General features: G+C 41.3%; 3 protein-coding genes across 3 annotated transcripts; 2 read left to right on the top strand and 1 right to left on the bottom strand.

Annotated features, from left to right (window-relative positions):
* Positions 1 to 24,203: 24,203 nt before the first annotated feature.
* lzts1 (leucine zipper, putative tumor suppressor 1) lies at positions 24,204 to 29,839 on the top strand (the record flags this gene model as incomplete). Its single annotated transcript, XM_079160853.1, has 8 exons — positions 24,204 to 24,434; positions 24,538 to 24,663; positions 26,074 to 26,233; positions 26,338 to 26,729; positions 26,854 to 27,027; positions 27,776 to 27,907; positions 28,811 to 29,005; positions 29,291 to 29,839. 8 exons carry the CDS (start codon positions 24,204 to 24,206, stop codon positions 29,837 to 29,839), a joined length of 1,959 nt encoding a protein of 652 aa, XP_079016979.1.
* A 4,410-nt stretch (positions 29,840 to 34,249) lies between these two features.
* hspb11 (heat shock protein, alpha-crystallin-related, b11) lies at positions 34,250 to 36,101 on the bottom strand. Its single transcript, XM_079160577.1, has 5 exons — positions 35,956 to 36,101; positions 35,719 to 35,825; positions 34,613 to 34,681; positions 34,479 to 34,522; positions 34,250 to 34,386 (listed from the first exon to the last, which is right to left on the bottom strand). Exons 1-5 carry the CDS (start codon positions 36,045 to 36,047, stop codon positions 34,285 to 34,287), a joined length of 414 nt encoding a protein of 137 aa, XP_079016703.1. The 5' UTR covers positions 36,048 to 36,101; the 3' UTR covers positions 34,250 to 34,284.
* Positions 36,102 to 36,172: 71 nt separating this feature from the next.
* On the top strand, positions 36,173 to 39,678 carry smn1 (survival of motor neuron 1, telomeric). The gene is made up of 8 exons (XM_079160896.1): positions 36,173 to 36,298; positions 36,787 to 36,858; positions 36,947 to 37,066; positions 37,266 to 37,457; positions 38,025 to 38,204; positions 38,778 to 38,852; positions 39,063 to 39,170; positions 39,419 to 39,678. The coding sequence occupies exons 1-8, from the start codon at positions 36,251 to 36,253 to the stop codon at positions 39,473 to 39,475; spliced, it is 852 nt and encodes a 283-aa protein (XP_079017022.1). The 5' UTR covers positions 36,173 to 36,250; the 3' UTR covers positions 39,476 to 39,678.
* The last annotated feature ends 13,234 nt before the right edge of the window (positions 39,679 to 52,912 follow it).

Raw genomic sequence — 52,912 nt, 5'->3', positions numbered from 1 at the left:
GAGCAAATCCAACAATACTGGGCAACATGAGAAGCTCTTGTTAGATTTACTTTTCCACTCTAGCTGATACAACATGTTTTTATTAGTGCTGGGCAACGATTACAATTTTTAATCGCGATTAATCGTTTGATCCTGTGACGAGATGTGTCACCCGGGGGGGGGGGGGGGGGCGCGGCAGCAGCAGGAAGAGAAGGAAGAGACGCCAGACACACACACACACACACACACACACACACACACACACACACACACAGCTGTTCACCGCTCACTGCCGGGTTCTTGTGTTAAAAATGTCCGCTTAATAATAAAAAAAAGATTGTGTTAATGCTCAATAAAATAATTGTCGGCACTAATTAATGAATGCGTTAATGCGATAATAACGTATTAACTTGCCCAGCCCTAGATTTTATATTACAAAATCTTGCTTATAAGAACATTTATTTGGAATTTCACCATGCGTGTTTTTTCAAACACTCATTAAATAAAACAAAGGCAGGCCCAAAGCAGTACCAAAGTGGTGGCGGTTCCAGATGGCGGCGAGAGGTAATTGAAAAATGTGAACTTCAATCCCTTTCATTCCCTCAACCGTGTGGGCTGTGCACACATATTTCTACCTCTCCAGTGCAATTCCTGTATGACGAGACAAATTTGAGCATTATAAATGACACATCTGCGGTAGACAACTTAACAAACAAGCGTGAAAGGCGTTTTTTTATGTGAAATATTTTCACTTAACCTACACTTCACATCTTATTCCTGAGAGACATTTTGATCACAGTCTAATAAATAGTGTCTAGTTTGAGGTCATTCATGATATAATGACAATAGCGTAAGAAAAGTACTTTGAGGTTCAAATCACTGGCAAACTCATATTAAATGCTTGAAAGGCCTATGAATTCCTCGAAGCAAAATGTGTTTTACGACAGACTGCTTTGAAAGGAAAGCTGGAATCCTTCAGATATTCTGGTCTGAAAAAGCAAACGTCTGATGCATCTGAAAAAGTTAAATTGTCTGAAAAGTTGTAAGAGTCCTTGAGACTTTTGTATAACTCTGTATTATTCTGACTGTTGAAACACAAACTTTCAAGAAGGATGACGCCGCTTGTCCTTTCTGTCTATTCAGTGTCCAATGAAGTTGGTTGACCTTGCTAAGACTTTTGTAGGCATGAGCTCAAGTATCTCTGATGGACTGAAGTGTTAGTTTAACAGTTCTTTTCAGTGAGCTTCAGCAAAATGCTATTACGAAAACAACTCAGTTGTTTGTCAGCTTAGCAAACTGTGAATGTGTAGGAGATGCTAGTTTTAGAAGTGACGCATGGCAACATCTTGTTTGTATGTTATTGGAAAAGAGCCAACAAGGGCTGCACCTCCTTTTATGTTGACGTGCAGTAAATGAGCAGCATTAATTTTTTTTATAGAACAAAAAGGTTATATTTTTCCATTAAATTGTGTTCTTTTAATGAATTGTTAACCTGTCTCTGTGGTTGCCACGTAAGAAATGCTGTGTTGGACTTGTGATATGCTGTCGTGAAAATGTTTCAGTGAGGAGGAGAGACACACAGAGACAGAGTAACAGACTGTAATTGGAAACCAAAACAAGGGCCATATATATATTTTGTTTTAAGCAAACATCGTCGTTGTCTGCAGAGGAGAGTGGACAGCAGTATTGAACCAGACTACTTGAGATGTAATTCCTTGCTCCAATGAAGAAAGACTGGACATTTCTATTGTCAAGACAAAAACAAAGTGAAGGTGAAAGAAAGCAAGGGGGGACCGAGAGAGAAAGAAAGAGAGGCATCAGCAAGAACAAAGACACATCGGAGAGAAGGCAGGGAAGGAGGGAGAAGAAGACTCAAGCTAGTGGAGCAGTGAAAAAATCCGATATAGATTCTGCCATGGCTGTGCGACTTTGACTGCGTCATGCTCACCCCTCTGCCTCTCACATGTGGGATGGTTATTGATGGAGCCGTCATATCCAGCCTGAACATCTGTAATGAAATTCTACTCTTCTTATTGGATTTGGCGATGGGATCTCTGTCTCTCTCACAGCTGTAGTCTGGCCTTTATTGCACAGCCTCAGCCATCCTGTGGAGGGCACATACTGTATATGCACACACACAGAACTGCATGGAGTCCTGCGCGTAGGGATTATGTTGCTGCTCACCACTGTAGCTATTGTTAAGCCTCTCTGGATTGGTCTGTCAACACTGCATTTTTTTACTGTCTTTTAATACTCTTTTCTTTATTCTCAGAAGAATGTTGGCAATTGAATCAGGAGTTACAATTTGTTTGCGCCTTTTGACAGCGTATTATTCTTGCAAAAAGAGACATACTGGACACAGCCTCCCAGAGAGAAAAAAAGCATGGCTGAAAACTAGAACCAGAGTTGGTATCATCAGTGGCTGCAGCCGGCGTGCAACAATAGTTGGTTGGTGGGAAGAGCTCTGCAATTGGCATTATCGAGGGAAATGAAGAAATGAAGCAGAATACAATAGATTTGAACAGAATGGAACAAAGGAAATGGCTTAATGCAGAGCAAATTTATGAATAATTTATCAATAACGTACGAGAATGGATTCTAAATATTACTGTGGTCCATGAAGAGGTGGTCACGGGAGGAGCTTTCAGACGATTTTCCAAAAGGAGGAAAAAACGAAAGGCAAGAGAGCAAGAAAGAGGGACAGCACAAACAGAGCGAGGAGACAGAGTATAAAATTCACATGACAGGTCTCGTTATCTTGAATGCAAATGCCGGCTGTGTGTTTGCGAGTGACACATTGGTTCTTCTATTGATAAATTGAGGACCGCTATGCTATAATGCTACCAATATACTTTGCAGGGGCCCCGAGTAAAGGACCCACTCTAAAGGCATAGATGATGACAGACTGTTTAGACTGCCTCTCATTACTCTTGCACCTCCCGGCCCAGCAAGTTTACATGTTTATGACGTGCACACAGCGAAAGATTCATTATTCCTGCTGTCTGTGGTGATTTAGAATGGTATGGGTGGATTTCTGGATTACAGGAGCCCTCAAAAAAATTTGCCTTGGTTTTTCTCACTTTGCTGGAATATGTGAATTTAGAGCAGACGACCCATCGAGGTACCCCCTGCGAATGAAACAAAACACCAGCAATACACCAACGACTTTCGTTTCACTTGGCTTTTACAATCAACCATTTCAGAATTCTGACTACATGATTACAGTATAAATGAGGTGGTGGGAGGAAGGAATTGTTAGACAGCAACCCCTTTGAGGCTCTACTCATTACACTATCTACACTCCTTCGGGGACAGACATTTATCTTGTGCCAACATATTCCACCATATAGCATTTCTACATATTGTGTTACCTAATCCCACAACTTCAACCATTTGAACCATCGGACTACATTCATATATTGTGAGATGTGAAAATCCATTATGCAAATATATTCAAGCCATACCTCTGAGTTGAAGGGACAAATATAGGATTGCATTCTCTTTGAGGACATGCACACACTTCATATAACCTGACACGGGTGACTTGTAATCATATTTACATGAGCTGTACATATTCCAGCAGGAGTGCTGTATGAGACCCGATCACTAGGGAAGGATTTTGAAGGCCAATCTCAGTAAAACATCACTATTATAAAGCACAAAAAAGGCACAGCAAGCAATCCAGCAGTGTGCAGTGTAAAATAAATGTTCATTGAAAATTCAGAAACTCAGTTCATGCTGCATATCTTAAGGAAATTCACATTTCATTACATTTCTTTGCCCGCTTTCTTTCTCTCTGATGAGCAAGTGTTTCCCCCTCACTGAAAGTGCTGCAGGGCTGCACAACAACTTGCTTCCCCTCGACCAATTAGAAAATTACTCAGCATGTGAAATACTGTACACTGTGCTTCATCAATTACTGTAAAAGAGAGTATTCTGCTGCTCCAGCAAATCTGCCGCAACTGTGGCGGTGGCCTTATTTATGTCCTGGTGTTAACATTCATATCATAACCAACTGCAAATAATATGAATTATAAATAATTAAGTGTGCTACAAAACAAAAAGCGGGGCAGGGGGGGGGGGGGACGTATTTGTCTGGACGTGGCCATCATTGAGATCACTCATTATGATGACATGTCAAGATATCAAACAGTATCGATAAAAATGCATTATCGTAATGAATGTTACATTTGTTAGTAACAGCAGCCAATGATATATAAGCTCTAAATAGTGATGTAGTGTTTCACAATGTATTAATTAACTTAAAGGAAAAAGGAGTTAGTGTAAGCTTGTTGCATGGACGTTGGTGCCCTGAAATTCTGTTATTTAATACAAAACTAATTGTTTCTGAGTTGAGTGCAGTCAGTCTCTTTCATATTTTATCATTACATATTTTGGTATTAATTAATGAATCTAGTCTCATAATTTGATTTTTAAACAGAGTGATCTGTGGTTAGTTTTAGAGACTTCTGTTCAGGAGTTCGGTGTCACTGGCACTCCCATCATTAACCTTCTGGTTTGATGTGTATATTGATTTCCCCACACATCTCATTCCTTCATATTTGAAAGTTGTGTTTCTCACCTACGGAACAATACTAAACACTTGCTATCAATCACTAGATAAAGTGATAAAGTCACCAGTTTATAAGCTACAGTGGGAAGAAAGAGAAAAGAAAGGTTTCGATATTTAAACACATTAATAATTTGTAGTCCAGCTAAGAACACAACAGAGTTATGTTCAGATCAAAAACTACAGTGAAGGTGTGGACAGAGATTTATTTAGTGGAGAGAAAGTCCAGCACACAGCAGCTCTGGGAATGTCAGTGGTATCGCAAACACATGTATGTGTGTGTCTATGTGTGTGTGTGTGTGCGTGTAGTCTCACGTAAGGATTTGTTGAAGCCAGTATTTTTAGGTCTTTGCCCAGGGCCGTTGTACTACCCTGAGTCTGTGTACTTTATGTATGCATTGAGGCATGAGAGAGAGAGAAAGAGGGGAACAGAGAAGGAGGAGAGGGGATGAGAGGGAGAGAGCACCTGAAGGTGGGAGGGATGAATGGAGGGAAGAAGGGGTGGTGTTGCACCCCCTCTCACCCCGGTGCCTGTCTCCCCACTCTTCAGAGGTGAGCTCCAGGTTTGTATTCTGAATGAGGGTATTGGCTGGAGAACTGCACTCCACAACCAACAAGCCCTCGACCCCAGAGGAGCCCGCAGGGCCTCCAGCAGCTGTGGACTGACGTGCTGAACAAACCCAATGTCAGGTCAAAACACCTCCTCTTACAAGCACACATCAGGCAGGGCTGAGATAGAGAGAGCAAAAAAACAATGAGGGGGGGGGGTGCAAGGGGGAAAGTGGGGGAAAGGTGGATGAGGAGCTTTAGACAGTGAGAAATAACGAGAGAGTTGGGAAAATGAAGGCGGTGGGGGGGGGGGGGGGGGTGATGTCTTACAGATAGTGATGAGAGAGGGAAGGCCTATATACAAAGTGTGGATGAGTGTGTGTGTGTGTGTGTGTGTGTGTGTGTGTGTGTGTGTGTGTGTGTGTGTGATGGTGTGTGCGTGTGATGGTGTGTGTGTGTGTGTGTGTGTATGAAGTGGATTATTGAATAGAGGGAGCAAAAGAGGGATATGGAGGGGGGAGCAGAGACCAAGAGAAAAAAACACACAAAAAAGTGAGAAATCACAAACCTTAGGATTTTTATTGTGCTCTCTTTCTCCCACTACAGCAGTTTCTTGGTGAATACTGATACAGTAGAGATATATAGGCTACCAAGTGCTGCACTTAATGTAGTTACCACTGACAAAGGTCTAAAGATGGGGCTAAATAATAACTTGTGATTAATAACGAGCAATAATAACTCCTTTTGCAGAAAAATGCAGCTCTGTAAAGAGGGACGGATAGAAAAACAGTACCTTCAATGATTGTGTCTTCTATAAATCTATATATATTTAACTGCAAACTGCGTGAAATCGCTTGTAGGATATTTCCAGTCATTAACTGGGCACCCTTTGAAATTGTTTAAAACGCTCGACCGTGCACGTTCTTGCCGAGCGTTAGATGAGAATATCAATACCACCTTCATGTCTCCACGGTAAATATGTGGCTGGAGCCAGCAGCCAGTTAGTTTATCTTAGCTCAAAGACTGAAAACAGGGAAACCGCTAGCCATGTCTGTGTCCAGTGATAACTAGATAAAGCTGTCTAGCAGCGCCTCTAAAACTCCCTCAGATAGTTTGTTTAATCCATAACAATATATATATATAGATATATATATATTAAAATGGCAATATGATGGGGTTACGTGCTGGATTATTTCCCAGCTCGGAGCAGCAGCTGGCGTATTCAGTTACCTTTGGAGGGAGCCATAGCTGTTTCCCCAGTTCCAGTTTTCATGCTAAGCTATGCTAACCAGCTGTGGTAAAATATGGTATTAGTGGCATTAACCTTCTCATCTTATTTTCTGACAGAAAGCGAATAAGTGTATGTCTCCAAATGTTGAACTATTTAACCTTAACAGCCTATAATTCATTTCATAACAAATATTTCTCGTTCAGCACAAAGACTGGAAACAGGAGGAGGCAGCCTGGCTCTGTCCGTAGGTAACATAATCCGCCCACCCAGGAGGCTACTGCTCCCAACTGAGAAATAATCATAACATAGCCCACCATAAAATGGAAAATTTATACTTTTTATACTTTTTTTATATGGATTAAACAACCTACATATATGTTAATTAGTGAGCTTTAGAAGAGCTTGACGGATTATGTACTGTTGGACAAAGACAGGGAAGATGTTTCGCTGTTTCCATTCTTTGTGCAAAACCAAGCTATCTGGCTGTTGGCTGAAGCCTTATGATTAGAGGACAGATATCGATCTTCTAATCTAACTCTTGCGGAGAGTTCCAAAAATATTGACGTTACGTTAAAACAGCACAACTTGTTCATAATGAGGCGGATCAATGTGGTATATCTCCAAGAAATCTACATGCCTTTATCATAAATGAATGCTGGCTCTCCTTCACCGACAAGATGACTGCTCCATCTTTTACAAAGATATCACTGGAGACTTGGTGAGATGGAAAGAAATGATAGAGCGAGAAGGGCTGGACAGAGAGGAAGACGGTAAACATTTAATGGAAAATGGAGGAGCGGTGATTAATTGTGGAGGTCAAGTACACTGAAAGAGAAGATGGCTGCTTGTTGATGCTTGCATCTAATGGGGGAAGGCAATAAGACAGTAATGGAGAAACACAAAGCTGATGATTTGTTCTCATAGAAATGGTTCCTCCAAATGCTTCCTGTCAACAGAAGTGCTGCTGTGCTTCTGTTTTGCTCTGATTTTAAATCGAGATTTTTGGGCAGACGGCAGCATTAAGGCTACTGTTTGAGATCGAGGCATTAAAAAGCTAATACACTGCGAACCACATCATCCAAGGCCGTGACACTCAAAACCTTTCATAACTCTTGATGGCCTTCCGATCTAAATGATTCATTTAAGTGGCTAAATAGCCATTAGAAGTGTGGATATATGGAATATATTACAGAGTCGAAGCACAGCAAAGGTAGTCTATAGCTTTTGAGGACATGAACTCTAGCAATAAGACTGTAAATGTTATGATACAAACTATATGATACATAATCAGAATGCAGAACTTTTGACTAAAACTGTCTTTTTTGTGGGTATCTTTTCTTTTAATCTTCTGCCACTTGGGACACTTCATCCACTGATACGGGAATGATGATGCGTCTTTGGGAAAGGGATTTAAACTGTGAGGAAAAAATCCAAACACCCAAAACTACGGTATTCAAGTGACAGTGACAGGTTTAGCGTGACAGAGCCTTAAATTCATTATGATATTTATTCTCACTCACTGTCTCTCCTCATTTTTCACTCTCCAAGCACCCACATCAGCAAGTTACAAAAACAAGTGAGTAAAGCTGAAATCCACTATTAACTGTTTTCATTTTAGACATTTTAGGTCTCATTTTAGGTCTCTACTTGCAGCTCTATACGGCTCTCAGCTCCGTCCTCCCCGCAGCACTCAGGTCTAATGAGTTGTAACGTAAAGGAGAACCAGCTGCTGACGTTTGTGGCTGAGCGTTAGCTTGAACCAGGCCTCATGCAGACCCACTTATCTGTATATCACCTGTGTTCTGCAGACCGTGTGGCCAATTATATTGAGCTAAACCAGTACACCAGAGACAAATCAGAGCAGTGTTGTCATCTGCATATTCCCGATCCAGAGAGAATTCCTGTTCTTTTATTTAACCTTTATCTACTTATAGACGATAACCATATTAGGACATAATGCATTTTTCAAGATCTGGCTTCTTCCTCACTTGCCCGCCAGGGTCAATCATCACTGCAACAGGGAATATAGTGCAGTGTGTATGTCTGTGTGCATGTGTGTGAAGCTTCTCCAAGACATTAATAATGTTCTTTTGGTTTGATACTATTGAGTTTATTTGAGTTTACCGCACAGAACAGCTGGGCATCAATTCAATCTCCACAGGATTTCTCCAACAAGATATTTAGTCCAGAGTGGAATAAAATAGTACATTTAACTTTTTAAGTTCATAGGGCGCATGAGGGAACTGAACTTCTCTCAGCACTGCTGGGTCAAACTGCTTCTGATCTAGGATCTGTTTTAACTTTTGACAGCCAGCTTTAGTTTTAACCATTACAATGGAGTCCCCTTAAAACACAAAGGAATTGGCCGCAGTATTGATCTGCATGTAAGAGGCCGAGATAACACTGACATGACATTATGTAGAGTAATTTATCTTTCAACTTTTCGATAAAATGATTGACAGTATAAGGGGATTCTTATCAGGGTCGAGTAGCCTTCCAATTCATCTAAATTATAAGTCAGTGCATGAAAGTGCTAGTGTCTGTGCTGATAAATGGACTCTCTCAGAGCGTGTTTGATGTTGGACTTAACTATGCCTTCTCACAGAGACAATTTAAAGCAACCCACCCAGCCCCACAAAGAAGCTGCCTTTAAAACAAAAGAAATACATTATTGACTCAACTCAATAGGGAGTGAAACATGTTACACTCCTGCACAGCCTCATCTTTTATTTTCTGTCAGCGTATTTATTTGTGCATTTGTGTGTGTTCATGTGTATGCACCTGTGTTCACTGACGTGCGCTTATTTGTGTTTGTGTCCACTCTCCAGTTCTGCCTAGTGGTCCACTCAAATTACACACTATATTATATTGGTCTCTCCAGCCAGCAAGCTCATTTGGAAATGAGATTTAAAACAGCAATAAATACAGAATTATATATCGAAAAAATAGAAAGGGGAGTGATTTATAAATTGTTTTGTCGGGGGTTGATCCAAATCACAACTGGGCGTAGAAAGACAGGTAGAAAGACGTAATGGCAGTGACTTACTGCTACCCAGTGTTTTTGTGCATTCAGGCCCCCTTGCTGAAAGCAGTATTTTCAGCACAGTTTGAAATCCTTTTCCCAGGATAATTATCCATTGTAGATGCCCATCCTCAGATAATGACTGCCTCACCACTGAGCTAGGAAATTAAAAGGGACCCAGTGTGCTGCAAGCACAATGGAGAGACTGCCCCCTGTATCAGCACTCAGCTAATTTTAAACAAGGATGGAAACGGGGAAGCTGTTGTTAATACTCCCCTCCTGCTTATAAGGAATAACATCATTTAATTTCATGTATGATATCATCTATAGAAGGAAGAGAAAAATGAAAAGTAATGTGTGAGGAGACCTTGTTTTATGAAGTGAATGGCAACAGTGCCCCCTTGTGAATCAGATAAAAACTTCTCTGCATTCAGAAGCAAGTACCGATAAATATTTTGAATGGCTCCACATTTTTCTTTTCTTTCATACACTAAGAGGCTGATTTGTGCGGTTCAGCCTCATACTGTCAACACACCTTAGTTACTTTAGCCACTCTAAAAAGGATTAAATGATCAGGAAAGATCAGGACTGACAAAATGGCTGAGGAAAATGGGTTATGTGAAGTTGGGTTATTTTAAGGCACCAGATCAGGAGCAGTCTGTGGCACAGAATAAAAGACGGATAAAATGACAGTGTGAACAAAGTGCTGGCACAAGCTGGTATTGTGTCTACAGCGGGAATTTTACAAGTGCATTAGTGCAGCAGGGCCTCAGTTCTAATCACTGTAGCAAGTATTAACACATTTGTTTAGTGCTGTAGTGTGCACAGAGGCTTAATTATATGATAGTGAAGGCCATTTTTCACCAGCTTGGCCTCTTGGTGAAGTAATAACTACTGGCTTACAGACCGCTATTTTCCAGATTCAATTGAGACACTTGTTGAAAGCTGGCATGAGGCCCTAAAGTCAGCTATAGCTTCGCCATTATCGCTATTTACATATATAACGCCATCACTCTTTAGAAGAAACTACAGAAAGCAATACAACCTGGAGCTGACATTACTTGACTGTGTTCTGTGAGGCAAACAGATTTGGGAGGGAGGAGGTGTTTAGTGTATTCTGCAATTCTGTTCACGCTGCCTGACCATGCACCTTGCGACAATTTATAGCTTAGTTACACTCCATATAATCCCTATTAGCAGATGCTTAAGACTTCTGAAAGCAGTTAACTGTTGTTAGCCTGTGAAGTGTTAACCACGAGAGATGGATGACTTAATTTGTGAAATTTTTATTACGCAAACACCTGGGGGGGCAAAATGGCTGGATCAGGGTGACTTTGGCAGTGATCCATCTGTACTGCATATGGGCACAGTCACCCTGCGCCTCTTTGCCCCTACATCGAAGACTTAAATCATCAGCAGCAGTTCTTCTATTAACCCTGCAACTTCATAGTATTATGTGCAATCTAGACTGAAAGGTAAAATAAAGGTGAAACAGTGTCTGACAGCTTCAAACGGGGATTTAGTAAGCGCCAGAGGCGTCCCTCTCCTACCGTTAACATCCCACTTCAACACATTTCCAAAGGGTCAAGATAGATATTGATGAGCAGATCTGTACGTGTTTGACCCGATGCTTTTATCTAAAGTCAGTTAATGCTTCTTCGTCTGCGAAGACGATGCTCGCCCTGGCTGTATGCCCAACACCTTCAACACGGAGAGTCTGTGGATGAATTAAAGCCTCATCAAACCGTAGCTTAGCGGAGTTGAGCAAGGTACATTAAATCAATACTAATAACCCCAGTATGTGTTTGTGTATGTGTCTTAGTGACAACACCAGCATCTGGGTGTGACACGTACTAGACTACCAACGCGTGCCACTCATCAGGTGTGTGGGACAGACAAACAACTTCATTGTCCTCATCTAACTTGACAGGCTGTTACTGTGGGCTCTGACCGCTTGGTGCCAGGCTTATTTATATGCTGCCGGCGAGAGAGATCTTGGGGAGTGCAAATTGCCTTGCACCGAGAGACAGCCATCACTGCTTTGAAGTGTGAGCATCTCTGTGTGTGTACGTGTGTCTGCATAGCCTCACTTAATCTCTTGCAGCAGGCAGGACAAGTTGTACGTATTTATGCCAGGGGAAAATACAAATCTGTGCATGGATTTTATTTATTGATGACAAGTTTATGTTGTCTGTTGTCTGGCAGTGAGCGCGAGAGATTTATCAAGTTCAGGGAGAAGCCATGTTCTTGTTCTTCACCGAGCAGGTGAAGGTCTCTTTTGCTCTCTGTGGTTCAAACTAGCTCTCAGTGGAGTTGTGATGTACGGGGATCGGAGGGCTGCCTTGCCCCTGCTGTACCGGCAGCGTAACACGCGGTCCCTGTAGTGCCTGACTCTCTGACTTGTGTCCCTCGCTGGAGCAGGAGAGGATGAAGCAGCCGTACATCATAGGCCAACTGAGTCCTCTGAGACGGTGGCAGACAAAACCAACTGAATTTGCACTCAGACCTCGCCTCGGCCTCTTTACCTCCTTTTCTTACTCAAATTCTGCTCTTCTTCCCTACATTTCATGTCCATTTTTCTCTCCACCTCTGTCTTTTACAGTGTGACATCATTTATCTGTGTCTGACTTCAACTTCTGTCAATATTATCTCTATCTGCTCTTCTGCTCGGCCCCAGGTGAACATGCTGATACACAGTGGAGCTGTCAGCCTTGACAGTAGATGAAAAAAGGAAGACTGAAGCACTTAAGAAAGAACGAAAAAGACCAAGGCCTGAGTATTACCGAAGGCCATTCAGCTTGTTAGTGCTACATCAGACAAATGCATACTTATTTTTTTCAGAGGGGCTGAGTGATTCAAGCTCTGGGTGGGTGAATGTTCCCCAAATAGACAGTTTAAATGATGGAGGGCCGAGTGTAGTACCCACAAACCATTTCAGACAGCAGTAGAAATGCTATTAGAGAGATAGAAGGAGCACTGGGGAGTAGTTCACGGTAATTAAACTGGAGCGTCAATGTCACTGCTACCTGTTTACGACCCCAAAGAGTAGCAGTTTTCTTGCGGTGAAAAGGTTTCGCTTTCATTTATTTCTGTCGATTATTATTATAATCCCACAAAGGACTTAGATTATATTTTTGGGAAATGGTTGTTTAATCTCTCTGGGAAATATTTCACCATAAAAATGATTCTTCAGAGATAATAGTGTTAAAGTTGTAAAGTAGAGATGAATGGTTCAAATCTAAAATGTATAAATATATTCTGGAATCATTTTGCTAATTCATATTTTATAATCGGCGTTTATTCAGTGTGTGAGCTTTGCTTTAGTGCCAGTGATCATTTTGTAACACTTCTTTCATCTCGTTTGGTACAAGGTGTAAAAGCTTAAACTGATTTACTAAAAAAGTATTGCAAAACAACGACTTTATTTTGAAATCGAAAAGAGCCTTTGTCAGACATTTTGGAATAAAACATTAACAACGTTTAACATCATAGCTGCTTCTAATTTAAAATGACATACAGCTACTGTGCATTTATTTTAGCGCAGTCATACTATTGTGTCTTGACTGTGTCTATTCACATAATCTCCATTGTAATACGGATTCAAATTGGATTCACATTCAGCTGCCTACATCTTCCAGTCTGCCAAAAAAAGGCATATGTGCAAACATAGAGCAGGCTTACATAAGAAATTGGATTTTGAGATCGGCAGTGTGTGTGTGTGTGTGTGTGTTTGTGTGTGGCTTCTAATTCACCAAAATCCTGAGGGTCTAAATGCATACGTGAACATGTGTCTTATGTGTATTAACGGTTCTGTGTAAATACGTGAGAAGGGTTTTTGTGTGTGTGTGTGTGTGTGTGTGTGTGTGTGTGTGTGTGTGTGTGTGTGTGTGTGTGTGTGTGTGTGTGTGTGTGTGGGAGGGGTATACACGCATCTCAGCAGTGTCCAGCATATGGCCTCCTGACATTGACTAGGGTCAGTTTCTTGGGCCAGCTGGGTCAACAACATTATGCTCGGCCTTTTTATTTAACGAGGTATTGATCTTCCTCCATGTTTTTATTTCTGTGGGGGGGTGTCTGTGGGGGGGGGAGTTGAGATAAGCAGGGAGATGGGGCCAGGCCAAGAAAAGGAGGCACGTTCTGGAAGAGCAAATTTGACGTAAAATCCAATCAATTGCTGCAGCCAATTCCCCGTCTGACAGCCTGAGCTGCTCCTTCTAGTCCAGAAAACCCAAAACTCACATGAGTAATCACGCCGGTTCATTCACTTTGGCAGAAAACAAAAACATCTCTTAATTGTTTTCCTGTAATGCAATCTTTAGAGACCTGCTAGAAGATTTATATGACAGTGAGTATAAATTAAAAAAATAACTTCCCCCTCACATACACACACGTGCTATACATGCACACACACACAAAGGGTGCTGTGGTGCACGAATGATCAATAATTTATATTATTTATATTTTTAACAACCCTGCACACCATCATTGATACTTTTGCACTGAGATAGAACAACAGACTATTTTAAAGCCTGCATGCTTATGAGATAACCATTAAATTATATGTGCGCGCACACACACACACACACACTCACACAACAATCCCAAATGCACAGTCCCGCCCGCCCATTCATTCATGCACACACAGGCAGATGCTTTGTGAGGGCAAACAGGATACAAGTCAAATTTAGGGCCTTCAAAGAGTGAGCAGACAATGACACACTCACTGGTGTACATGACAACATGACAGTCTGTGTGATAATAACCTGGATGGCCCCAGCCATAGCACCATGCGGTATACAAAAAGGGGGTAATGATAGTGTCGGGTATCCAAATGAGATCATTCAAATACACTTTGGTCAAAACCAAGATTACAGGCTTTTATTAAACGGTCAATACACAGATATACACATTTCTGGCACCCACTGAGGGTAAAGGCGATGTCTCTGATGGTGTTCCTGTCCACTGAGTAAGGGGGGAATATCATTTCAAGAGAAACTGGCACTCCAGGAACACTGAAGGAAGTCTGAAACAGTCATTATATCTCCACCAAACATGCCCAGAGAGCAAAGAGAAGAATTGTACATTTCGTTCACAGCCAGCAAAATAACTTCAAACTTCATTTTGTCATATTAACTTTGAGAGAGACTGGAAGTTTTGATTCTTCTAATTGTGATGCAGCAGAGAGTTTTGAGGCAGAAGATTATGAAGAGAAAGGAGTGTAGACTGTAAAAGAGTGAAGAAAGAGGAAGATAATAAGAACAAGAGAGACAGGCGCACAGGGACATGATGGACACACGAACACAAAACAGAGGATGTACTTGCATGTCAAATGGATATACTGTGAATACCGCAATGCGGGGTTATAACCTGCACACTGCCATCCTGATCATTTATTCAACTCATCTGTTTCATAAATAAACCAAAACACGACATATCTGCCCCTGGCTTCCTGTGTGTGTGAGAGCCAATGGACTCAGCTAGAGCAGTGAAGCAGGTTAAATCTTCAGCAGCAGAGCATGGTGGGTAACAGCATGCATGAGTCATCAGCCCAGCAGCAACTTACTGGCTTTCTTGCAGGTGCACACGCATGCACACATATAGGCTGCACTGGTTCGCATGAATATAGTCAACAACAACTGGACACACAATAAAAGGAACCGTTGAAGCTGCACACACTCTGTAAACGGACAGATATCTCGAACGCTCACAGATATTGTGTGTGGCTTAGAAGTGTGGGCAGGGATGATGTGCTGTATGTGGGCATGCAGAGGCAGTGAAGTGACTTAAAATAAATAGCAGAGCTGCTGGGCATGATGCCAGGAAAAAAGAAAAAGAGAGAGAGAAGCAAGGTGCAAAGTGAGATGAAACAGGTAGAGCGGGATGAATGTAGGGAACAAGGGAGAGGTGAAAATACTCAAGAAATAGTGCACAACTAAAAGGAAATGTATGTATGAGGTGGACGAGGCAAGCAGCAAAGGGAGGGAGGCAGTGTTGGATGTTCAGAGTGAAGGCGAGAGTGGGAGGGAGTTCAGGAGGGAGGCAATAAGGATACACTGTAAAGAGAGGGAGGGCGAAAGAGAGAAAGAGCTTGTTTATGGAGGAATGTGACTGTGTTCAGAGTATGGGAGATGGGACGGACTGATTGCACCACACCAGGTGTTGATGAGGGGTGAGAGTTGGACCTAGAAAGATCAGCAACAATGGCAGACATCTCCTTCTCTCCACACCAGCAGTGATAACTATCCAGTGGTTTGTCCACTGTGAACGCACTGCTTTGGGAAACAGAGCAGCAGCAGCAGTGACCGTGGGGGCAGGCAGACTCTGATGGAGGTAAGTCACCTTCAGCTGGACTTGAGGGAAGGTTGTGGCTGTTTGACGTGATGTGACAGGGGATTATTGACGGTGCAGACTCACAGCTTTGCAACTTCAAACAGAAGTGAGCCTGAGTGTCACTAACAGGTTGCACAGAACTGAGTGTGTGTGATTTGTCTTGATGTGGCTTACACACAATGTTTTAGATGTGTTTGTATTAATGAAGTAAGGAACTAAATGCAGACATGGTTCATTTTAGAACCACACTGAGTAATGTCAGTTGTTTACTTAGTTCAACATTCTGACTGAACCAAAGTTTCTCGACATGGAGGCAGTACCCAGTCTATTGCTACTTTTAATTTGCTGGCTCAAGGTAAAAAACATCTCTGAATGAAATGTCTGCTTTCAACAGTTTATTTGTAGAAAACTGCCAATCATGTTCTTTACTTTCAGCACAGCCATTACTGGACACACCATTGTTTTTGACTTGGTGAAATAACAGGGTGCAGCATGGGGCTTTATTTAAATGTTGCGCTGTACACTGCAATTTGGAAAAATAAATGGCATCAGACAAAGAGACGATTGCTGTATGTGTTTAAGAGCGTGAATTAAGTGTGTCCATATGTCCCGCCATAGTAATTGGCCCTAAAGCTCTTGAATATTCCTGTGATTTTGCATTATAATTAATAGCAACACAAGGAAGAGATGTGTGTGGGGAATAATTCACCCTTTGTACAATCTCCCAGTTTTAGAAGAGTCACACCTGCGTACAGTAGTGTTTGTGTTGAGACCTGTGGGGAACATGCTTTACTGTACATTGCGCTGGTGTCAAAGGGAATGGGTACGTATAGGGCACATGCTCAGGCATGTTCAGCTTTGCTCTGCACTGTAACTTATTGTACAGAGATAAACACAGGGGAGAGACAGAATCACCAGGAGAGGGTGGAGGATGAAAGAAGCAAAGACAGGTCTCTTGTATTGTCACAGCAGAGAAAAGCTGAGTTATTTGTTTTCCTTACAGAATTCCCTTTGCTGATGTAAATATCTTGACTCCACAGGTCGTTTTTATATCTTTTATATTTGCAATTGTATCGTGGGAATTGATGCAGCTCAGTTCCATATCTGTAGCGTGTGACAAACCATTGGAGCTGTCATGACCTGCTAAAGTAGACGCTTCTTAAAATAACTGTCCCAGATATCCAAATGCAGCATCCTTTCATGAGTGAGGGCTCTGAGAAGTGCAGCATCCCAACATCTTTGTGAGTCTCAGCTCACAAAGATGATGATGTTGCAGAGTTTTCAACTTTTCAGCCATTATTCAAATAAACTTCCTTAAAAGGGAATTATATTCTGATAGTATGTGAATCAGCTGAGCAACTGTGCACAGCAGGTGAGTAGCAGACGTGACTTTTGTGAGTTATGACACGTCAAACTATTGAAAGAAGCATGCCGAGTTTCCCAACAATGATTCATTTAGCATTTCATGGTCAGGGAGCTTTTATTTTGGAGCTGAGAGCAAGTATCGCATGCAGCAGATATTTCCAGCTGTGTTCACATTATTATAGACCCCTGAAAGTGAGCTCATTATGTCTCCTCTTACTCCCACATTACAGCAGCCCCACACACACACACAAACGCACACACACACACACACACACACACAAAGCCACAGCAGATTAGGAGGATGGTTATGCTCCAGAATGACAACCTTATCACCAAGTCTTCAGCTTGCAGGGTCAATGGGCCCCATTGCCAGGAAAGGCCTCATTCTTTTCCGCCTACCTATGCACGTCATTCCACTTTGATACCGTATCAAACACAAATATATAAGACAGAGTTTTAAGAAATGGTGCGGTGACTAAATGTGACTATGTGAGAAATGCAGAGGTTAGGTGAGTTGATGTAAGACTTCTCTAAGCTACTAAGTTAAAAAACTGTTTATCTCTAATTTGTCTTTAGGAACCAAATTTAATGATCTACATAACACATTTATTCTAATTGTATTATTTTGACAGCAAGTGTGCCTTCCTCAGTGAAAACTCAATTATTGTACATATGATAATCTGACACCACACCAATTAAAGCTTTTAAGACAATCAATCAAGTTAAAATTCTATATCGATGAGGTGGTCATAAAAGACATAGCCAGTTCAAAACAAGTGGCGGGTAATGGATGGGCAATAATTCAAAATGTCTAAAAATACTTCCATTTGTAACAATCCATTTTTACTTGCTGTTTTTAGAGTGGGATAAAAGCCTTAGATGTAAATATTTCATGACTATGGAGCTGGCCGGCGATCTGCAGTATCTAACTAAAGACACATACAACTCTTTAAAACAACTTCTGGACTCATTCCAGGGCAATAGATAAGTTTGAAGCATTATAGAAAAGTGCAAAGACATATTGTAATGCAATAATCAATCTTGGATGGATGGATGCAGCTCAATAAAGAAATATAAAAGGAAATTTAATATATTTAATTTTAGGGCTCCTTAAATTCATGAGCATCAATTCCCATCCTCGTTGCAGCACTAAAGCCTCCCATTTAGACTCCATTAAAAATACATTTTCCTCTATACTCCAGCTGCCAAGGTTATGCAAATGCCTGTACTACAGGAGCAGTAGTTGGCCAGCCATACAAACCCAGTGAGTAGTGCACACAACCTCCTTATCTATTAAAACCTAAGGAGGTTGATTGTTTGATTGACCTAATGTCTCATTCGGATGCACATAATAGTATCTGCATGCAATCTAATTTTAACAGGGGGTCCTTCACTAAAAGCTGGCCTTTGGTCTAAGATGAGGCCGCACGGCTGCCAATAGGAGACACCAAGATCGAATTAACGAGCAATAAATGTTTTACTTGCAAAATTCAAGTAAACATGCCTTTCTCTGGATCCAAACCCCTCAAACAGAGGAGATATCGTTTATTGTTTACAGCACAATAAAAAACAGTCATCATTGTATAATGCAATGTCAGCTCCACAGAATATATCTCTCTCTCGCTCACACACACACTCAGTCTTTCCATGTCTCTCTCTCTCTCTCTCTTTCTCCGTGCCTGGTATTCCATCTCCTTCATCTGAGGCGGTAATGAGTGTCTGCTATTCTGCTCTTCAACATTGAAGCCCTATTCATGCTCAATCTCCTTTACAATGCACTAAAGGGATTACCCAATTAGCTGCTATTGGATGCCATTGTGCGTGTGTGTGTGTGTGTGTGTGTGTGTGTGAGAGTGTGTGTGTGTGCGTGCATGTGTGTACATGGTCAGTAGATAGATGTGTTAGCAGTGAAAGTGAAAGATAGATTGCTGTCTGTACCCAACACTTCATTCCCAGTTGATGTTCTGCTGGAGGCCACATTACTCATTCCCACAACTCAGTCACAATGAGTAAGACACAAGATGGGCAAGTGTGTGTGTATGTGTGTGTGTGTGTGTGTGTGTGTGTGTGTGTGTGTGTATGTGTGTGTGTGTGTGTGTGCGCGTGCGTGTGCGTGTGCGTGTGCGTGCGTGTGCGTGTGCGTGTGTGTGTGTGTGTGTGTGTGTGTGTGAGACTGGGGCCTTGACGGGCCACAGAGAATGACAGAAAAAACAACAGAGTATTACTTCTCTATAATTCAACCAATCAATCAGACCATTATTCCCCCTTGCTTTAATTTGTGAGTTTAATTTCCACTGTGTCATGCCTTGGATAATGGCAGAAGCCTGCTTCATTACATGTGAATCATCAGTTATTTTGTGTGAACCACAAACCAATTCCAGTTTTCTAATGTATTCCATCACACTGGGAGCAATATGTTCAGCGTATACATTTAGAGGATCAAACAGCATAATGAGGATTGATTTTGATGTCTCCTCCAAAGTTAAAGGTGCAATCCAGAATTTCTTTAATCTAAATTTTAGTTAACGTGTTTAATTGTATTCCTGGCACTTTGGTGAATGTTCTTAAACAGAATTTATAGCATGCATATAGGAAAATATTTGCATGCTATTTTACTTTATCTTTTAAATATGAACTACAATTAATTTGGAGAGACTAAAATAGAGCCATTGATTTACTAACAACCTTTGCTTGTAAAACCACAGTCTGCAATAGCTAATGTTGGCCCACATGTTGATGAGCCAACAGGGATGTTGCAGAAATGTCAATTTGGTAGCTTTTGTACTTCAGTAGTCGACTTCTACCGTAAATCTCCGTTGTCAGACATAACTGCCAACACTTGAACATACAAAACAAAATGTGCTTTCATCTCCATTATCTCACAATGATAACTGACATTTGACAAAAAGGACCATGGTGGATCAGCTGCCTAAAGTTAGTTTTAAGTCTACAAGATGCTGTAGTTACATCAGTCAAAGGTATTGGCTGCCCATAAACATGACAAACTGTTTCAAAATGTGCCTTATTGGGAAAATGAATGGGAGGTAACGTCATAGGGAATACTATTTGGCACATCCTGTGGCTCTGGAGGCAGCACACACAAGTCAGTTGAAAAATAACCCTGGTGATGTCATCGAGGTCAATTTGGGCCTTGAGACTTTTTCACATTTCTGACATAAATCCTGTTCTCATGGAGTTAAAAATACATGAGCATTTACTGTGCATGGAGGGTTTAAAGAAACAATGCTATTGAGTTCCATTATGGAAAGTGTTTTTGCACTAAAAGTCAGGATGCCTTTTGACCATTGACAAGCTTTCCTCACGAGTCCTCCGACGTTATGTTAAAATGACAATAATGAAACCCTAAAAAACATAATAATAAATGGGGTAAAACATGTAAAAACACTGTGTATGAAATTCTGTGAGCGCTTAAGACGGCACACATGAACAAAGAACCATAAGCTGTCTGAGACTGACCTAAAAAAACAGACACACTGAACTAGATAGATTTCACATGCATCTGTTCAAAATTACCATAAAGACAGTGAGAATTAAAGAGATGCCATCTGGCACCGTGGCAGTGAAGAGGTACAGTGAGAACAGAGGAGAGTTTCATGGTCATTGTCAGACAGGTATAAATCCTGGACCTTAATAGCACACTGCTGCCTTCCACTGGCTGTGGAAATGGATTGGCCATGCCCTCGGAGGGTGTTGTTATGTGTGACTGTGTCTGCATGTGTGTGGAGGGGGGCCGGGGGTGTATTGTCAGCTGGTTCTGCGCGGGACAGGGCTTTGTGTCAGGCAGGTCAGCTGGGGCTCGAAAGCTAGGACGACACCCCCGCTCATACACACACACACCACCCACTGCTTACACACAGACACACGACAAACAAGTACACACACTCTTTTGTTCACAGAAGAAGAAAAAAAACATGCATCCAATCAGATATAGGATTAGATGTATGCATGCATCCACACACCAGCGTTCCCATCTCACCAAAGGTCTTAAATCACTCTGTCTACTCAAAAGCCGCGTAGTCAGACCATTCGTACTGCTCATTAACATTTGCAATAATGGAGCAATGAAAAGACTTTCAAATCACTACAATATTTGCATCAAATAGAAGTGAAACTGACAGATTCTCTCAAGCAAGGGAGTGGGAACATAAAAGTGAAATGGCAGGATGATTGTCCAGTCCAATAGGCTTGTGGGGCTGAATTGGACCAATTGAAGAACAATGGTAGTCAGCAGAAAGGATGAGTGAGCGCTGCTGCTGAAAAAGATTATGGTAGATCTACAGAGATACTGTATGCGCTGGGTCAAAAGACTTTGTGAAATATGATGTAATGTGATGTAAACTTTGGTGCAATGTTAAACGATCCCACAGCATAGGGTCCTGCTGCTTCCCATTAGTTTCACTCTAACAAACAGATTTCTTCATTGATTTTTGTGCGACATCAATGAATCAGTACTGTTCAATCTGTAGATGCATGGTAAAGCTGTCTGTTTTCTTCACATTCCGAGAAAGTATACCTTTACGCGTGACTAAAATGGGTTCTAAGATTTACACCTGTTTTGTCGGCAGCAGAGCTTCGGGGCAATATCTCTTCTGTTGTTGTTTGTTCATTTGGAACACAGTACCTTGTATATCTTCCTGTCGTGATGTGTGATTGTATTTCATCCACAAGGTGTTTTGTCATGTACTCTGTGGGTTGATGAACGCTCTACTGCCTTGGAGAGACTTGTGCGCCAGCAAACAGACCGTGTGAAAGTGTGTGTTGTTTATGTAGATGTGTAAAAGTGTGTGTGTGAGAGAGAGTAAGTCTGTGAGTGTATGTCTGAACAAACAGCAAAAAGGCGGGATGGTGGTAAATCACTATAAAACCGAAGCTCTCCAGCCTTCTCATTGTGAGGACTAGTCATTTATTTAACACTCAAATATGGTCCTGGGCTGTTTGGGGAGAATACATCAACCGGCACACAAGAGTCCACACAAAGAACGGCACACTTCAACAGACAAAGAGCGAAAAAAGAGAGGGCAAGCTCCTTTTTTCTCCTTCACATGAAGTGTTGTTTGTTCGGGGAGGGTGCAGGGCACCGAGTGGGACGGCTGGACGGAGGGAGGGACTGATGGAAGGAGGGAGGGAAGGAGGGGGCGAGGATGAATGGTTATTACACAGTAAGTCGATGCACAAACGGAGGGTGTCTGTGGGTGATAGTGGGGAGAAGAGGGGGGTACACGGGGGGGGTGTAAAAGATCTTTTGTGAAGGCTGGGAGTTAATCACTTGAGCGGCACACGCCAGTTCTATGGGAGCACATGTTGTACACTGGCTCCCCCGGGGGGAGCAGGAGGTCCCAAAACACACCCACACACACACACAGAGTTGAATTTACATGTCAGTTATAATGCAAAGCTGGGTACGGGCCATCTAGAAAGACCCACCCCCTCCACAGAACAGTTAACAGACCCTCCTGGCCGCGGTGATAGTGTGAGGTTTGCATTTGCTGCTGATTCATTCAAGGGCACACACGCACAGATATACACACATGTCTGCATGCCTGTTCAATTTCTCCAGGACTGGATAGATGACTCTGCAGGGGCCTTGCTAGAGATGGATGCTTAGATTGACCTGGCAGTAAGTACAATCTATTGTTTCATTACTTCAGTCCCATGTCAGTGGTGGATGCTAATATCTGAGAGTGATAGTGCCTTCACTGGAGTTTAGATTTAGCGGCAGACATCCAGGCACAGTAGAATAGACATTTACATCACTGGTACTGACTGGGGGACTGCTTTGTAGGTACTCATTTAACATTAACAATACCATTACTCAGTATTTTCAGCGGTTGTTTACTTTCTAGAATATGTTTTGAATTTCATCCTGAATGAAACAATGAAAAAGGAAAAATGAAGCTGTGCTGCGCTTCTTTCATGACTCATGCAATTAGGGTTGTCTTTACTTCCCTATATTCACCTTCACTGTCGCTGTCTTATTCTGCTGTAGAAACCACTCACTTCCCCACTTTGTCTCACTTGCTGTCTTTCTCTGATGCTCTTATTATTCTCCTCATGATGGAACATCTATTTTGTACATGTTTCATCTCACTTATCATTGTTTTCTGGGCGATGATACGTGACAGCCTTGATCAGCTCTCCCATCAAACACTGACAGCTAAGCATATCCTTACAAACACCACCGTGCAGCCAATGATCATGAATAAGCCTCAAGCCAAATGCAATGTACACTAATATGTGACTTACAGCAGGCCATTAGTTCCATGCTTTGTTGGTGTGGACATTATAACATGCTTAAAGGCAGTGGACCAGGTGGTCAGGGGAGCCCACAGGCCTGATCAGTCAGTATGGAGCCCTTTGCTACAAAGTCACTACTTTTCCCCTGTGGGTTGGAGATCATGACTAGCAGCATCTGGGGTCCGGTTGTCTTTAAAAGGGAGGGGGGGGGGGGGTAGCAAATAGAGAGCATCACTGTGTAGTACCTCTGTGGATAAATGTCCTTGTATTATAAGTGAGAATGTTAACAACATATATCCAGTCATGTTGTGTTCTTAATCTAATTGTTATTTCATCATTCGAGCCAATCACATTAATACAAGTCAATATTTATGTGTGGTCATACTGTGTTTAAGTAAAATAGCAAATCCAACATGTTGTATTCAGATGGCAGCACCATCCATGTGTTGAGTAGTCTGTAAGTAGCCCAACTGCCAGTTTGTTTGGAGGAAGGGCACCCAAAGGTTTTTTTGTTAAATTCAACGGCCCAGCCATAAATCTAGACACACAAAGCCAGGCAGAGTGCCAAGATGGATTTTTTTGTTTGTTTTGCAAATGTGTACACACCTGCTTCAACACTGCATATTTGGACTGAAAAGGAAACAATATAACTTAACAACACTAAAACAGCATCAGATGAAACTATGACATTGTTTCTTTTCTTTTCATGAAACACATCTTCTGTTTAAGGATCAACAGCTAACATTCTCTGTGTTTAATGTGTATTATCCCTTTCTTGCCTTGTAGATGGAGCCATTGACAGTTCTTCTCTGGGGTCATGAGCTGGTTCTTCCCTTCACTTCTGTGTAACTTCACCTCCTGGACTCCAGCCGCACCCTCCCCTCACCTATGCCTGCAGGACCATGGGCAGTGTCAGCAGCCTCGTCAACAGCAACAGCCTTAACAGTAAACACTACAAGGCATCTGAACATCGGTTAAAAAAGGGAATCAGTCCTCATAGAAAGAGTGGAGGTTGCAGCCTTGACGAGCTACTGAAGTGTGGCTTCACTCAGGGCTCCTCGTCCACCACTCAGCCCCCTAAAGGCCTGTCGCACTCCCGGTCAGGTCGAAGTGAAGATTTCTTTTACATCAAAGTATGTGCCATCCGATGACATTAAAATCATCTTAGTTCCTAAGAAATACATTGCACATATATGAAGTTACAAATCATAACATGTGTATCCTGTTCCCTATAAGGTGAGCCATAAACCGAGGTCAGTATACCATCGAGGGGCATCAATGGAAGATAATGCAGGTGGAAAGAACAGAGATGGGGGACTGCAACCCAAACTGCTGCTCATGCCAGGAAAAATGACTGACAGGGTGAGCAAAATGTCCAATGTTTCCACTCTCGTGCTTCACTTAAATGGTCAAATTGGAATTTAAAGTAAAAGTACAGCATTTTGGGGAAATATCTATGCTTTCCTGCCACGTGTTATTTGAGAAGATTAATGACAAACTTACATTTGAACAGTAAATGTGTAGCTGAAGCCAGTAGAGGGTTAGCTTAGCTTAGCTTAAAGACTGGAAACAGGGGGAAACAGCTAGCCTGGCTCTGTGCAAAGGTAACAGAATTAACCTATCAGCAACTCTTGTATTTGTTTATACTGTACAAAACCAATACTTAATAGATATATCAGATATTAACTATGATTATAATTTCATGTCCATTTTCATTGCCTCATCAAATTTAGCTTTGCTGTGCTTTACTTGACTGGAACAGTTATAGTTATTCTTACAACAATTTAGAAGTCTTGTGGCAGAACTGCAAAAGACTTTGAAAGCCTCTCAGTGAAGTTGAGGATAAAACATGCACCGCAGGTAGTTTAATTGGTAGCAACCATTCCTCACAACCTGTGTTGAACCTTCCCAGCTTATTAATCACCCCCTCCCAGATTAATGACCTAAGAATGCCTTGATCTTCTCAGTAAAGTCATTTCTGTGCCAAGAATACATAGGCAAATGGAGTCTCCTTCAATAGGTCTTTATTCCTCGGGGGCAGGAGGCTGAGAAAGGAGAGGAATAGGAAGCAGCTTTATAAGAGATAGAGCAGAGAATAAGAGAGAAAGGAGAGAGAGAGAGAGATCGGGGGCCAACGAGAGTTTGAGGGATAGAAAGAGAGAAAAAAAAATTAGGAAAGGCATCCCAGTCATGAAGTCAGTGAGAAGGAATGCTGAGCTCACAAGCTTTACCTCTTACACTTCAGCAGTAGCTCATATTATTAATATCATAGAGAAGGGCTATTCATCTTTGCTCAGACAGCACATGGGGGAGAGATGTGGGATGCAGAGGGGAGGAGAGGAGGACAGAGCGGAGGGGAGGTAGGGTACTGCTTGTGACATTCTTGGACAGCACAGATGGGGCATGCATGGAGTATAAGTTCATTTCTGAAATGAGTTTTCTCTTTTATGACAGTCTAGTGAATTTTACTTGCAACTACTGGCTTTTAATTCTGACAACTTGTAGCGAAGCAATCCTGCACACTTCAGTGGTTCTATTTCCAATATGAAAAGACTTGATAAAAAAAGAAAAATCTATCCCTTTCATTTGTACAGACTTCCACTATGTGACAGTATTTATCTCTGTGAAAGCCAGTCATTATGATTTCCAAGTTTCAGAATGTGACTCATCTTTGGCTCTCTGTACTCCCAGTATAAGCTAAGAGGAGCCACTGAATATAAAATCGAAAATTGGGAAGAGCACCCCTGATGATGTGTCATTTCACTCTTCTAGACCTCTGCTGAGAAGTCATTGGTGCGTTCCACTGCCTTCAAGCCTGTGATTCCCAGGAGTACATCCTCCACAGAGACAGGCCACAACAGCCCGGACATCCTTTGTCCTCTGGAGAAAGCAAGGAGCCCCGATAACAGACACAAGCAAGACACCTTCTCAGGTCTTTATCCATATTATATTGATAAACGGAGGCCTTAAAATTAGATTATTACAAGTTGAACTACAGATTACACTAAAGTAAAATGCCTTCTCTTTTATTTTTAGGGACTCTCTCCGACTCTGGACGTAACTCTATGTCTAGCCTGCCCACCCACAGCACCAGCGGCAGTCTAAGTGCTTCCACGGGCCCTGTCAGTCACAGTGATGGCAGCTCAGCTCCTGCAAACAGCCTCAGCACGGGAGTACGACCCAATTTCCCTCCATGGGTCAACGGTAATGGCATTAACCTTGACTGTAGCTACAGGGCTGGTTTAAACTGCGGCGGGTTGGCATCTAAGGCTAATGGGGATGCTGGCTCCCCGCTTTCTGCAGATGAGCCAAGCGCTCTCTGTGAAAATGCAGGTGGGATTCGGTCCCCCATTACCACAGATGAGTCACTGATTGAACGTTTGGAACAAAGGCTACTGGAGAGAGAGACTGAACTGCAGGAGCTACAGGTATCAAGCTGTCACTTTACTAAAAGAACAGCATGTGCACATAATCAAGATCAGTGCCTCTTTATCAGTAGTTAGATTGTACAACTGTGATATTTTTTACTGAGATGTCTTCACCTTACAATAGGTGGGTTTTGAAGACAAGGAAGCAGACACGTGCCAGCTGTTTGAGGACAGACAAAGGTACTGTGCTGAGGAGATGGAGGGGCTGAAGCAGCGCTGCTACACAAAGCTAGGGCAAGTGTCCCAAATGGCCGCAAAAACCCAGCAAGCACTTCAGCTGCAGGTCAGCCAGCTCCAGGTTGGCACACATCCTCTTTTCTTTCTTGTACCCCTGATATCTGGTTCATCTTTATCCAACTTCATTCCCCCGTTTCAATGAATTAAAGGGACAATTTGGTACCCTTTTGTGTGGATGTCCAATCATTATCAATGGCAAGTGTAGTCAATTGAAGCAATAAATTCCTCAATGCGTGCTATATTGACTGAAGAAGCTGAGTTCTCGTTCTTGAGGAGCCATGCCGGCAGAGCCTACATGTGCATTGAGAACAAGCTTCTGATACCCGGAGGGTTCCCGCCTGCCATATCCTCTTGCATGGCTAATGCAGCCGCAGCAATAGCCTCGGCCTCTCTCCGCTGCATTTCTTCGGCCTTATACTCTGGCTTGAATGATTACGGCTGAACATCCGAGTCAGCCAAAACACATTTTTATAAACGTAGCTTGTTTGCAACACTAGAGAAGAGAACAAGGAAGTTCTTATTTTGAGCGCTATCTAGAGCATGTGCGCCCCCTGCCGAAGACAAGAAATCCATGCTGAAATAGCCTGTAATACTTCCTTTCATATACAACTTTCACATCAAATGACAGATTGTGACGCTCCGAACTGAGGAACATATTGCTTCAATCGACTACATTTACCATCAAAACTGATTGTACACATAAAAGGTGGTGAATTTTCACTTTAAAATACAGTATTATACCTTCATTTCATTTGAAAAAAAAAAAGGCACACCTTAATGAGTGAAATGAGAAATGAACTCTTGTACAGGCGGAGAAGGAGAGGCTTCAAGATGATGTCTCAAAGCTAACCCGGGAGAAGGATCTTATTGAACTCAGACTCAGGACTTATGCGACAGAGAGCACACAGCTCGCTCCGACACTGGAGGAAACTCAATGGGAGGTGAGTCATGAGTCGAGTGATATCAGTTGGGTTTGAAACCTTGTAGCATAGAATACAATCTGGTACAACCTTGAAGGCTGCTGAGGAGGTGTGGGAATATAATGCTCTTCTATCACTGGATGAAAAATCCACCATCATGTGTAATAAGAAACAAATCCGTCATAAAAGTGTTCATTTAATAGATTATTGTATATAACCAATGGTTCAAGTGACTGCGTGTAATGTGAAAGAGACCACTTGAAGGGATGAACCTACAGAGAATAATCACCAACTGCAGTTCTCCTCAACGCAATTGAGCTTTTTAGCATCTTTCAGCTCATTGTTTTGGTTTTATGGCCCGCAACTCTACTGTTTAGGTTCAGTATCAGCGCTCTCATCAGACCCGTTTGCAGCTATTTTGCTACAAACAAACAACTGTTTGATCCGTGTCAGCTGGATCCAAAATAGGAAACTGTTTAACACCTCTACCAACAATGCATTTATGTGTTTGCTGGTAATATGTCAATTTTGTGTTTACAGCCGGTTGAGCAGCCTGCAGATTGTTTCAGTTATTTAAATATTTAGCTGGCTTTTGGAATTACGTAAAAAAAGTAGCGTTCATGAATTCTATTGTCATATTATATTTTACAACGGAATATAAGTCACTAATACTTACTGTCCTTCATGCCATTAATGGCCAAATATTCTGCATCTCAGTGTCACTGTGCTGGGTGGTATCATTATGGGGGATACACAAAATCCATAATTGTAAAAATATACAGTAGAGGAAGCCTTGCGCATAATTAACAGTATAACAGTATCCGTTGATTTTTTTTTTTTTCCTTTAACTGCCAGTGTGAGGTATGTCATACACTTTATTACTCTGACTGGTCCATCTTCTTCATTGTCCCTGTATGAATGTAGGTGTGCCAGAAGACAGGGGAGATCTCATTGTTGAAGCAGCAACTGAGAGACTGCCAGGCAGACGTCCACCGCAAGCTAAACGAGATAGTCTGCTTCAGAGCATCACTGAAGGAGAACGCAGCAAAGATGGAGATACTCGAGAGACAGAATAAAGACCATGATGACAAACTGCGCTCTCGCACCATAGAGGTTGAGGTTAGTCAGTTCATGATTCAATGGCAATTCATTCTAGCATGGCATTCAAATAAGGACGTGGGAATAAAATGATGCGGAGTGCTAATAAGATCAAAGCACTCAGCACAGAGATACCTGCTATTATGTGCAAGTGCTACACTCAACTGTGACCTTCAAAGACTTATATAATCACAGTCTAAATAAGTGAGCTTATTTTACACTTCATTTGATTAGACCCTGTTACAGCAAGCAAAATAGTCTGCTTAATTGCTGCCAATGTCTGAAAAGTTTCCATTTTGAATTAAGGTGTGCCAAAATGAACTTCAGCGCAAGAAGAATGAGGCGGATTTGCTGAGAGAGAAAGTGGGCAAACTGGAGGAAGACATTCAGGGAATGAAACCGGATCTTGCCATGGCCAAAGAGCGGAGGCTGAAGCAAAGTTTGCAACTTGAGGCCCATGCCCAGACCCAGGCCTTGGAAAGACTAATCCAAGGCTCTGACAACCTCGCCCAGGGCCATGACGAGGAGAGCAGCGGACGCATTGCCACAGAATCACTCCAGAGAGAAGTGGAGAGACTGAAGCAGCAGTTCAGGGAGGAGAAGGACATGCAGGAGAGGCTGGCTAACAGCTTTGAGCAGGAGAGACTAACGTGGAACAAGGAGAAAGACAGGGTCATCAAGTACCAGAAGCAGCTCCAGATCAACTACCTGCAGATGCACAAGAAGAACCAGGACCTGGAGAGGATCCTGAAGGAACTGACCGCTGAACTGGAGAGCCGGACAGAGCTCGGCATGGATATCAACTACAGCTCAGGGTTACAAACGTACGACGACGTTATTGCAACAGAGATTTAATGGAAGCACTCACACACGTTCAGTAAAAGTGAACTGGGCACTATTTTTTCACCACAGATATTTATGATATTATAACTGCTGGAGATTTTTCACTGCTACTTAGTGTTTTACAATGGTTCTTTAATAGAATGTGCACAATCTTGTGTATTTTGTTACCAGGTCACAAAAAAAACTTGAAGATAGCTTTTGTGAGGACACTGTTAGTAACTTGTTTAAAAGTAAACACTAAGTTATTTAATGTTCAAATGAGATTTTTTTTTTTACCATGTTGTCTAACAGGATCACTAGTTCAAATCATGCACACGTTTGTAGTTAAAACAACATTTATTAGTTGCTCAGTGATAGCTGATTTATTTGATTCATGATTAATTACTGGTGGTAACACATGAGAAGCATGATAGTGGCTTAACATCTGTCCCTTCCAGCATGGCAAATGGCAGTGATTTATCATCTGTGTGTCTGGGGTCCTGAAGATTGATAGACTTTGCCTCGTATATCCATGTTACTGTTTGCTCCCACACTGTCCATTGTCAGAGGGTTTGTGCATGAAAAACTATTCAAAACCATTTTATGAGTCATTTCAAAGCAATTCACAGGTCTTATGATGTGAATATTTGTTATTTCCACCAATGTAAAAGTGTTTTGCACTTCAAAATACATGTTTAAATAATGTATTTCCTTTCAATTTAAATCAACAGTGAAAAGTTAAGTCAATATGCACTATACTGCAGTAGATATATTTTATTATGTCAAAAGTATGTTTTCATCATTCTCTGGATGAACTCAAACTTTCTGTTACTGAGAACATTTCAACGACACAGTGAATTGATTCTGCAAAGCATTGCCATTACATGTGTCAATTCAGGTGATAGATCCTAATAACACTCATAAAACAACCATCACTCCACTGAACAGATATATCATTGACATAATATTTCATTATAAATTCAGGCTTGCTGTGTCGATGAGGTCAAACGGTTGTAGTTGAACTATAAAATCAAATTTAATCCATCTACGGACAATAGGTGGGCGGTGTTACTGCTTTGTCTGAGTGTGCATGAAAACCAGCACTTTGTTAAAGCAAACCTTATGCCTTGGACCTGTTCATTCCTGATACAGAAATGCACATAATACACCAGAGAACACCTCTGACAGATACCAAGGGCAAATGCAAATTTTGGGATTCACTTTCTGTTCTGTGTGGGTTTGGAGAGAGAGAAAGAGATGAAACGATGCGGGACAGAATACAATAATACAAATATTTTAAGAGAAAAACAAAGGAAAAAAGGGTGATTGTCTATCTCTCTCCCCGTTCATCTAACTTTGTGAGAGTTAGCTGGCACTGTTCCACTTGGAGACAAACAATCCTTCCTATAGCAGCAGCCCCGGACATTTGGCTCTACTATTTTGGAGCTATTCCACTTCCCACAAGGGCAAAGTAGTTTGTGAAGCAAAAGTTGAACTACTCCACCCACTCAATACTCGGGGGCTCACATAGACTATCAGGCAGAAATATATGCACACACTGCGCTGGTCAAGAATGTGTGGCAATCTCTGTAATGAGGCTGCTTGAGCTTGCTCAGCTACCCACCATTACATTACATTACCACATCAGGTCGGGAGAGATTTGGAGGCAGACAGACTAAATGGAACTATGAGGTGAGGTGCTGTAACCGAGGACACTCAAACTCAAAAGTGTTTTACAGCCCTTACTCTGGTCCTTAGCACAGAGAAGTGGTCAAATAGGGAAACAGCAAAAGCACGGTTGATAGTGCAGCTATGGCACTGGTGAAACATTCTTGGAATTCAATTGATGAAATGAAACCCAAAGTACATCTTTGGGTAAAAAGGCCTCAGTGAAACAGAGGGGGATATAATTGGAAATCAGTACCAACAAACATGCTAGGGTGCAAACACAGGTCATTTGTGCATCAGTGCTCGTTCTTACACTTTTGCTATTTTACTTTGCTGTATTATAAAACTCGGTTTATCTAAACAAGAATTTGACATCGATCTCAGGAATAATATTGTTCACTGAGGCTCTTTTAACCAGAGAAACACGACGGTCCGATCCATCTGTGTTCAAACATCAACAGACATATTAATCTGCTTTATGTTGGCTTTGAATGATTGCTAAAACTGCATGCACTTGAAAGGTTCATGGGTGAATACCTTTGATTGAGTACACCACATCACAATAGACATTACTGCGGCTATAAATATTTAGAGGTATTACATTCTGAAAAATGAGGTTTGACAAACTACTCTTTTACTGCACAACTTCACAAGCAAATGCTGGATTTATAAATAAATATGAATGTTATTGATATATATTCAAAGCTGTCTTCAACTGGGCTCTTTGTCAATCCCTCATTATCATTCTCCAGTCCTTTTGGACTTAAATAATGAGAAGATTGTTTTCCTACCCCGCCGAATCATATAATTTCTGCCTTTATAGTGTTTCCTTCCTCATCCAGCAGCTCTTTCCAGCTCATCTTCTGTCATTACAAAGCAGATTGGACCAAATCAAAACTGAAATCAAATTAAAGCCCATTGTCAGTACGCATGGCTCCGTCACTGACATGAATGGAGGACCACACAGAAAAGATAACAAGAAATTCAAAGTTGCTGGTTTGACATGAAAGAAAACAACAGAGCTGACTGGATGATGGGATTCCTTACTCAAAGTAACCGTACAAGAAACATCACAGAGGAATACATGATTGTATACAATAAACATAGATCCTTGCTGCAATGTTGTCATGTGCTTTAGTGTGCTTTACCAGCAGAATAGATGAAAAGGGGGGGTTTTAATGGCACATTATAACTTGTATTTAATTCAAGCTTTCCATTTTATTTATCTTTTTAAAAAATCATCCATTTTGTGGTTTTGGAAAGGTTATACATCTCTTTGTACGGACTCAGCTGAACATACAGAGTTGTTGTCCAGCAGATGCCTCTGTGCGATTGGAAAGCAGTTAGGCAGGCGTCAGAAGACATGGGGTGATAATTTAGCCCTGCCCTGCAGTGACATGATAATAATGCACTCATATCCTGCTGTGATTCTCCTGATCGGCTGACAGTCAAGCACAAAAGGGCCTGAATTCATTAGTAATGGGGAGGCGCGTTTGCAAACCTGTTCAACATGCAAAATAGCCATCTCTGCTTAAATATTCACAGCAAACAAATGTGATACATTCACAATATAAACTATTGTGGAAAAATATCCAATTGTTCTCCTATGAAAAGGGAGTTTGCACTTCATTTGCTTGTCCGACTCTCACCTCCAACATTATAATAAATATTCCATACCTGTAAATAATAGATGAGTCAATAACACTGTATGAGTTTCTACCTTGCCCTCATTACACACTCACATACTCAAATGTGCTATATCCCAGCCATACCCCTAAGCAATTAGTTGCTCTACAATATCAGGGGGCTGGTTATTCAGGCATGCATTTCATTTTTGTATTGGTATATTTGGAGGCCTGCATGCAGACCAAGCTACAGCAAACAGCCTCAGCAAATCCCCAAGCTCCTCCACAGTCAGCAAAGTAATTGGGGAGGGAGTCCCAAAGGGTCCTCGCACACTGCAGAACCCTTTGCTACCGACAAGTTGAAATGGCAATAGAGGTAGATAGGAGTCAGTTTGAGTGCGAGTGTGTGTGTATGTGTGTGTGTGAGAGAGATATAAGTACAGGAGGTGGCTGGAGTACTTTGTGTGAATAGGCCCGCAGTCTTTAGAGACTTGCGGGTTGGCTGGGAAACCATCTGGTTGCCCAGCCCCCCAGCTGCATTCCCATTTCTATGGGGATGTCAAAATCTGCTCATGGGGGGGGGGGGGGGGGGGGGGGGGGGGGGAGGTTGTCCGGATGCCAATGTAAGCCCCAACTGCTCAAAATTTGTTAATTAACTCTATCTCTCACACAGAGAGAAACTTCCTTTGTAAGTAATTCTACCATTCATCACAATCCAACTATTTCATTGTAAAGCTTTGCCAACTATCAGCTTGTGAAATTAGCTAGGAACATTTGAATGTGCAATAAAAAAGCCCTGTGAGTGAATCCATAGCATTAAATAACCACAAACACAGAAAATGAGTTCAAGCTCATTTCAGACGTTGAGGGGAGATTTCAAAATTCACCATAGCTTTCAATCATATGCTTTGTCTGCAATTACAACCTCACTGATAAGATTAAGATGATAACATTAATTTTGTTTAGACATGCATTGATTGAATATTCCAGGAATATGCTTATCAGATTCTAAGTTACTGTTTGACAGCCGTCTGCCACGAGGGACAAGATATCTGTGTGTGTGTGTGTGTGTGTGTTATCTAAACAGCATATAACAATGAGATCTACTCATATGAACACTGGTCAAAAAATTACATAAAGCCATATGTACGGTATATATAAACACAGGGCTTTAATTCACAACAATCAAGTTTGTACATTTTGTACACTGACTCTGTGCACTGAGACGAAGTGATCATATCCCGATGTGATGATAAAACGAAGGTGCGTTGCATCGCTTCCATTTAGCTGGAAAATAGAAAAAAAAGACAAGTAGTTGTTTTATGTGTTAACTCTAGAAATGTACATATTTTACATGATATTTTTTTAACTCGACTTACCAAAATAGTGTTTGACTGAAGATGTCCCTCTGTATGTTTAAATTCTACAAGACATCACTTTGTTAACACCAATTTTAAATATTTAGCATTAAAACCGAATGTGTTGACCAACGATAGATGGATGTTCATCTTACCTTGCTCCGTAACAGACTCAAATTGGGAGGCATTTGGTGAGGTGTTCTTTTCTATCTTTAGATGCTTGACTGCAAGAGAAAAAAACACAACCAGATATCCATAAATGATTTTAGCAACAAAAAAAATGACAAACTGTGAAAATGTTGGTCTGTCACTACTGCCTAGAAACAGATTTATTTTTGCAATGAGCGTGTTGAATGTGGTGAAATTGCTAATTACACTTTATATGCTATATTATCGGGCTAGCATGGCTCTATTATCCACCACTTTAGTCCAGACTGAAACGTCTCAACAACTATTGACAGACATTCATGGTTCCCAAATGATGTATCCTCGTGACGTTGGTGATCCTTTTCTTCACCACCATGAGGTTGACATTTGTGGCTTTCAATAAAATGTCTCAAACACTGGTGGATGGATTGCCATGCAATTTGCTTTACATTTTTAATTCCCTCTCAGGAAAAACTGTAATCACTTTGGTAATCTCATCTCCATCTAGTGCCACCATCAGGTTCAATACTTTGGTTTATGACCAAATACCAGCAAATCTGATGACATTACCATCAGCTGTACTTTGTGTTTATTGCTAATTAGCACATGTTTGCTTCCCAACATGCTAAACTAACAACACCATACCTGAAGCATGTGAGCATTGTTATTGTGAGCATATCTGATGCATGTTAGCATGCTGGCGTTAGCTTCTAGCTCAAAGCACAGCACTCACAGTGCAGGCAGCATGGATATAGACTCCACTAGCTTATAGATGTCTTCTTTATGTACATTTATTCAATTCATGTTGTTCCTCCTTCAAATGTCTTTTGTGATTTGAACAATGTAAATAAAAGTTAAATTCACATCTATAACCAAAGAGTTTGAGGAAAATAATGTATAGTGTTTCTCAACTGGTCATAACATAAAACACATCTTTACTTGTGATTACAATTGTGAAACAATATTGATCAAAACAAAAATAAAAAGATTCCCAGAAGAAAATGTAGTCTTGACTTAATCTCAAACCTCAAAATTACTCCACCTGTGTTTACAGTGCAGACAATAATACTCAAACAATGAATTTGACAGTAACAGTATGTGTGAGCCTCCATACCATTATAGCTGTCCACTGTCACAGCAGAGATCTGCGTGGATTCAGCGAAGCGAATGATGAACTCTTGAGGAAACATCCCGGTGGACATCCAAAACGTGCTCGTGTTTCTGGGTGAAGGGACAAACAAACGTTGATCCGATGGGTTTCAGATTCAGTAAAAAATAAGATGAACTGGCATCAACTTTCACAAAACATTGGTGTTATTTCACAAACCAACAACGTTAATTTAACACTTACCCGTCAGTGATGTTTTCTGGTGGGTGATTCTCATCGCTGGATGCAGCGACGACAACTTTTGCACCCAAAGAACTTAGTGAGGAATCGATCATCTTCGACAATAAGACACAACAGTCTCCTCTGGTCAACGACTAACTAAGCTAACCTAGCTAACGTTACTCTTGTTGCCAAGCCAACCACTCGGTCGCAGGATATATACGTCAAGCTCTCTATACCACGTCATCGTTTCCGACGCACGTTGCTCAGTAGTTTGTGTAGCAATTAGCAGTGAGCGGTTACATTTACACATCTACACATGGCGAATGGATGCAAAGACGTGTTGTTCTCACGTGGAGCTGGACAGGTTGGTTATGACGCGCTAGTGAGCTTAATTTGACAACACACGCGAACCTTTGTGTTACGCTATATATGTTTGGTTGGTTTGTTGAGCTAGGAAGCTAAGCTACAAACCAGCGCTGACTTCTGCTTAGTCGGGTAACAAAGACAAAAGCAATAGTTAAAATTGAAACCAGAAATCCTCAGTGAACCTGAGGTGTTTCTGTAGTCGAGGTGTTGCCATGATTGTATGCAATGTGTTGGAGAGGCATCACGGGAGTTAGCTTTAGCTGCTCATAGATGTTGCACTTACTGTAGCATCCCCTCCACAGTGCAATGATAAACATGACAGGTCAGGGTCAGGCGTCAGTTCAGCTGCAAAAAATGCACTTAGCTCACTGTAAAATGTATGACATCAAGAGCAAGAGTACACAATAACTTTGCATCTTTTCTGTCATGCATGTGAAAACGTGTATCTTTCATTTGCAGAGGCACTTAATCTGTTCTCTTTTCCAGAGTGACGATTCGGATATATGGGATGACACAGCATTGATAAAGGCTTATGACAAGGCTGTTTCATCATTCAAGGTAAAATGGGTGCCTTGCCGTGTATGTGCATGCAAAACGTTTATGTTTGCCTTTTCCACTCATGTGCTGCTCTTGATTTGTGGGCCAGACTGCCCTGAAGGGTGAAGATGAGCCAGAGGCCTCCAAGAAAAACCCACCAGGAAAGAAACGCAAGAACAACAAAAAGAACCAGAGCAGGAAAAGAATGAATGCACCCCCAGACAAAGAGGTGCGTAACGGGTATTTAAGAATACAGATGAATATCAACATCATAGACATTTTAACACATAAGGCAACATATGGTATTGATCTAACGTCGTGGTTGGTTCACCCTATTTGTGATTCTAGATTTGGTTACCTTCAGACAGGAAGCCAACCAAAATACTACGGTTATAGTCATGGTTACACTTTGTTATGTTGTGTCACAGTGGCAGGTTGGGGACTCGTGCAGTGCATACTGGTCAGAGGATGGCCAGCTCTATGCAGCCACTATCTCCTTCATAGACGAGAAGAGGGGCACTTGTGTAGTTGTTTATACAGAATACGGCAACGAGGAGGAGCAGAACCTTGAAGACTTACTGTCGGAGATCTCTGAGGGTGATGAAGAAACGAATACCAAGGTAAAGCAGTGCAAGTGCATTATGATAAATGATTACCTCTTTATTTAACACGTTGATGGTGGTTGCATCCTCAATTTGTAGATGGCTCCCCAACTTTATATTTTGCTGACTGTGAACAGGAGCTAGTCATTTTTCATAAAGTGATCATCTGGAAATGAGCTAACGCAAACCTGGTATTCTCAGGCAGGCCGGTTTGTTTTTATTTGGCCACTATAGACTGAACGCAATAGTAGATAATAACTGACAGATGAGGTCAGTTGAGGCAAAGTGACAAATGTCTTTTATATTACTGGATTTTTATCCAAATCCTGGAATTTAATGATCATAACAAATTGCTATGTCACTGTGTCATCAATCCAAGTTGTAATTAGTAAATCACTTGCATTTAATATGGATTGTAGATTCATTTAGCTACAGATAACTTCATATTATTTTGTTCAGTCTTTGCCTGTACCTTCTGAAAGAAAATATTGAATATTTACTCAGCAATTTCAGAAATGTATAGTCTCCAAGGTATGAAAGTAAAATGACAAATTAAGGCTAAAGTAATGTGTCTCTGCAATTCAGGTAAAGGAGGCAGAATCATCCACAGAGGAAAGTGACCGGTCAACCACACCAAGCCATCACAAACCACAGCCACACAGTAAACCCCAGAAGTCCAAGGCCCACAGAGAACCTCCTCCTATGTGGGCTCCTGGTTTCCCTGGGTTTCCTCAAGGCCCACCTCCCATGCATGATTTCAAACGGGTAAGAAGAAAGACCCCATAACTCCTTTCCTTATAAGTCAGCAAACAAAATGAACTGGTAATACACTACTTTCATACATATTTCTTGAGTTTAAAAGGTTCTAATGGTAGCTCATTGGTGCAGCAAAATGAATAATAAAAGGAAATAATAAACAAACTGTTTACAATGTGAACAATAAAACTAGAATATAAACAACAACCTCTCAGAGTTGGCATTTATAGCCGGGAGATTGTATTGGATTGCAATGAATTTAACTGGCATTTATGTTAATAGGTCTAGCCTCTATGTTGATGTAATTCTGTATAAGGTCATAAAAAGAGGAATAGTAAAATATGTTTTAAAATGAAAAATATATTAAGCCTTTCTTACAGGTTGCACATGCTATATATGGAAGTTAGTGAGATTACTAGAAAGGAATGAGCCTCAGACTGCACTTATTTAATGTCGGGAATAGTTCACTGAAGAGAGGGATGTTTAAGCCATTAAACTCCCATTTAAGCAAAATGAGTTCACAGTGTGTTGTTTTCAACTCCTTTTTGTTTTGTTTTTATCTTCTTCTGTGTCCTCTACCAGGGAGGAAGCAGACGATCCGGTGGTCACGGGTCTGTACCTCCTCCCTGGCCTCCCATGATGCCTTTTGGTCCACCAGTGAGTTGGAAAATATTCCTGTATACTAATTAGAAATGCAAAAACTGTTTTATTTTAGCTATTGGGTATGCAATCAAGATGTCAAAAGCACACATTTACTCACTCAGCTGGTAAATTGAGAAACACCTGTCAATTTCACGTGTTATTGATAGACAACATATATTATCAGCTTGCAGCATCTGCATTGTGATCCCACTCTCTCTGCTTCAGATGATCCCTCCACCTCCGCCTATGAGCCCTGACATGGTGGATGACGAGGCTTTGGGCAGCGTGCTCATCTCCTGGTACATGAGTGGATATCACACGGGATACTACTTGGTATGTACACGGAAGCTGACTGATTCATTATAGGCTATAAAGGGGATTTACTGCTTGTATTTACAGGTTCAGTCTCTTGCATTATGTAGTGAAAAGCAGTGGGTGTGTATGGTAATTTGGCCTTTTAAGTTACTCAATTTTCGCTGTTCTTGGCAAGAAGAGCCTTTTCATCAAATGCCTCCTGTGGCATCATACGTGGGAGTCCTTGGTTTTGAAAGGAAAGCTATATTAACATCTTCTCTTTACAGGGGTTGAAACAAGGACGCAAAGAAGCTGCCAATTGGACGAAACTGCACCACAAATGAAATGATCAACTCAACATTTCATAGTTTCAGTTTCTCAAGGTGTCACCTAGTGCAGCAGCTTTCCTTCCTGTTGTGCCTGATGTTTGTTTTTCTTGTTTCAATGAAATGTCATTAACTCAGTGTACATGCTGAGTTCATCGAAGCTCAAGGAGGAGAGTTTTGTATTCTTTGTAAATAGAGTAAATAAAGGCTATCGGAGCACAGTTGGTAACTTGCTTGCTATTTTGTTTTTATTGCACTGTAGCATAGACGCACTGTTGTGAAATAAAACTTTATTGGGCAGCAAATGTGTGTAATTATAGCCAGCTTTTTTCACTCATTATAAATATATTTTTCTCATTTGTTTTTCTAATTAGCAAAAGAGGGAATGGTTACCCAAATGTGTATGTGACACTCGATGTGTGGTTGTAATGGCAAGTAATGTCCAGCAGAAGTCAGACTAGTATAATGTATTCATGTTTTAGGAAAATGTGGCATTAACACATAATGGTTAGGTGTTTAAACCTGTGCAGAACCACTGCTAAAACACTCTGTACGTGTGTGTCTGTTGGCATGCTAAGAATGTGATCGCAAGCCAGACTTGAGTCCTGCTTTAGTCCCTCTTGTGCTTTCCACGCAGTTAATTCAGAGAGTCCTTCCAGTATATGTATAGTATGCTCTTTTTATTTTTTTTGTTCCCTTGTCTACTGCCCAATATAGGATTGCATCCATCATAATATAGTTTTTTCACATAAGATGGGTGCATATTCAGAGTGATAATAGTCATGGTTGCAACTACAGACAGTGTGACACATTGTGCAGATAAAAAAATTGGATCCTTAAAGTCATTGAAACATTAAGATCACTGAAATATATTTCTTCTTAACATCCTTTACACTTGACAAGCTCAGACTTACAAGCTTTAAATAAAGATAAAAGGGTGTTTATCGGTCAGAGGAAACATTGGGGTGTTTGAATACCATTTGAGTAGATGCACCAATGTTGTATGGCCTTCATATGGTATGCTTGGTTGGAATGAGAACATGAGGTTGATTACAGTCTTGATAACTTTGGGTCTGCACACCCGTTATTTATTTCCAGAGTAGTCCTGAAAACTGATCCTGGAATTCTTCAAGTTTAATAATGTAATAACAGTAGAAGACGTAGGGTTATAGTTACTGTATGTGTATATATTTAGAATATAGAAAACCACATGTAATTACAGTGGGATCAGCCACAATCATGCTGCTGAGCCTGTAGCGCTTTCATTCCATGAAAAGGAAACCGAATAGATTTCCCGTATTTGCTATTCTGGTGATTTGCTGCCTGTATACACCCACTCCTCTGGTTCTAAACTGGTGGGCAATTGATCATACATTGTATGAGTATGTGAGGCAGAGAGAGAAACAATAGGATTTTGTGATACCATCGTGTAACAGCATGATTGTCTCCTGTTTTTTTGCATCATGTGATCTTCCTCCAGCTGCTCCACAGCCATTTCTCTCTGAGTAAAGAGCGGCCCCTTTGTTTGTGTACAGACTGTGGTCGGCACTTTATAGCCCGCTGTGCCCGTGTTGACTGCTGTATTTGATTCTCACTGTAGCAGTCAGTTTTGTTTTGTCCTGTTTGTGTGCATTTGTGTGGGCAAAAGATAAAGAAGAGGGACAGTAACAGGAGAAAATGTAGTTTGTGGGATTTACAAATATAATATGCACTATAAACGAGGGGTGATAAACCAGACCTATCTTTTCCCCACAGATGGATTTAAATTCTGCCACGGCAAAGCCTGCACATAAGCCCCATGCTTGCCTGACTGCAGCAAACTGAGCTGCCCAAAGGGCTCGATGGAGCCCAGCGAGGAGTTAAAAGGGGGTCAGACCTAGCTTGGGAAAGCACTGCTCCCCTCTGTGACTGTCTACCCCCTACTGTCCAGAGTGGCATGAGGCGTGTAAGCATAATCTGCATTTCACATAGTCCCTTCTAGGAAACAGACAGACATCCAAGCGGGATCACATTGTTGCATGAGTTTCAGCGCCTTCAGCTATTTACTCACACTCCAGCATCTCCCAGCATCAACAAACATCCTGCTTTTAAATAAGAGACTTGGGGGGAGATTAGAGAAACGGGCTACACAAGCCCTCATTGCAGAACTACAGACATCATTATATGTTTAAGATAGAGTGAGCATAGTGCACCAAATTGGTTGAAATATGGGAAATGCAACACTACTTATACATCTGTCCTGAAGAGAACAAACAAGATTGTATAACTGGTTGACGGAAAACAGATTTCTGTATTAAGGCTATTTATGATTTAGGACAAAAATTCACAAAAAATGCTCACCATCACCATAATGCTAGACAATGGGTTTGAAGAGTTGCCTATGTGTTAATTAAAGCAGTTCAGAGTGAACAATGGCTCGCAATTACATACCCTGATGTAGATCTTATCGCATTGATTATTTAGCCTTGCGTCACTAAAGGATTTTTAACCCACAACAACACAAACCCATTTTTCCTGAAAGGAAAATTATAGGGGATATAAAACAGACAAATGGACCACATGGAACATATTTCTGAAAATATTTTCTAAATACTAATGTTACATATATGTCACAATGTGTGTTAATGTATTGCTCATTTAAAAATGAAGCCTTTTTTTTGCTTAGTAACAAAGATATGCCTTTTTATTTGCATTTCCACAACACATATCAAAATTATAACTTTTCTGGTTAGGTTTAACCAAAACATATTTTTCAGATATGTTTTACAAGACAAAAATGTCTTCTCCTTGGATGATCTTCAGTGCATCCTGAACACTGTTCATTCTTATCCATACTGCAAAAAGAAAATAATGAAATTACCAAAATAGGAGTTAAATCTTGTTTGTTTGTTTGTTATTTACTAATAAGCAATTCTTTCATAATATATTTGACTAATAATCTTATCAATTTGACATTATCCTAAATCAATTTTAACACACTTTATTGAAATTGTTTCTGGTCTCACCTTGTGTCACGAGGCTGGGACTTCCCAGCAAACCCTTCTCACACTCTATGTGGATGTGACCTCTGCCTCGGAGAGACTGATCCTTTATAACCTTCTGACCTTTCAGAATTCCACTCACAGCAGGTCCAGTAAAGTCCTGGTGCAGCCACAGAGCATGATTCACATTCATGCTCTGTTACAGATCCTTGTTAATAAAATGTTATATCATGAAAGCAAAGCACATACCCCCCACTTTACAGCCCTGTAATAAGCTGTGTTATTAGTATTAAGGACATGGGGATTCTCAAAGGCCAAAGAGTAGTAAAGAAATATCCCCTGAAACATATTAAAAGTGTCTGGTCCTTTGACAGGTCAAGATATTTGTTTTATGGCATGTTCTTTATGTGAAGCCATAATAACCTCATCAATCCACCTGGACTCACTGGTAGATTCATCATTAAAAGGCACATTACTTGGCCAAACATCACCCTTATGTATTATAGTGAAGACCTCAAGCGCTCCAACGGTGTCAAACCTGTTTTCATTCAATGGAGTGGTACAGCTCTAAAAATGGCATCTGCACAATAACTTATTTGTATAGTACCTTTCACGTATACATTTAGCCAATTTAAACCATAGTAGACACATTTATCAGTAGAAGAGGGAACTGAAATTAAGCATGGTCCTACACTGTGGAGTAATGTTCTCACATTGAATTCTGAGGAACTTTAATCATTTTAATTTAAATACATTGTGTCAGGGGTAGGAAAACACATTTAAAAAAAACAGCCTAAAATGATTATAAGTTGAAATAATAATATGGAACTATAGGTCAAAGTACATTTTTTAAAAAAGTGGTGGTAATTTCGATGAAAGTTATAAAGTTATATGGCAGAATTAAATAATAGACCCTTTTCACAGCAGCCATTTCATCGCAGGGTAAACACAGGTGCAATTAATAACGTTAATTATGGTCCAAATCTATATGTGTCACAGTCAATCCAGTGAGCCAGCATGCATAATACCAGGGCCCTGGCCAACCTAAATGAAACAAGGCCATCATTAATTAATGTCATTAATTACACCTGTGTTAACCCTGCAATGACACCGTCAGAATGACTGCTGTGAGAAGGGCCTATTAAGGCTACACATGTTAGTAAAACATAAATGGCGGTGTAGTGTCATGCTTTATCCATCTCTACTGAATGACTTTCATAAACAGGCCTACCACAGACATACTGTCGCTATAGTAAATCTCTATAAGGCATCCTTCGCCAGTAGGGGTCTCCGGATACAGGACGGGGCAAAGTGAGGTCCCAGCTCCACCGCATGGGGTGTCACCGTGTCACTCACTGCTGCGCGCACAAGGGGCAGTGTTTGGGGAAAGTTAAAAGTCAGCTGTGAAAGGAAGACTCCATGAATCCGTTTTTCAGTCTCGGGTCCTACATCAGAAGAAACGTCAGTGTTTGATTTGGGCGCTTGCCTTAATCTCTTGGCAGTTTTATTTCCTCTGGTGGGGCCGTTTTGTGCCACCTGGATCTGCGCCTGGCTGTTTGGGCAGCTTTTTTAAGCGATTCCTCCCCAGTTTGCGCTCGCTTTAAGTCGGCTAATATAGCTTGATAAAACGGGCTGCACAGGACTAACTGTGAAGTTGGCAGAAAGCGGAGAAGATGTTTTGCCGAAATCAAACAGCAAGAGCAACCGTTGCCCGCGGCTCTGCCCTTGAAATGGAGATACGGCGAGGGAAGTTCAGAAAGAGCGTTTTCCTGGACACATCACAGGTAGACCAGATATCACCACCGACCCACCTAACAACAAACAGACACACACACACTATGGGGGATTCAATGTTTACAACTTTGACTGATCTCTCTCCCTCTGCAAACTAAGTTATTGGCACACATTTATCTTGTTCTGAAGGCGTTTGAGTGTGTACGCTGCTCTGCTTTGTGTGATATTTTAATTAAACTGCACTGGAGAGCTGTGCTGCTGCGTTCACGTCCTCAAATTAAAGCTCTTAATTGCAAACATTTTCAAACTACTTTGCATTTCACTTTTCTCTAAACAAAACAATTATATCCCTACTGAGGCTTAAACGTGTGTATGTGGTACTCTCCGTCGTGTGTTGAGAGTAACTTAAATGTGCTTTTTTATTATGTTCCATCTCTCATAGGATTGTTTTAATACTGATAGTTTAATATTGTATAGCTTTGTTGAGACGCTGGTACTTTCAAGTGGTTATTGGATGACATTTGTTTTTCCACACTGGCTCATTTTTATTTCTAAAAATGCATTATAAGCTACTTCTCAAGAGACCTCTGTTTCCCTTGATATTCACCTTGAATTGTTGTCACACACTTTCATTGAATAATAGTGCAACATTTTAATGAAAAGTCTCTTTTGTAAAGCTCATTTTATTTCTTTTAAGTGCCTTGGTTTTGACTGTCATGTGGACATTCACCCACACGGGACAAGTCAAAAAAGTCTGCCTCCAAAAGTTGAGAACTGGGTCAGTTAGAGCTGTAGCCTTTGTATCCCTCTCAGCTGTTTATCACTGGATTACCGGTACTCTTCATGCATGTTTTCCTCTTCCTCCTTGCAAAGCTCCCATGTCAACATCTGCTTCATATTAGCCACTGTTTGTCGGCAGAGCAGATGGGCTCAGAGGCGACTTCCAATCTAACCTCTAATTATTTTTTACTGACGGGCAAAATGAATACTCTTGTGATGGAAAGTCTTCCCTCTGTCGATCTCCATTCGCATCCTCTCATTCACACAAATAAACACACAGACACACACTTGCCTGTGAGCTGTGGGCAGTTTGCATATTACTTTGGTTTCACTTGAGAGTGCTGGTATTTGGTTGTTCAGTCAGAAACTCGTTCCAGTTGTAGGGGTGTTTGTGTGCGTTTGGTAAACAGTTTTGGAAGGTCAGAAAATTGTTATTGGTGATACTAGACATAAAGAAGAGGTGTGTGTGTGTGTGTGTGTGTGTGTGTGTGTGTGTGTGTGTGTGTGTGTGTGTGTGTGTGTGTGTGTGTGTGTGTGTGTGTGTGTGTGTGTGTGTGTGTGTGTGTGTGTGTGTGTGTGTGTGTGCGTGCGTGTAGAAGAGAGTATCAAGGAGAGAGAATTGGGATTAAATTATAAGGGGATATTTAAGGAATGATAATGGTGCATTATAGCAAATGGAAGAGAGAGGGTATTGATTCTGTCTGAGTCTCTCTTGCCCGTGTGTGTGTGTGTGTGTGTGTGTGTGCAGGCATACGTCAGCTTATGTGTACTAGTTGTTTATAATTCAACTCACAGGAAAACAGCCCTAACACCCAGAAAGTCAGGCACACACGTATTGATGTGCAGTTAGAATTACCCTGATCTGATATCTGAGCAGCGTCAGTTCATATCTGACAAGCTCGTTAAGGCCAGTAAAACATAACACCTCCTGGAGGTGCAGTAGTGCTAATGTGGTGAAGTCTGTTCAGTATCTCCGTCAGGAGGGAATGATCTCATTTGTTTTTGGGTTGATTTTTTTTTTTTCTTTTCAGATTACTCGAGTTGATGATTATCCCCAGATCGAGCAAACGGTGTTGCCTTATGTAATATTTATGTATTTATTTGGCCAGCGGGGTCGGGTGAGGGTTAGATGAGGAGGGAGCTGAAGTGGAAACGGGAGGAAGATAAAATGAAAAGGGAATAAAAAGGAATTTACCGGGCATATGCCGAGCTATCACATTCATCATTAATACAAGCTTCACGCATATTCCACCTCTAACCCATATTTCATTCCCCTGTTTAGTCTCTGTATTAGTTATTTATCAGGGTAAAGACTCCCCTTCTTCTCACAACAACAATCATTGCTTCCTTAACTGTGTAATCTGCTCTTTGCTGGTTCTCATACAAGATTAATTTGTGTCTCTGCCTTTGTTGCCAATGCTAATGATCCTCTTTCAGGGACTGAGACTTTCCTCAGGCTCTGTGTGTTCGGACTCTCTCAATGCCGCTGTGGAACTGCTCTGTGGCATTTCAATGAAGCAGGCTACCTCAGTGTGAAAGCACCTTATTTTCCCTGTGCCAAGGGATATCACGTTTGTTTGTGTGAGCCTTTATATGTGCCAAAAATGTGTGCCTCTTTTGGAGATGTGTGCATGTGACGGTGGTTTATCTGGAATTTCTGTCGGTCAATGACATGTTATCGGAGAATGAAATTTGAATGCTCAAACAACTGATAGGGAAATTCTCCTTCGTTGGACTGAACCCAAAGTGAGTAGTGCCAACTTTGTTTTGCAAACTCATTTGTATGCATCAATGGAAATGTGTGTTCAGTAGAGACTTTCTTTTTTTTTGAGGACTCTCCATATATGCCTAAGTTATCCAAATTAAACTGTTGCACTAGACCATTCATAGCAGTGAACTATTTGTATTTAATGTTTGTTTTTTAAAAGGATGCTATTAATATCTTTTGAATGGAGTAAAATGGTTTTCAGAAATGTCTTGTGAAATGTGTGTGTGTGTGTGTGTGTTAACGAGGCAGCAAATGAAGCCAAGACTGCTATTATTAATCTAGGGACTGCAGAACCAGACTTTGGGGATCCCTGTGGAATATGTGCCTAATTAAGGCAATCAATTATGTAAATAAAAGATTCAAATGTAAAAAAATATTGCCAGGCGTCCAGTTTGAAGCTTAGACATATGATGTCCTTGGCTAGTTTTTGTTTTCCTTGTGAATACAATACAAGTTTATCAGTATCATCAAGAGAAGTCCTGCCAGTCTGTCTTGCTGTGTTCCGGCTCCACTTCCTCTGCGGTCCGGTGCTGAATCATTCTGCTGAATGCGCATCACAAATTGACAGGGCTGTATGATCAGAGAGTGGAGGGAGAATGAGAAACCGAGCAAAAGATTACGTGCTCATGAAGCATATGTCCAGAAATCCATTCTGCAGCCGTCTTGTCGATCCACTGCCTGCTGGTCTCAGTGGGAGCAGAGAAGACATCTGCTTTGCACATCCCTCCTCTCTGATCCACAAGGCCACCGGTGAGTCTCTGCACTCTGTTCTGTCTCAGTCCTCGTCTGCACTGCTGTTTCAGCTAAAGCCACACAGACATGCAGTGGGAGCCTGGGTTTGTGCAGTTATTATTATGGAGGTGGGGATGGAATGCCCTGTATTTCTTATGTTTAACTCAAGGATGGTCCCCACTAGTCCACACCACTGTGGCTACCACTAGCATCAGTATGCAGGGTCAGGAAGTGGTTAGATGTGTGTGTGATGACACACCCATCCACCCACACTCTTCCCCCAGCCTGCAGGAGTGTATGGCAAGGTCCGGGTGCCTGCCATTTAGTAAAAGCTATAACAGCTTTTGGCTGCAGTTTGGTGGGTTTTTGGTGCTTTGCCCTTCTCCACCCTGTAGATCCACAAACTCTCACCAGTAAGTATCCAAACTAAACATACTAGTGGCTTTAGTGAAATTTGGGATACTATGGGTGTTTCCCTTGCTCAGCATATATTCCATGCATATTCCACACCAGGAGTGCAGTAACGTACTCTTTGGAATTTGGGTGATGTGATGAAGTATTCTGATCTTTCAGATAGGGGGGATATTTTTTTCCTTTGTCAGTGGAATCTGATGCATCCTTGTGTTATTTCTCCCAAGTCTGAGATAATGTCTACTGATATGTTTTCTCCAGATGCTTGGATGTATGCCTGGTTCATAGTTCACAGAGGAAGATCATGCACTCTAGAAAGCCTCTCAGTGTGGCTTCTGCTAGTGTTTAATGTGGCCTGGCAGAAAAAAAGCAATGAACTAATCCTGTTTATGTAAGAGGTAGAGAGTTCATATAGATGTTGCCAGGATGACACTTTTGCCAGCAAGAGGAAGCACCTCAAACCGTAAACCCATTGGGGAGGAAAAAGTCGCTTTCAAGGAATGCCAAAACGTCCCCCGAGTCTCCCTCTTAAGGCATCTCTGTATACCCAGAGAACAATGAGCCATCGCTGCACTGGAGCCTAAAACCGAGCCCTGTTCTGGGGCATGAAATGCCAGGCTAAGGGGCTCGGAGGCCTGGGGGTTCTTAAGAGTGGATGCATTCTACCAGATTTCCTGAACAACTACAGTGTCAAAGTTGCCAAGCCTGGCCTGCATAGAGTTCTGTGAGAGAGATCGGAGATTTATAGCCCAATCTTCCAAATTGGTTTGGGACTGTCTGGCAGTGCTGAAATCGGTATGAACTCTAAAGTGTGCATGTGCAGCCTCGGGGCATCTTGAACACTGCAGGGGTGCAGGGGAGATGCCAGGGAAAAGTTTACCCCTCCTGAAACCCTTCCTCTCAAACAAAGCTCGGCCACTGGAGCTTTCTGCTTGGAGGCTTTCTTGGTATGCAGAGGGATATTTGAACTAGCAAATGTTTAACTTTTTTTTTATTACACAGGCTTTGTGTATACGACATTGTGGAGCACTGCTCCCACTCAGCCTCTTAGTGCTAGCACAAATGAAAAATGGTTTAATCTCAGTTTCTTCAAGCCGTGAGAAAAATTAAGCCAATGTCTTGCTATTGTTCCCATGGTAATGACTGGACTGTTTGCCTAATAAGTTTAGTGAAAGAGAGAACAAAGCTTTATTGTTCAAATACAGTATTTAATAAAAGATTCTTACTTCTTTCACTATGGAATTCACATACACGCATTCTTTATCTTTTTATGTAACCAGGCAAGGTTATGTTATAGTTTATTATTCAACACAATAGGTCTATTGTTTGAAGGAAATTTCATACATCAAATGTAATTCACGTATTGTCCTTGCTGTGAGGTGGTGATAATCTCTTTCGGTCTCCAATTTGTTAATTTTCACTGTGAGCTATCCGAACAACAGCTGACGATCCTCATATACTGTGGGTCTGTTCACTTGCTGTTGGGCTTTAAAATGCCTGAAGGTCTCCGTTCGTTCCCATTTCACATGACACACACATTAGTCTCCTAGTTAGCAGATGTCCTCCTACACAGGCCCTTTAAGGACCACTGACAGGGCATTTAATGCTCGACTTCCAGCAAAATTGAATTATAAAAGTCAAATTGTTGTTGTTTGTTTGAATTGCATTTAGTAGTAGTTAGTAGTTTTTATGCATTTATGTTTTTACTGTCTTCTTTTACTTATTGCTATAGTGTTCTGATGCTATTCGGGGATTTATTTCCTGGTCCTCATTGCTGCAAATGGAAACAGAGGAAGATTGGACTGACTCTGTGTGAGGGCGATACATGTTTTTATGCGTAAGTGTTTTTGGCTGTGGAATGTGGTTGGTGGCCTGCGTCTCTATGTGGAAACTGGAACTGGTGTCGGACCAAGTTTAACAGCTGAGGGTCTTTTGCTGAGGTTGCAAGTGAACCCCACCCAAACAAACCACAGACATAGTACATTTTCTTGTATGTCACAGGACTTCACTCTGAGCAAGTAGAGAGAGCAGAGAAAGATAATGGACGTGTGTACACATAGGGATGAGCAAGACATTGATATTATATCATTGTTGTGATATGAAACCAGATATTGTCTTTAGATTTTGGATATTGTAATATGGCAGAAGTGTTGTTTTTTTTCCTGGCTACATTACAGTAAAGTTAAGTATTTTGAACCAGGCTGTTCTTATTTGACCTTACTTAGTCATTATATTCACATTAATGATTCATTATCAAAAATCTCATTATGTAAATATTTGTGAAGCACCGATGGTCAACCTTACAATATCGAGGTATTTTGTCATAAATATCATATTTGATTTACTTAATATTGCCTAGCCCTATGAACACATACATACAGGAAGTGAGTCATAGCATACTGTAAGTATCCAGTTCACAGATGTCTGCATCTCCATGTATGCCTGTATGTTTACAACCCTCCTTACTGTTCTGTGTTATGAATGAAAGCTACTGTTCTGAACTCTTCATTAGTCATTCGTGATAACTGCAGTTCGTCAGCCTCTGTTTCACACATACACACACACACAGACACGCACACACTTTTTCAGACAGTGACTAAGCAGCAGTGTCTCCTTGAGCAAGGTCCATTGCGTATTATCAGACATAGACAGGCTTTGTTCACACAGTGTGCGCTGTCCGCAGAAAGGCTGTCCCTGGCAGTGACACGGTTAACTGACAGATGGAGAGATAGATGGAGGTGATGAAATCACTGGATACATTCCCACTCCCGCAGATGGGGAAACTTCCTCCATGCATCATCAAACCTGTCTCATTAGGTTACCACCTTGGTTAGTGAAGTGGATAATGCTTTTGAATCAAGAGTAGTAACCCAGAACTGTTGCCATGAAAGTCCCTTCTTGTCATTTTTACTGCGTAACTCTGGAGAATATATGACAATGGAAGGATTGGTGTTCAGCCCATGTTGTAAACTAAGCTATCTCAATCAATATGAATGCCAGAGTTAAATAGGTATAAAATAAACTAAGATTAGTGCTTAGATTATGTAATACAGTAACACAATGTGTTTCTTCCGGATTAAAGTTGAGGGCAAAGGTTGATATTAAGGAAATATACTACGAATCTTTACTGCCTCTGTGAGCTTCTACTGTTTTATCCTCCACAATCTATCAACCGCAACGCCTCCCTTCCCCAGAAGAGCCATATTATGTGGGCCACACCACTTCTTTGAGGCTCTGGTCCCCTGATATAGCAGGGAAATTGCTGTATACTGTAGGGCTAACCCACTTTCCTGATCCAGATTATACAACAGAAGTCCTCCTTTTGTCTTTTACCTCTAGACACTCATAGACGATTACTGTTTGTTTTATGTCCCTTTATCGCTCAATCTATTTTCACTGTCTCACTGTTTCACTGTGTTTGGATTCACACCCCACCAGAGACCTAAACCGATCGAGTCTGGCGCTTACACACTGTAGAACAGAACTTGACTGGCTCATCCCAAAGGTATCTTCTTCCTGTGAACATAAGACCCCACACTGCTTTGTTAAACATTGACAAAAAGACACACACACACACACACACTCACAGATTCCAATGTGTGTGTGTGTGGTTTCATTTACAGTCCAGGACACTTGTTGTCAGCCCCCTTTGACTTATCACAGACAGCTTAGAAACATGAGAGGCTTTGTCGCTATGTGGAAAAATGCCATTCTCTCACAAACTCGCTATCCTGGAGAAATAGTTGCAATAATTGAGCTTGTGAAACACAGATTTTTTTTTTTTTCTCTTTTCTTGTAAATCTTTTTTTTGTGTTATCCAAATAAGGATGGCTGCTTTGTTCCCCTTTTGCCCCCCAGTTATAACATTGGCAACACACAAAGCAGATATGTTTGGGTTTTGTGTATGGACATGCAAACCAAACAGGTCGACGGTGAATAGGTCGATAGGTGCTGCTTCACAATAAAGTAACATAAACCCAGATAGTCAGTGACAAAAGGGTCACTTAGCTTTCTGTGTGAATCCGTTACAACACTATGTTCTAAGTTTAGCCTGTAACTTCTCCAGGGACATGTCATTAACCTTCAATTCCACATTAAGGCGGAAGAATATATGGAGCATGTCTATGTCCGCCTACTATGCTACATATTTTTTGCTGTTCTCTTTGTTCTAGTCTCTTTTTTTCTGGACATGGAGGCTTTTTATCCCATTTTCCTATACATCACATAACTACCTGACTTTATTGTGAAATGAATGGCGTCAGCGCCTCTCTTTCATACAGAGGAATGCACTGTGAAAGGAATCGATACAGAGGAATGTTTAGAGGTGTGTGTGTGTGTGTGTGTGTTATGCATGCCTGCTCCTACACTGATTTGGACGAATGTTTTCCTTTAGTGCAAGCAGAGTCACCTACACACACTCTCTGAACTGTGTGTAATACCAGCTGTAGGTGTTTGGTTGATGGATTTGGGAATTTTATTGCAGTTCTGTCCTTTCGTACTGTTAAAAAAGGACTCTGTACCACATCATTTAGCAAAGAATTTAGTCTAAATTCTGTGTCTTAGAGAAAAGAGGGCGAAGGGGCACAACCACCAATGATGTTGCTCTTTGTTCTGATGATGCCGAGCAGGTGTTTGACTTTATGAGAGCAGATGGGTCTATTATGCATGTCTGCCTTCCCTGCATGCTGCATAGTGTACTAGTCCCTGCCAGCATGCCTGTGTTTTAATGTGTTTGTTTACTGGGCCCAGTGGCAGACGGTGTGGTGTCAGATCTTGTTGGATCGTTGTTGTTCCTGCTGTCTCAGCAATTACTTTTATCGTGCCTGTTGCTAGTTTTCTATTATTGCCTATACCTCAAGAAAAATAACGATATCGGCTTGTCTGGATGTTTACTCGGGTGGATTTGGATGCTTAATGGCCCATCCTGAAAGTGTGAGTGATGCCACTACGAGCATACCATGAAATATAAAGGGTAGACAAAATACTCTTCTGTGAAAAAGAGACTTAAATGTTGAAGTAACAATTATATTACCAAAAACACTGATAGTA

The sequence above is a fragment of the Pholis gunnellus genome (assembly GCF_910591455.1).
Source record: "Pholis gunnellus genome assembly, chromosome: 6".
Classification (NCBI taxonomy): Eukaryota; Metazoa; Chordata; class Actinopteri; order Perciformes; family Pholidae; genus Pholis; species Pholis gunnellus.
This window is presented reverse-complemented; position numbering and strand designations above follow the sequence as displayed.

What these genes read in the sequence shown, in the direction of transcription:
- hspb11 (XM_079160577.1), bottom strand. Translation starts at nt 36,047, where the DNA reads ATGATCGATTCCTCACTAAGTTCTTTGGGTGCAAAAGTTGTCGTCGCT. An exon ending in TGAGTCTGTTACGGAGCAAG is followed by an intron (nt 34,523 to 34,612) that starts GTAAGATGAACA and finishes GATGTCTTGTAG; the next exon opens with AATTTAAACATACAGAGGGA. An exon ending in TTCAGTCAAACACTATTTTG is followed by an intron (nt 34,387 to 34,478) that starts GTAAGTCGAGTT and finishes TCTATTTTCCAG; the next exon opens with CTAAATGGAAGCGATGCAAC.
- smn1 (XM_079160896.1), top strand. Translation starts at nt 36,251, where the DNA reads ATGGCGAATGGATGCAAAGACGTGTTGTTCTCACGTGGAGCTGGACAG. An exon ending in ATGCACCCCCAGACAAAGAG is followed by an intron (nt 37,067 to 37,265) that starts GTGCGTAACGGG and finishes GTTGTGTCACAG; the next exon opens with TGGCAGGTTGGGGACTCGTG. An exon ending in ATGAAGAAACGAATACCAAG is followed by an intron (nt 37,458 to 38,024) that starts GTAAAGCAGTGC and finishes TCTGCAATTCAG; the next exon opens with GTAAAGGAGGCAGAATCATC.